The sequence below is a fragment of the Plecotus auritus genome (assembly GCF_963455305.1).
Source record: "Plecotus auritus genome assembly, chromosome: 5".
NCBI classification, from domain to species: Eukaryota; Metazoa; Chordata; class Mammalia; order Chiroptera; family Vespertilionidae; genus Plecotus; species Plecotus auritus.
In genome coordinates this window covers 21148239-21220142 of record NC_137776.1, presented here as the reverse complement: position 1 = coordinate 21220142, position 71904 = coordinate 21148239, and the positions used below count along the sequence as shown (strand labels likewise).

At 43.0% G+C, this 71904-nt stretch overlaps 2 protein-coding genes and 1 pseudogene across 6 annotated transcripts in view; 2 read left to right on the top strand and 1 right to left on the bottom strand.

Annotated features, from left to right (window-relative positions):
• The window catches only part of PECR (peroxisomal trans-2-enoyl-CoA reductase), a 24207-nt gene extending 23297 nt beyond the window's left edge, over window positions 1-910 (top strand). For all 3 annotated transcript variants that reach the window (XM_080670819.1, XM_080670818.1, XM_080670820.1), the window contains one exon: window positions 384-910. In XM_080670819.1, coding sequence (XP_080526945.1) covers window positions 384-469 — 86 coding nt within the window. In that variant the 3' untranslated portion in view covers window positions 470-910. The remainder of the gene's footprint in view (window positions 1-383) is intronic.
• A 12434-nt stretch (window positions 911-13344) lies between these two features.
• Window positions 13345-65455, top strand: MREG (melanoregulin). 2 transcript variants are annotated; one of them, XM_080667518.1, is made up of 5 exons: window positions 13345-13849; window positions 31391-31550; window positions 61249-61339; window positions 62864-63027; window positions 63531-65455. In XM_080667518.1, exons 2-5 carry the CDS (start codon window positions 31458-31460, stop codon window positions 63663-63665), a joined length of 483 nt encoding a protein of 160 aa, XP_080523644.1. In that variant the 5' UTR covers window positions 13345-13849; window positions 31391-31457; the 3' UTR covers window positions 63666-65455. The 2 variants fall into 2 exon arrangements, with proteins under 2 accessions (XP_080523644.1, XP_080523645.1); XM_080667519.1 differs by having other exon boundaries at window positions 13348-13680.
• A 2041-nt stretch (window positions 65456-67496) lies between these two features.
• LOC308249598 (nuclear prelamin A recognition factor-like) lies at window positions 67497-68983 on the bottom strand (annotated as a pseudogene). The gene has a single exon. The product of its transcript is annotated as a nuclear prelamin A recognition factor-like (transcript).
• Window positions 68984-71904: the final 2921 nt, after the last annotated feature.

The window sequence follows — 71904 nt, the reverse complement described above, 5'->3', positions numbered from 1 at the left end:
GAAAGCAGGTTGTTTTAAAATCAACATTATTAAGGAAGTAATATTTATTGAATGTCTCCAGTATGCCAAGTGCTGTACATAGGATGTCACATTTAATTCTCACAACTTGAAAAGATAGATGTGGTTATCCCCTTTAATAGATGAGAAAACCGAGGTTCTGAAAGAGTAACTTCTCCCAATTCTGAAAAGCTAGTAAGTGGCAGAGCTGGGACTCAAACCCAGGATTTTCTCAAAACCTGTGCTACTTGTCCTAATAATTTCTTTTTTCTTTCTGAGAAAAGGGGTGAACCAGGGAAAATAACAAGAGGGTTTGGTGGAAACTGGGAGGACTTGTAAGGTTAATAGATTTGCAAGTGACATGAGGTTTTCCACTTACTTAACAGATCATGACAACTGGCCGGAGGGAACAGGAGACCTTTCTGTTGTCAAAAGGATGAAAGAGTCTTTACAGCGTAAAGCCAATCTCTAAACTAAAGAAAGAAGGAGGTGACTTTCGTCCCCAAATGCCTTATCATCTTAAGAATGCATTTTTGTAATTTATAGGAGCATGTAATTTGTATAGAAAAATCACTTTGTGTTTTTTTAATGTTTTCAATTTTGGCTACGCAAAACGATTCCTGAAATAAATGCATTTTTAAGTCCCAGCTAATACCATTTAATCTGTACTCTTTTAAAAAAAAATTAAGAATGGAAATTAACATACTTTATGATTATACTTTCAATTCTAGGAAAGTTTTTTGAGGAGTGGAATACTTTCTAATTAATAATAGAGATATCATGATCTCCTAAAATGTTTAATTGTAATAAATCTAAATTGCTACACCACTGTGATTCCAACAACTGGAGTTATATAATGACTCATTTTACCTGGCAAACACTTTTGGACCAATAAAGCTTTATGGTAACTATCAATGTGTGGTTTGTTTTCATGAAGTCGAATTTCTATAAACCTTCTTAACGCAAAAGATTGGCTAGTAGGAAGTAAAGAGGACTTTAAAGAACATGGAATTAGCAGTTACCAGGAACAACTCCTAATTTATTGGGACTGAGATGAAGAACCCTACTCCCCCCACCCCACCTCCCAGCTGACATCCAAACCTCGTTGGGAGGGCACGGGCTTGCCCACTTGATGGCTGGGTAACTTGATGGCTGGGCAGTCACTGTGGTGTTCTGCTGGTGGAACTTGCTGGAAATCTGCCCTCTGGAACTTGCCCGAGAATATCCACCATCTAGGGTGCCAGGGGAAACTTCATGGGAGGTGTCACATCAAAGGCTCTGCTGCACAACTACCTGAGGGAGGTGCCAGAGACTCTGCTGCTGCTGGCTGCCCTACACCACCACCAAGGCCTGTGACTGGAGTCTGGAGAGGAAAGCCTTCACCTCCTACAGTGTCTCTCCATCGCCCTCTCCTGACAAAGCTCAGTGTCAGCTGGCAAAGACAAACTAAAGGGCCCACTCAGATCCATTGTGACAGAGCTGAGAAGCAATGAATCTATCACTGGCCCACTTGGGGCCTTGGCGTCAAGCAGCCTGTCACTTTCCTTAAGGAACAGTGCCACTTCGGGGCTCAGCGTTGGTCTCTACATGGACAGGGTGCACATTTAGAGGCAGCTCCAACTGCATAGGGTTTGCTTAAGGGGGAGCCCATGATGTTGGGCCTGTTTGCAGTTTTCCTTCACTCTTGTGCCCATAGGCCAGTTCTGTGGTGGCAGGCGGTGGAGGCTAGGGAACACCAACTGATTGAGTCATCTGGTCTCCTTGGTGTTCTGTGCCTCTTCTGGGGGTATGAATGCGTGAGACAAAAATAGCACTTTGTGCCCACTCCTCAGTGTTTTGTCCACATGCTTCTGGCCCAGGCCTCCTCATTTCCAACTTACCTGTCCCTTTTCTTTCATGTGCTGGCTAAACCACATGGCTGTGGGCCATCTGTATATATGCTCACTTAGGGCTATTTTTCTTTCCAGCGTGAATACAGGTTGCACTGCCTACAGATTGCTTATTAGAAAGATTTTCCCTCCACTGCATCACAGGGCTTCCCCTGAATATGGCTGTAATGAAGTTCTGACAACTGTGAAGGAAGAATTTCAGACCAGGACACAGTCCAGGAAAGGGTCAACCAGGCCGATGGGAAGTCCTTGAGCCAGTCACCCATTGGTTGGCCCCATGGCTCACAGGAATAGGCCTGAGTTAACAACTTGGCTGTGTTCAGTTTTTGGCTGGAAGCATCCCGAGGGCAAATGCTTTGGTGGATCCAGAGCTGCCAGTCAACTGTGCTCCCTAAAGCAGGGATCTACACTGTGTATTTTCATGGCTGCCACATGACTATATCCTGTAACTGTTTTGGCCCCATTTACTTTTAACACCACCCAGGGACTTGGCACAAAAAAGTGTCACCTTGTGTCTGGACACAAGTGCCTACTTGGGATTCCAAGACTTACTAGTAGCTGCAAAGCTTCATCTTGAACTTTTGTTTCTGCTCTTAGTGTTTCTTCTGTGCTCCTTGTTTACAAGAGTTTCACTTCACTGAAGTAGCTGCCTGAAGAAGATCAACTAGCAGGAAGATTCAAAACCATTTTAAAAAAAGGTATATTAGATCAAAAGCTAGTGATTATCTAGCTCTTGCCTTAAGATGGGTATGCATAGTTTGAATCTTGTCTTGTGGACAAGGGTAGTTATGGTTTGTCTGATAACCAAGGCTCTCTGTTGGTTATTGGCCGTTTTCACCCACCATGTAGAGAGAGAAGCATGTGTGCACTCTGCCCTAGAGTCAGATTGTGCGGACCTTCCAAGTCCTAATGCTGTCAATGTCAACATTGAATTCCTGGGGGACTTCTCCCCACATTTAGCAAAGCTCTCTGACCTGTATCCATCTGTAGCCTCCAAACTTGCTTTCCTTGAAGTTATCAGTGCCCTACAAGGAAAGACCTTGAAGACCCCTTCTGATTGAGACCACTTTGCTGAGGTTACTAAGAAACCTTTTTGCTTACTGCTCCTTGCATGCTTATTTTGGCCTTCAAAATACAGCTACACTTCTGCCATAAGCCACACTTCTGCTTATTAAGCCCCCCTGCTTATTTTGGCTTTCTCTGTCCATTTCTATAGAGCTATTGGTAGACTCTCTCTTTCCATAAGTTATAGATTTTAGAGTCTGCTACCTGGGTTGAAATCCCAGCTTCTACCACTTACTCGCTTTTATAACAGCTTAGAGATAATTGAGGAATTTAAATATGGGTTGCATATGAATAGATGGTATTTAAAAATTACTGGTCATTTTGTTAGATGTGATAATAGCATGGCAGTTACTTTTTATAAAAGTTCCTTACCCATCAGGGAAGAAATGTTGGTATCTGCGATTTGCTTTCACATTCTTCAATTTAAAAAACAAGTGGGGGAGAGGAAGGGAGCAAGAGAACTGAGAGTGGAAACATGGTAATAGTCGTTTAAGCAGCGTGACATCCATCATACATTATATGGTTGATTCTCTTCTCTGTACCTTTGAGTAAGTTTGGAAATTCCCCAGGTACAAAACTATGCAACTAAAATGGTCTTGTTACTTACTTAGATAGAGGGTAATATGGGAAATAGTTAGCTGGTTATCCATAAAGCTTATTTGGGAAAAACATGATGATTTTCCACTGGATGTCAATAGTTTTGGGGGGAGGGGGCATGGGTGTGGGAGACCAGGTTCCAAATGGTGGTGATACAGTTGTAAGGAGCTTTTTATTAATAATAGAAAAGGAACAAAAGGGGAAACCACACTTTATAAGCACGGCCATTTGAGCAGCTTCACCAGGGAGATCCTTACTTTCTTCCTTTTTTATGTGGCAAAATATATGTTACAAAAATTTGGCATTTCAGCAATTTTTAATTGTTTGTTTGGAGTGTGCCTTTCCCAATAGATAACCATTTTGGAGGTAGTTACATGGGATCTCTGAACATTAGTTTTGTATCAACTGACTTTTAAGTCTGTATGAATCACAGCACTTCAAATTCTTTTTGCAGAAAAATATTCTTTTCTTCTAAACAGAAATTCCCTCCACATTTAAATGAATTGCTCATACTCATACATAATTTTTGTATCTACTACTTGAGTATTCAGTGTCTACTACTTGAATAGGATGCTCAATTTTAAATACAAATAGTTTTACCTGTAAATTTACTATGAGGGCACAGTAACAACATTTTGATAATTTCTCAGAAATGAGGGCTCCTACAGTGGAAAGTTAATTTTAACAGAACAGACTGCTTCCAAGAAAAGAGTTCTTTTTTACCCATTTTAAAAGAATGTAGTTGATATTGACGTAGCATAAAATTAACTATTTTTAAATGAATGATTCCGTGGCATTTAGTTCATCCACAGTGTTATGCAACCACCACCTCTATTTGAAAATATCCTCCAAAGGAAACCCTATACCCACTAAGCAGTTGCTCCTCAGTCCCCTCCTCCACCCCTGGTGACAACTATTTGGCATTCTGTCTCAATGGATTACCTATTCCAGATATTTCATGTAAATTGAATCATATAATATGTGACCTTTTATGTCTGGCTTTTTTCACTTACCATAATATTTTTGAGGTCCATCCACATACTGTAGCATGTATTTTTTTTAAAATATATTTTATTGATATTTTTACAGAGAGGAAGGGAGAGGGATAGAGAGCTAGAAACATCGATGAGAGAGAAACATTGATCAGCTGCCTCCTGCACACCTCCTACTGGGGATGTGCCCGCAACCAAGGTACATGCCCTTGACCGGAATCGAACCTGGGACCTTTCAGTCCGCAGGCCGACGCCCTATCCACAGAGCCAAACCGGTTTCGGCTGTAGCATGTATTTTTAATCAATATTGTGAGTGAGATTGCCTCTAATGGTTGACAGAATTTCCTGAACCTTATTTCTAGTATGTCCCCTCCTAAGAGTAGAAGGCTTTATTAATTAATAATGCCTGGAGAACTTAATATATTTACCATATTAATAATAATAAAAAAGAATATAATCTGATGAAAGAATCCCTGGCATTTGGAGAGGAAGAACGTTCTAAACTTGTGGGAGAACTCAGGGATGGATTAAGGTCTAAGGGTGGCCAGGCAGTGGGTTCTGAGATGTGCCACACGGATCCCCCTGCAGGAAGGAAGGAGACCAGCTTCTGGAAATGCTGCCAGCATGCCGCCCTCATCTGTCAGCCCTGCTCCTGGACAACCTCTGCGGAAGCTGCCTCACCCAAGGTCATGTTCCCTTCCCAGGTAACCCTTATCCAGAGATGGATTGTCATGAGAATATAAAGGCCAACCCCCCTCACCCTAACTCAGAAAAGCTTAGAAGGTCATTCTGAGACAGGCTGAGCTTCTCTTAAGATGGATGGGAGTGTTCATCAGTTATTATTTTTTTGAGCCTCTCCTAGATAAGATTAAAGGTTTTTGTCAGGCACTTTTCAAACCAATGCATCTGTGCCTGCACCAGCCAATGCCAGCCTGCCCTATTGCTGGAGCCTAGGGAACAAAGAGATCCACTCTGTGCCTGCATGAAGAAACCCAGAAACCCAGTGCTAGAAGCCAGACCCCAGCTCACTTTAGGGAGCCATGCTCTCTGCTAGTGTGTGCCCCCTTGATGCACCAAGCTCCCACCTTTTCTTCCCTCCCTCCATCTTGTTTTCAGTAAGCCTCTTTTTTTTTCTGACCTGTTTTTCCTCCTCTTTTGATTTCTATTCTGGGGGTGGAGGGTAGGGGAGTAAGACCCCTTCACCAGTGATAGTTCTATCTCAGAACTCCCCTTAGGGCTGGCCCAGGCCCAGTCTGCTCCCTTTTCTTCCCTTCTGTTCCCAGGTATTGATTCATGAACACTTCCTACTAAACCTCCTGGAAGCTAAGTCCAACTCAGAGTCCTGGGAACCCATGTGTGATACCAGGTTTCTTGCTTGATTATATGAAGAGTCAGTGGAGGAATGCAGGTCCTCCCAGCAGAGAAGCTTTGCTCTTTTGCTGTGGGTACTAGAGATCTTCTCTTCAAGTTTTCCAAGTTTTTTCTCTAAAGGTCTTTAAAGCAACCTCTCTGGTATTTGGGTGGAGGAGATGGTGGGGAAGGATGTGCAAGATAAAGAGGGTGGCTCAGTGTAAAATTCCCATCTGAAGGCCTTTCTAACCTGAAAGCAGCTGACAGCTAATGGAGAGAAGACCCTGGTGATGCCCAGCATGGGAAGGGTGAATGGAGCTTATAGACTTAAGTTAACAGACTTCACAAAGTCATGGAAAAGGGTGCTCATGGCATATACTTAAATGGGGCCTCTGCTTTGGCTATGTAGACGTGAAGCATCTGTTTTTTGAGAGTCTGACTCTAAGTTCTGGCATGTGCGGTTGACCTTCCTTCAGACACAGCCCACTATGGATGCTCTGCTGACACCGGCCTCCCTCATTCCTGCTTCATCTTCTCTGTTCCGGGTTCTTCTCATTCCCTGCTCCTTACACCAACTTTTACTTCACCTCCATTACTAGGCAGAACAATATAGTTCTTTTCTCTCCCTCTTAGAGCCCATTTATCAGAGGGAATGTTCACCAAAGACAGTTCTCCCTTTGGGGAATTGCACTCCCACCTTTTAATTTATGTCACTGAGCTGCTTCCAAGACAGGTTTATTTAATTAGATAAACAGCAACATAAATAACAAAATTTGTAAACAAAAACTCTTTTATTTAAATTATTTATTTATTTTATTCTTTTAGACAAGTTAAGAAATATATGTAATGTCCTATGCACTTTTCCATGAATATCAGGCTAATAAATCAAGTAGCAATGCTTAATAAGGTCAAATGAAACAGTAAAATGATCATTACGTGGTGCTAGCTAGCCAAGAGAAGAGAGGACTTATAGCTCAACTTAGCAGTGCTCTAACAGGTTGACTAGCCCAGAGCCAGTTTAAACCTTCCATTTGAATATAGATGATGGCACTTTAACATCTAAGTCTGCACAGGTATTGTGGCTGCAACCACCTTCCCTCTGTTGAGTGACAGCTTTCTAACCCATGTCAGATCCATCTCTGAAAAAAACTGCAGTTCATTTACAATGAATGTCCACGAGGGGGCAGCGTGGAGAACCACAGGAGGATTTGTTTACTGTAATAATGGGAAGCTTTACCTGGAGTTTCAGTTGTATAGAAAGTTGCAGGCTTCTGGTTTGTTTGTGTCTCTGTGAGTATTATGGAGAAAAAAGTAATATAAGTAAATGCAAAAATCAAACACCAATGGCATATGTTTGGTTATCTATTAACACTGAGATTGGTAGGATCTAGGCTTAAAGTTGGGGCAAACCTTTGGCCTTTCACAGAAAATATGAACAGTGTTCATGTATTTTCTGATATCATTGTTTTTGATGCTTGTCTTCTATTTTGTAATGTAGTATCACCTTGCATATAGTAGATGCTTAGTAATGTTTATTAAGTAGAGTTTAATTGAATTAGGAAGAAGTGTGCTATGATTGATGGGTCCAGGTTTATGGTTAGTTTTAGTTAGGTGTAATATGGAGAGACTTTGGAGATTATAGAATACTTGGGATTGTAGGGAGATGGAAAAGACCAGGTTCCAGGTCACATCAGAGAGGCTGTTCTGGGCATCTGAAAAGTGTTTGTTATAGCAGGTTAGCTGTGACAGTAGAGTTAGATATAGGCATATAGTTAAGTATGGGAATATTGTTAGATAGAGCAGTATAGTTAGCTACAAGAGTATAGTTAAATCTGGCAGGATAGTTAGCTCTGAGAGTATAGTTAGATATGGCAGGATAGTTAAACATGGGAAAGTCAGGGTGAGGTAAGGAAGGGCACATTGTAAGAATCAAAAGGATGGGTATCTGGGGGCACAGATAAATATAGAACATTTCAGTATTATAAATTTCCAATTTTTTCCCTGATAGTACTCATACTATCCAGATGAGTACTGCACATTTTTTCATCTTTGTATTCCACAAGAGGTTGAGCACCGTGACATGCTTATAAAGTTAACATTCAATAAATGTTTGTTGAACTAAATAATTTTAGGTGGTCATAATTGGTTATGTGAGGTGATGGGGTAGAGTCTGACTAAAGTATGTATAATTCATTAACAACAGTAATTATAGCTAACATTTACAGAGCATGTCGTAGTTTCCATGAAATTGTACTAAGTGTTTTCTGTGTATACTTAGCCTAATCCTGACGTCAACCACGTGGGGTTAGTGTGATCCTAGAGCCCATTCTCTTAACTATCTTGCTAATCTTTCTCAAACTTGGTGTGTGCATTAGTTTGCTGGGGCTGCCATAACAAGCTGCCACTTGGTGGCGTAAGCAACAGAAATTTATATTCTCATAGTTCTGGCGGCTAGAAGTTGAAGATCGAGGTGTCAGCAGGGTTGATTTCATTCTGAGGCCTCTCTCCTTGGCTTCTCCTATCTTCCCTCTGCATCTGTGTCCTAACCTCCTCTTCTTATAAGTAGACCTGTCATGTTGGGTTAGTAACCTCATTTAACCTTAATTACCTCTTTAAAGGCCCTATCTTCAAAATATAGTCATATGTTGAGGTACTGGGGGTTAGGACTTCAACATATAAATTTTGGAGGGGACACAGTTCATGACAGTGTGCCAGAACTCTCAAGCCTCTGGAATAGGCCAGGACTAGGGCAAAGAAGGTGAGGGGTTTGGGTGCAACATTTAAGGACATGCTCACTCTCAGAGTTGTGCAAGTGTAGTTCTGCTCCAAGAGTAAGCGCCTCTTTAAATGCTAAACTCCTCATCAGTCTCACCCAAGTCCCAGCCCTGCTTGGGAGCCTGATAAAATGGTAGATTCTGGGGCCCAACCCCAGAGCTTACATTGCAGAAGCTCTCACATAAGGTCTAGGAATCTGGGGTTTCAATAAGTATCCCTAAGCATTCCAGTGCAGGTGCTTAGGATCACCCTTTGAGGAACCTGGCCTGTGCCAACAGCCTCCCATGAGAGTTCCTTTACACCCAGTGGAGTGATTTCTCTCTTTCTCTCTGGTTTTGGGATAGATGTTGCTGAACTCATCAGTGAACTAGCTGAATTTTTAGGAGATGCACTGGGATTCTGAAGTGTCTCTTGCAGAAAGCTCCTGCAGTGAGTTGCTGGACATTAGACCTGCTAGAACCATGGGCTGGAGTCCTTTCTGTCCATTCCAGATGGCAGGAGTTCCTTGGACACACAACGCATTTGAACCAGTGCTTCAGCAGCTACCATTACTGAGTGTAGTGGACATTTTGTTTCTGCCTTGCCAGCATCCATTCCATATTTTTTGTGTGGCTCCAGTTGATTTTCCTTGGGAAACTCTCCCACTCTAGAGCTAACTGGCTTTCTTTTCCTGTCTCCCCATTCTTCCTCACTTGAGCACTACAAGGGTGCCCATGAGACTCAAGCCGGCTCAGTAGGTGCATTCCCTCCCTCTGAAAGAGCCACTGGTTCCATGTCAGGCCAAGGAAGACATGTCTAAGGAAGACAGTGCTCTTTAGATTTTCTCTCCTGGGTTTAGGCAGCTCATACATAGATTCTTCAGAAATTAGATATAACTTTTCATGCAAACGCTGGGTTCACTGAACAGCTCTTTTTCTGTTTTCATACATTTACTCCACACCTTTGTTAATGTGCCTGCATTGCTATAGGTGATGAGAATATTGCAAAGAACAAAACAAAGTTCCCATCTCCATTAATGGAACCTACATTCTAGCTCATCATTATATCGCCAGTACCTGGCTCAATAAATATTTGTTGAATGAATAACAGAATGACACCAGCTTATGCTGTGTTGTTGCAAGCATAGCATCTCTATGAAATGTACTAATGATGTGTTAGAGTTAAGTATTTTGCTTTTCCATTTTTTCACCCTGCATATGCCTTTTCCTCCACCTCTCAGAAGTCATCAGTAAATTCTTAATGAAGGAGGATTTCAAACTATCCAGGTAGTTGTTTTCAAAGCAGACCCTAGAGTTTTCCCTGCCATGGAAAAATATGAGAATATAGTCCAGCAGTTGTACCTAAAAGACAAGCAGCTGATGGGTCTCTAAGTCACCAGTTACCCCAGGGGACTGCCTACTCCCCCGACACCAGGTGCCCAGGGGTTCTTGGTAAATGTCAGATGCTGCTGACTGTGATGCACGCGTTGGCGTCCACTCAGGCAGCAGAAACAATCTAGTCACCCTAAAAACAGGAAAGCTCACTGCTCTCCTGCGAATGATGTCTGAAACAGGAAATGAGGTTGCCAAAATGTGGTCTTAGCTGTCTAGAAGCTGAAGCTGGAAGATTTGATGCTGTTGTTACTCCTATCAAAGATACAGTTTACCCCAAACCAGGGAAATCATGAAGGTATTCAACTTCTGGGAAGATGAGCACTATAAAAACATGCACAATTATCCTTAGAAAACTAATAGACTACATGAGCTTGAAAGAACAAGGTCTACTAATAAGAGTAGATCTCTCTGTATTAATTGGAAAAAATTTGTGGATAGATTAATTAGTACCTTTATATCAATTAAAACAAAACTCACTACTTAAAAACTGACACACAATGATACTATATATACACCACAGGGACACATATGTGTGTTCAGAAAAAATGTTATACCATATTGATAATAATGGTTGCCTTGGAGAGGAGACAGAGGGGACAGGACTATGGATTGCGGTCAGAGGGACCTTTAATATTTCAATTTTTTAGAGGAATGTTTCATTTATAAATTTTAAAACTTAAAAATTAATTTTAAAAGAAAAACGTTAATAGTTATTAGAGCTGGCAAATACTACACATGACTTAGTAAGGCAGGGCGTTAACTTCCTGATCAAGTCTGTTAAATAGATGTGGTTCTAGGGCTTTCTAGAAATAGCCAGTCTGAAACAGACTACATAACAGATGCCTACACAGCCTTGGCCAAGTAGCCCAGTTAGTTAGAGCATCATTCCAATACACCAAGGTTGCAGGTTTGATCCCAGGTCAGGGCACATACAAGAATCCACTAATGAATGTATAAATAAGTGAAACAACAAATTGTTTCTCTTTCCTCTCCCCTCTGTTTTTCTTTCTAAAATCAATCCTAAGTAAAAATTAAAAAAAGAAAAGAATGCCCACACATTGCAGAGGTACAAATGTGAAAAGAAATATTGTCATACATAGGCCAGGTAGTATTGGCAGTGGCATTTGCCTGACAGACCTATATTATTTGAAGTTAATGGTGCTGAATTGTGGTGTTTCTACAGTGCTTTATGTTTTCAAATGATCTCATTTGAGCCTAGTAGGTAGGGCTGGATTCATCATCTCCATTTCGCAGAGTAGAACATTGAGCTTCAGAAAAATTAGGTGACTTATCTAAGGTCAAGGTTAGTAAAGGGACAGAGCACCTGTTGTCCAGGACCCGAATGCCCTCTAGTTTCTCTATTTTCAACAAATCCAACTCCAGTCGTTAACAGTAGCTGTCCGATCCTAAATTTCATCTTCTTGCTGGCTGAGTACACATCTTGGCAGCTGCCTCCACCCACTTTCTACCTGAACCTGGGTGGACTGACTCAAATCCAAAATCAAATTTCAGAACACAGTACTTTTTACCAAGTGGATTTTTCCAGCCAGTAAGATGTTTGCTGTCAAGAACAATATTCCGTCCTGGTACAGTTGCAAGTGATAAATGACATGGTGTTGGGCTTGCTATCAAAGCCCTGTGCAGGCTGGTGACAGCTGGAACTATCATGTCCGGTTAACTTTTCATGATGGGTTGTATCTCCCCAACTCAGTCAAGAGTCCTCAGGGACCCTCTCTTATTCTTCTGTATCCCTCAACAGCCAGCCTCTCAGTGAACATGCACTTGATACGTTCCTTCTGCCTCTTAATGTAGCCAGGGCAGGACAAACGCATGTGCAGTGACACACTTTAAAAATTAATACACCACCCATGAGAATTAACACTTCTGAAAATAAACTCTTGCTGGTCCTCGTCCCTACCATATTTTTTCAATAGTATGCACTGTTGTCTAACACACTTAAGTATGTGCTTGTTTTGTTTTAACTCCCCCACTATAATGTTTGCTTCAAGAGAGTAGGAGCAAACATTGTTTCTTTCTTTCTTTTTTTTTTTAAATGTTTTTTATTGATTTTTAGAGAGAGAGGAAGGAAGGGGGATAGAGAGATGGAAACATTGATGAGAGAGAAACATCATCCACCTGCTGCCTCCCCCACCGCTGACCAGGCCAAACACTGTTTCTTTTGCTGGCTGCTATAACCCGGAGCCTGGAACGTGCCTGCCCCTTAACAGGTGCTCAATAATTATTTGCTGAATAATCCAGATGGGGAAAAATGAAAATTAGATGGGCTGTTTAAGGGAGATGCATGGAAATCCTTGTAATGACCCAGGTGACAAATGACACTTTGTATTGGTGGGGGTATAGGAAAACAGACACTGTCATATGTTGCTAGTCAGAGTGTTAGCTTTGGAGGGCAATTTGGCAAGATCTGTCAAAATTTAAAAAGGTACCTTACCCAGCAATTCGACTGCCAACCATACACTCAATAGGTATGCATGTCCAAACACATAGATCAAAGGTATTCACGGCAACATTATTTTAATAACAAAAAATCTGGAATTTACTTAAATTCCTACACATAGAGGCCTGGCTAAATATCATATTGGTATTTATGTGACTGCATAATAGGCAACTGTTAAAATGATAGCGGAAGATTATATATATACAGAACAGTCTCTATGATATATTGAGTGAAACAAGCCAGGGGCAGAAGCCTCCGCTTGGGTAAAAAAGGCGAGGGATTTGTGTACAAGTTTGTACAAGCATAAATAAATGCATACACACATAAACAAATGCATAAATACATAAATAGCAATGAAAAAGCACAAGAAACTAATGATAGTGGTTGCCTTCCTTGAGGGGGTTCAGTCAAAAACTGTGAGGCTTGCAAACAATTTTAAAAAAATCATTGTAAATATAGTACTTAAAAAACACCACCACTTCTATAATACTCCAATCCATACTCTTTGGCTAACCTTTCCTCTGCGTGGGGCTGACTTGGTGAAAATGCCCCACACTCTGCTTTAAAGGCTTGGGGGTGGGAAGGAGGACCTTTTATTTCCTCCGGGGGTGAAGCCAATAAAACGTATGAATAGATTCAGCCCAATCTGGCGCTCTGTGACCCGAGGGCTTTCCTGCTCCTTCCCCAGCCCGGGTCGGCGTCGGTGCCCTTGGATTTTGCCATCTGCCTGGAGTCCCCGCTTCCTCCTTAGAGGGCAGCAGCGGGGCGCCTCGGGGACGCATGCGCCCCAATTAGCGCCCGGGGAATTAAAAGAAAGGAAAAAAAAAAAAAGTCCCAACAAAACACGCGCCCCAAACAAAACCCAAGTGGAGGAAAGAGCACGGCCCTGCAGATCCTGGACCGCGGAGGCGCCTCCGGCCTCGCCCGCGTCCCCAGCCGCGGCGTGATGCGCACAGACCGGCCCGCGACGCCCGGGCCAAGACTGTCCCCGCACCTGGATGCCGGCCCCGCGGCCGCGCCCCTGCCGCGATCGCTCGCCCCCACGGCTTTCTCGGAGTCTCCCGGCGCCGGCGGGGCAGCTCGCTCTCCATGGGGCTGAGGGACTGGCTGAGGATCGTGTGCTGCTGCTGCCCGTGCCAGTGCCTGGAGGAGCCCGCCGTGTCCGAAAAGGAGCCCCTCGTCCGGTGGGTGCGCGCCCTGGCCGGGATCTGGGGTTACCTAGCCGCGGCCGGCAGCGCGGAGTGGGGATACGTGCGTGCTTGTCTGAGTTAGGGAGGTGGGCTTGCTTGAAGGCCACACTGAAGCACCATCTAAGCCCCTGATTCCTTCTTACAGGACATTCCTGTTCCTTGGGTAAGATTTTTTTTTTTTTTTGCCCGAAAGTATAAATTCCCAAGAGACACCTGAGACCCAGGTGGAAGCCTGTGGAAAGTGCCAAGAATTCGGGTGCAGTGGCTGGGCAGGGAAGCCAGGAGAGGAGTTGGCATGGGGGTCGGATGAAATACAACGGCCACTGACTGTATTTGATAGGTTTAGTCCAGTGCAGTAGGCAATGTGAGTTTCTGTTTCACCCAGGGAGAAAGTTGGATATTTTGTCATTCAATGTTATTATCGAAAGAAGATCATTTCAGTGACCGAGCACAAGGAAATATTTTTCACATTAAAAAATGTGTATTTTCTCAGTAGGATGTCGATTCTTTGCAGGTTAAACGATTAAGTGTGAGAAAATGTAATGCGCTAAGGGGCTTTTGAAGGTTTTGTTCAGGGCTGCAATTTTAAGCCATCGTGTTTTAACTGCTGAAATGAAGGTTCCACTCGGTCACGCCTTGGGGGTGGATGTGAGTGAAACAGAGTATTTAAAATGAAATTAGAAAAAAATATATAAAGTGAATTCCAGGGTTGAGTAAGCAAATATCGAAGCCAGTGTTTCTTATGATTCGATAAAGCTTTCACAACTTTAAAAGTATGATTAACTTCTCTTACTCCATCAGGTCCAAACACTCCCCTTGACTTTTAATATCTTACATAACCCCTTTCTGCCTGCCCACCCTTATTTTCCAGTGCATTGAACAGTGCACACTCCTTGATTTAATCAGGCAGGCATCCTTGCCGCTCCAGGAGCAATCCAACGTTTTCTCTCCCAATTTACTTCAAGTAGTGCCCTTTATCCTTCCTTCCCCTTCCTAAATGCTAGTTCTCAATGCCTGCTCAACAGTCCTCTTCGATTACCTTGTCCGTATTCATCTCTCTCTGTCCTGTGATTTAGGACTTGGAACTTACCATCTGTCCCTCATGATGTAGTGAGCACCCATGTATGTAAACAAATATATCATGTTGTTTCATATATATGTGAAATACATACACACACACACAAACAATCATACACATAATACCCAATGTTTTTGTTTGTACTTGTGATGGGGCATTTACTCAGATGGTTAGATTACTGTGGACTGGGAGAAACCCAGTAATCTACCCCTACTCATATGTAGTGGGTAAAATCTAGAATTTTATGCTTGGGTTGCACACTCAATTTGCAATGTTCATTGTCACATGATGCAGCCCTCAGCTTGGTCTCACCCTCAGGGCCTTGGGTCTTTTTAATTTTTTGTCTGGGATTGTTATTTGAGTCAATAGTTTTTGGTTGTTTTAAAATCTCCACCCTCTCCTGCCTTGATTTATACTAGAAGTCAGTGAATTTTGCAAGTGATTTAAAAAAGACAAAGTCAATTGAGGCTGAATAGCACAATTCTCATGAGTCATATTGCCTGGGGTTAAATCCAGACTGGGTGACCTGACACAGATTATGACATTTATTTGTGCCCTAATTTCCTCATCTGTAAAATGGGGATGGTAATAGTATGTACCCAAAGGGTTGCAAGAAATTAAATGAGCTAATCCATGTAAAGTGCTTACTAGAGTGTCTGACACATAGTAAATATTTAATAAATTTTAGTTATTAATTATTATTGCTATTCTTTTAAGCATGTGATTATGAGTGGACTGGTCTTTTGTGGTTTAGTGTCATTCTGCCATCATTTCAATATAACAATATATGGGAAGAGTAGCTTATTGATGGACATGTGGAGCAGTGATATGTGTGTGTGTGTGGGGCGGGGGGGCGGTACCTTCATGTTCCATCCAACCCAAGTCATCAGAAGATCCAGTTTCAAAAAATTATTTTCATTTATTTTTGTTAAAGTGTGAAATTCGGTGGTCTTAGTATATTAACAAAGTTGTGCAGTTGTTACCATTATCTAATTCAGAACATTTTTATCACTCCAAAAAGAAGCCATATCACTGAGCAGTTACTTGCTGACAACCCCACTCCCCAGACAACCACTGATTTACTTTCTCTCTTTATAGATTTGCCTGTTCTGGACATTTTGTATAAATGGCATCATACAGTATGTGGCCTTTTTGCGCCTGGCTTCTTTCACTTAGCATAATGTTTTGAAGTTTCATCATGTTGTAGCACGTGTCAGTACTTCATTCCTTTTTATATTTGAATAATATTTCATTGTCTGGATATATTACATTTTATTTATCCATTCATCAATTGATAGACATTTGGGTGGTTTCTACTTTTTGGCTCTTATAAATAATGCTGCTGTGAATATTTGTGTAATCTTTGATTATATACCTAGAAATGAAATTGCTGTGTCATATAGTAATTCTGCATTTAACTTTTTGAGGAACTGCCAGAATATTTTCCATAGTGGCTGGTTTGAAATCATTTTTTTAATTAAAAATATTTTTGTTGGATGTATTGGGGTGACATTGGTTAATAAAATTATATAGGTTTCAGGTGTACAATAATTCATCTTCTGTGTATTATATTGTGTGTTCACCACTCCAAGTTAAATCTCCTTTCATCACCATTTATCCCCCCTTTACCCTCTTCTACTTTCCTCATACCCCTTTTCATCATCATACTGTTGTTTGTGGCTATGAGGTTTTTCTTCCTTTGCTTTGAAATCTTGATGTGGTAAAATCATGTGGGCAGATGGCCTTAATTTTTATTTTATTGAGAACTTCATTCTTCACGTTATATTATCTTCGCTGTAATTATAAAACAATGGTTTTCAAGTTTTATTTCATACAAGATATGAAATATCTTATACCTGGAAGAAGTGTGTTTGGGGGGACATTTGTTATTTGTGTGCACGGTCATCCCCAGTCCTTTTGAAAAATGCACTGGGGACTCTTGTTAGTTTAAGAAAAATTACTTAGTCTCATCTTGTTTGCCAATCAGAGAATGCCCCTTAGGTTTTTGACCTTGTTCCTTTTGCTTTCTCTGGAACCCAGTATGTGGAGGCAATGTCTGTCTCTTACCTTGCTTGCATCTGTAGTTCTCTCTGTCCCACTAGTCTCCCCCGACCCCTGCCTTTCTCCAGAAATATCTGAGGCCTCCCTGACTAAAAATTCATCTTGTTATTACCAGGGCCTTCAATTACCATCCTTTGCTTTCCTTGTGTCAGGTACATGTGTCTTTGAAAGTGGTCAGCTGTACCCCCACCTCCTTTACCACCCCCTGAAGATGAAACCTGGTTTTCGCCCCCTGGACAAGTACATGAACATTACTCTCTTGAAAGTTACAAGAGAATGCAATCTGATGTTCTTTTCTCAGTGTATACAGAATACCTCTGTGTGGACCATCGGTGCCTTCTTTCACACTTCCTCGTTCCCTGGCTTCTCTGATTTTGCACTCTCTGGTCTCTGCCCATGATCTGTCTAATCATGCTGCTTTCCCTCCTGATGGCTTTGCCGATGCCGTACTTGTTAGCTAGACATCTTGTTTGTTTTGTCTACTTCTTAAGATTCTACTCTGTTTTTAAGGCCCATTTCAGTTGTCACCTTTGTGGTGAAACCTTAGAAAATCTCCCCAAGCAGTTATGGTGTCTCTTCTTTCTTTTTACCCCCCCAGGGTCACATACCTCATTCTGCCTGATCTTACAGTAATGTGGGTGCCAGAGCCCCTGCCAGATCAGAGGGGCTAAATCTCACTCACCTTAGTATCCCTTTTTGTGCCCAGCCCAGTGCTCAGCATGGAGTAAGAAGTATATTAATACTTTTCCATTAATAAAATGATATTAATGGCTGTTCATTTGTTAATTTCTTTCTATGTGCAACTTTATAAAATGCATTTAAAACAAAACATTGTGAAGGATGATAGAGCAAACAGCCACATACCCAGGATCCGATTAAGAAAACATTAACAAGCCCTAACCGGTTTGGCTCAGTGGATAGAGTGTCGGCCTGCTGACTGAAGGGTCCCAGGTTTGATTCCAGTCAAGGGCATGTACCTTGGTTGTGGGTACATCCCCAGTAGGGGGTGTTGCAAGAGGCAGCTGATCGATGTTTCCCTCTCATTGATGTTTCTAACTCTCTATCCCTCTCCCTTCCTCTCTGTGAAAAATCAATAAAATATATTTTAAAAAAGGAAAATGTTAACAATAGAGTTAAAGCCCCTCTCTTTACCTCAGCATTACTACATCCTGCTCCCACCTCCAAGGGTGACCTGTAAATTGAATCTGTGTTTAGCATTCTTAACTTTAAATAGATGGTGCCACCTGCATGTAGGCTGTTGTCTAAGTGAGATTTCTTTACACACATTCTATGATTTAATAATCACTGTGACCAAATGAGATAGATGTTGTCTCCATTTTGTAAATGAGGATCCTAGGCTTAGAGAGTTTAAATAATTGATTCAGAGTCACAACTGAGAGAAGTCAGAGAGCGGGAATGTGAATCTGTGTCTGTTCAAATCCAGGCCTTGCATTGTAGAAAATTCAGAAAACTGCCAAATATTTCTTAAAAGTAACTTATAATGTCTGTGTTCTAGAAACTGGTGGAGATCACTTGTCTTAGCTCCTGTCCGTTTGGCCCCTTTCTCCTTCCCTTCCTCCTTCCCTTCCTCCATGTCCGTATTAGTATAATTCTACCCCCCAGTTGTGGAAGCAATCTGGCCCCGTAAACCAAGCCCAATGGGAGTTAGGGAACCTGAGTCCTAGACCCAGCTATTAACCAGCTGTGGGGTCCCAGGGAAATCTCTTAACATCCTGGAACCTTCGTTTCTTCTTCTGTAAACTGGGGAGAACAGATGTCAGTGACATGGAATACAGCAGCAGTGAGGCTGGCTGTAGTACTGGGAGGAATCTGAAGGCCCAGAAGATGTGCATCATGACCATTTGTTCGACTCTGTAGCTTCCCAGGGCTGCTTCACCAGCGAATAGCTGAGTAGTCATTTCTAATGCCAAGATAATAATGCTGATGGATTGTTTTTGGAATGGCTAGATCATTGATCATTTGTCTTTAAAATAGTGAACGACTTTTTGGTTTAGGATTAAAAGAAACATTTGAGATATGGATTACTAGTTTCCTAGGACTACTATAACAAATTACCACGAACCTGGTAGCTTACAACAACAGAGATTTATTCTTTCACAGTTCTGGAGGCCAGGAGTCTGAAGTCAAGGTGTTGGTGGGGCCATGTTTCCTTCAGAGATTCTAGGAAGAATCATTTCTTGCTGATTCCAGCTTGTGGTGGCTTTTGGTAGCTCCAATCTTCGCCTGTCTTCTTCCATGTGTCTCTTCCTCTGTGTCTCAAATGCCCTCTCTCTTCTCTTTCAAAGACACCAGGCATTGGATTTAGGGTCCACCTTACATTCAGGATGATCTCATCTCAAGATCCTTAAGTTAATTGCATCTGCAAAGCCCCTATTTACAAATAAAGTCACATTTCCAGGAACTGCGGATTAGGACTTGGACATAGCTTTTTAGGGGACACTATCCAACCTATTACAACGTACTTTTGGGGAAATGTTTGAGCTTAAAGCATTGGTTTTTATTTTACTTTTAGAGCATGTCTCTTTCCATCAGGGATAAAAGCATGCTACTACCATATACAAATCCACCTGAGCACGTGGCCCTGGTAATTATATGATTTGGGAGGCACACCTGCAGCCAGTCACCTTTAAGCAGAGATGCCCAAGTGCCCTGGCACCATAAAGTCTACTGCCACATGACATCCTGCCGGGGCTGACCAGCAGACCCTGAACGATGGATAAATGATTACTCTGACACACGTTTCTGTGAAAGAGAGGTTAAGGGACTACTTTGCTATAGCCACCAAGTAGCCCTGTTCGCCTGCCTCCTTAGGCTTTTATTGTAACAACAGCTTGAATTAAAATTAACTATTAGATACTACCAGCAGGGTAAGCGTCCTTGAGAAAACACCTGCATCTGTAGTGTCTTTCAAACAAGGACGTTTTGAAGTCTTAACATAAAGATCCCAGTAAAACACTTGGGGGCTCAGACTTGTTTGGAAAAGTCAAGGCAGGAGATGCCTCCTTCGCCAAGGTCCCCCAGAGGCCTCCGACCTTTCAAAGAATCCTCCTTCCAGACTGTCCAGCCAAGTCCCATGCTTCCCCACACATCCAATACAGGCCCAGAAGAGTCTATAATGGAATGTGTCAGGAGTACAGTGTAAAGTCATCTTTCATGCTAAGTCATCTTTCACAATGGTTCCTTTGAACTGTTTCAGGGAGGTGTAATTCTCACTCTCTAATTTCTACCGGCTGTTAATAACTGATAAGCACCACCACTGTCCAGTTGGTCAAAAGCAAGGGAAGAAAGGGAGAGAAGTCACAACCAGGACTGAGTTTTCATTGTGGCTCTGTAAGCTACCTAAGCGAACCGTGGAATGAGCTTCCAAATCTGTTTGCTCCCTGCTCTTTTCAATGTGCACCGCAGCTTCCATTACTGATAATAGAGTTTCCGCACCTTATCTGTGGGCAGTGAACAGAGGACAGAACGTCAATGTTTTCTTTTTCTCCATGTCTAGAATTTTCATTAGGGAAAAATAAAATACAACCTCAGTGTCCCTTGATGGTTGTTTCATGCCCACAGAGAGGGGCGGTTCTGAGAAGGAATTGATCGGGGCCTGTGAGTGTGGGCACCAGAATTGAATTTCCCTGACCATAAAGAAACAGTCCCGGGTGAGTGCATCCAGCATGCAGAAGAGGGGGAGACTAAGGTCACGACCTACACCTTCCCTTTCCCATCCCTCCTGAGCCTTTGTAGGTTGTACTTAGTGCTTAAGGTATACTAGGCACTGTCGTAAGTGCTTTATATCTATTAATTAAATCCTTGCCATAACCCTATGAGGTCAGTCGATTTTTGTTATTCAGAGTAGTTATGTTCTATTAGTCACCACAAATGCTGAATTAAAGAATATCGAACCATTGCTCCAAAGGGGAAATCCAGGGTTAGATTCCTGCCAGCAAATTCGTCAACTGATCAATACACACCTTGTTTTGTGTGTGTTTCTGCTTAAAGACACTTAATTTAATAGCTGTTGCTGATTAACATTGAACTTGCTGCCAACAGTACTGTAACTCAGGCCTGAATGAAACTTACCTAACACACTTAATTTACCACTACGGTTGGGCCTATTCTAAACAGTGAAATCACCAACAAAAAGCACAAAAATGGGGGGAAAAAAGTGACACTAGATAGTCCACCCAAAGAACACTCATTTGCAGTATGAAAGCTGAAACAAGGAAGCAGAGCTGAGCCTTGGTGGACCTCGGCAGGGAACTTGGGCCCCAAGCATAAGAAAACACGGGGCCTGTTATTTTGGGGGTTACAGAGAGAATTTAGTGAGTGGGCAAATTTGCAAATACAGAATCTGGGAATAATAAGGGTACCAGTAATTATGTCTCTATCTCCTCTTGAAAGATGAAGAAACTGAGGCACAAGAGCTTCAGTAGCTTCTCAGAGGCACAGATGGCAGAGCTGGGATTTGATCCTATTATATTCCAGATCCACAGAAAGAGCAGCAGCCTCCTAGTGTGTGTAACTAGCTGCTCATGTGAGAAATTGTGTCAGAAGTATGAGATTTGCTCCGAGTTGTGCCACCGGGGTTGAGAAACACTGGCCCCACTTTTCTGTAGTAAGGCTGGTGAAGCCAGGCGCCAGTGGGATAGAAGGGTGGTGGGTTTAAGACTTTTAAAAGACAATCCCCACCACCCCTAGAAGGAATAATCTTCTACATGTGGAGAGTTTTTCATTTCACAGTGTGGGCTCACATGACCTCAGAGCAGATCAAATTGTCTTCTGCCCTTGGAAGGGCTTTGAGAAAATGTTAGCTCATGTGTTAGTGCCAGTGCGATCCCTCAGGCCGGGGCCCAGATGGCCTGACTCTTTTCCCCATACGATGATGCTGCTGAGTTCCCTGAGCTGACTCAGGTCAGCCTGGCCCCCCTACAGAAGCTGCAGGTCACAAAGCCTGCGGCCTTGGGCCGGCGGTGAGTCACAGGAAGTAACTGCAGAGGCGCAGAGGATCCTGCTGCAGGAAGGAGCTCTTGGCTACCAGAAAAGCCATTCCAAGGCTTGCACTTGTACCTTCTTGAAGGACAGAGGAGAAAGAGGGGAGGGTCTGGGTGCTGTTCCCAGAATGGGGCCTCAGGTCCAATGAGTTCAAGATCAGTGCTTTCTTTACCAAGATGTCAGCCACTCCAAATTTAAAAGAGGATGACTTTTCAAGGTTTCTTCCCAGGACACCTACAATATCCCTTCCCCCTTTTGTAACTTGCATTAGTCAGTCTTAGCAATGGTGGAAGTTCCCGAGGAGATAAAATTTCTTTCTCTTACACGTCATGTGATCTAGGTTTACTGGAACTTTTTATTCTCTAGGTATCTTAAGGTGATCTTATCAATGTACTTTGTTTAAAAAGTAAATTCTGTGTAAAAGTTGGGTAAAACCATTTATTCTGTCAGCAGCTGGTGTCCTTTTTGGTCTGGTTAATAAATATTTGTTCTGTGCCAGTTAAATACTGTGCACCCTATTCCTTTGTGCTTTTTCAGGAAATAATTGGTGAGACGGTATGTGTCTAATGAACCCTGTACTGCCTGACATGTGGTAAGAGTTTACTGAATCGCTTCTCACTTATTTTTTTCATTAACTTTTAAAAATTTGTGTTGGCACATTTAATATCAGAGATTAAAGACATACAGAAATATATACAGTATAAAGAACAACTATCAAGTGAATACTCCAGGGCAAGATATAGCTATTGCCAGCCCCACATTCCCCATCCCTGATCATATCTAGAGCATTGTGATAGTCATTTTCTTGCTTTTATTTTTCTAAAAATTAAATCTTTATTGTTGAAAGTATTACATATGTCCCCTTTTTTCTTCATTGACCCCTTCTAGCCCGCCCTGCCCCAGACCTTCACCATTCTATTGTCCATGGGTTATGAATAAATATGCAAGTTTTTTGGTTGATCACTTCCCATCCACCCACCCTAGCCCCCCTTCTCTCTGAGGTTCCGCAGTCTGTTCTGTGCTTCTATGTCTCTGGTTCTTGCTTTCCTTTATAGCTTTACCACCTATGTATGCACCTTAACTATGTACTTTAGTTCTGCCTACATTTAAACTTTACATAAATGGGATCAAACTGTGTGTGTTCTTTGTGAGATCTATCCAAGTTGCCACGAGTAGCTTAGTTTGTGGTTCTCATGGCCTTGTAGTACCTTTCATTTTATTCACTCCTTCTACTGTTGATGGACTTTTGGGTGGTTTCCAGTTCAGGGCTATTCCGCATAGTTTAGATTTTAAAGTCAGCACATAAGGTGAAATTGTTCATCCGGGCCACCTCCTGGGTCCTGAAGCATACACCTGTCTCAGGGCTTTGCACTTCTTGTCCTGCCTGCCTGGAATGTTCTTCCTTCTTTTACCTGTAAGGGTAACTCCCTCATTTTATTCACTCAGGTCTCTGTTCAAAGGCATTGCATCAGAAAGCTCTTCCCCGACCATCCTCTTTAAAACAGTACTGCCCCCTTCCGTCATCTCTTATTCCCTTCAGAGCCCTGCTTACCACCTGACATAAAACAGGTGCTCCTTGTCCCTTCCTCCCTTAAGAGTAAGAGCCAGCCCCGCCTTCATAAATGTAATCAGGTCACACGTGAAGCGTTTGTCTGTGAGCCTGGAGACAGGGGTTCCGGCTTCATTTCTACCATTCACAGCCCTGTGACCTGGGGAAACAGCAGTTCATTCATTCAGCAAATATTTATCCAGCATCCACTAAGTATCAGGTCCTGTTCTGAGCACTGGGGATACATCACTGAGCAAAATAGATACAGATCCTGTCCTCACCGGGCTTTTATTGTGGTGATGGGAGTGAACAAACAATGAACATAATAAGTAAATTAGAAGATACATAAGTGTGTAGGAAGGAGGAAGACAGAGCAGAGGCTGGGGAGCATGCTTGTGATTATAAATAGGTTGCTTTGGGTAGGCGTCACAAGGAGGAGGAGTGTGTAAACAAAGATTTGAAGGCGGGGAGGGAGTGAGGTATGTGGATATCTGCGGGAAATCATTACAGGTGGATGAATCAGCCGTGCAAGGGCCTGAGATGGGTGTGACTGGTGGGTGCAGAGAACTGCTGAGAGGCCTTAGAGACCACAGCAGGGTTTATACTCTGAAGTCAAGTGGGAGCCCCCCTGGGGCGGGGTGTGGGGGGGGGAGGGTGTTGAGGGCCCGGGGTGATGTTATCTGATTTACATATTAAAAGGATCATTTTGATTGTTGTGGTGTTGAGAATAGAACTGGTGGAGGCAATGGTAGAAGGAGGTAGATCAGTGAAGAAAAAAAAAGATTCAGGAATTCTTATGCAAGACACTGATGCTCTGACTCAGGTGATAGGGGTAGAGGTAGACATTTTAACATGTATTGTCAATAGGATTTTCTGATAGTTTAGGTGTTGGGGATGAGAGAGCCAAGGATGACTTGAAGGGTTTGGCCTGAGCAATCTGAAGGATGGGGGTTCCATCCTCTGAGAGGGGAGACTGCTGTGGGAGGTTTGCTGGGAAGAACAGGTGCTTGGCCCTTGAACTCTCTGTTAGACATTTGTGTTGACATGGGAAGAAGGTAGGTAGATATAAGACTCAGATTTGACAGAGCCATCCGAGCTGGGGATACAATTCCAGATTTAGGAGTCTTGCTCATGAAGATGGTATTTAAAATCACGATGACATGACTGGGAGTGAATGTGAGCAGAGAAGGGACCTAGGACCTATTCTAATCTTTCTGAGCCCCAGCAGAAGAAATAAAGCATAGTGCTTCCTTCCCCTACCTACATCACTGGGGTCTTGTCAGGACCATCTTCCAGCCTTTAAAGCACTTAAAGCGATGCATGAAATGCCATCACACAGGGCTCTGTTTCAGCCACAGGAGTGGAAGGAGTGAGGGGTAGGCGCCCATCAAGGAGCAGGGCCAGAAAAGAGGGGCACGTGCCTTCCTTCCTGCACTTGAGGTAGGTCACGCCTCGGGTGCTGAGGGAAGTCATGAGCTGGGGGTTAAATGCTGAGAAAGCTCCAAGGATCTATGGAACAATGTTTAAACTTGGGGTTAAATACTGTTTGAATACTGGATTAACTAGGTAACTGAAGGAGGCCGGTGTATCTGTCTTGGAAGGAAGGGAGAGAAAGAAGGAGAGAGTAAGAATCTTAGACTCACTGCTCCTCCACCAGGAGGTTTCCATGGAGGGAGGAAGGGAAAGGTCTGGAAGCCAGGCGCCCAGTAGGTCGGCCAGTTCCTACTGGGGAATCAGACCAAGGGGCCATAGGTAGTGATGGGGTGGCACCCAACAGCCTTTTGAGGTTGTTGTTTTTGTGTTGGTTGCTGTTAACTAGAAATTTTATCTCTTCAGTGTTTCAGAGCTTCAGTGTTAAACCAGTGATCGCTGATGCAGGGCGGTCTGGGGGACAGCAGTCAAGTCACTGGGACCGCTGACGTCAGCAGCCAGCCTTTTGTGCAGGGCGTTTTGTGGGTTTTTCTCAAATCTTTCCCCACTGCCCTTGGTGGGAGGACTCATGGGAAACCCTTGTAAGCCACTTTCATGCCTTGTAGCACGTTGCACCAAAGCCCCCAGGCCGGGAGCCCAGTGTTTCTAAGCCTGGTGTCTCCCTTAACTGTAGGCCGTCTTGAAAGACTAGACTCCCCAGCGATTTGGTCATGTGCCCCCCAGGTGGGATTGAGGGTGGAATATGAGACTTATCTCATCGTACCCTTTTGGGAGTAAAAGCAGCTTCTGCTTCTACTGTAATGTCAGAGCCGCCTCTCAAATGCCTGAGGTTAATAAAATATTCAGCAGCAGCAGATGGTGGCCAGGGGCAAAACAGCCACCCTGGCTTTCCTTAGTACCTTTTAGTCATCATTATGTTGGGGGGCGGTGTGGGGGGGGAGCTCCTGATTCAGTGACCCCTTCCTCCCTCCTGCTGTCCTCCCTGGACTTCTGGGCCCAGACCTCAGGACCTTTGCATGGAATCTCTTTACCTAGGCCCCAGAGTCCTCAAGGTGACAGTCTCCGGAGGTTCCCAACCTGCCTCTCCAGTGGTGGGTTTTAGGCTTTGCTTTGTTCTGCTCTCTCCACCCGAGGGTATAAAGTTTTAAAGGAAAGTGGACTGCTGCCTGGCCTGGGTGGTGTGCAGGCTATAAGGAGCAGGGACATTCATGCCAGCACTCAGAGCCCAGGATCCGGTGAGCCAGGCCAGGTCTGCCAGATCCTGCGGAATGAGCACACACCCTCATTCACTTTTGTCTTGAACAGGATTTTGATAGAATTATTAATTTAATGATTTATTTGGTGGTAGAAACTACCTTTTCTGTGCCCCAAAGAAACCTGACTTGTAACTCTGAGGAGTAAGAACGTGTAGGGAATGAGGTCCAGGTAGAGGGCGGCTGCGGAGCCGCGTGGAGGGGCTACGGTACAGAGATGAGCTGGAGCTCCCAGCAACCAGCATTGGATAGAGCCCTTGCTCACCCGAGGCAGAAGGCCATGGTGCCTTTTCTATTTATACGTCGCCTGGGTGTCAGGGACTAGGCAGAGTCTGAGGCTCCTGGGATACCAGGGGAGCGCTGCTCCTATTTAGGGCAGAGCTAGATGTGGGAAGGGCTTGAAGCAGCACCTGTCTAGCACTTCTAAACAGGCCCGTGGTGACCTTGTGTGAGCTTCATCTGAGCTTGTAGATTAAGAAAGAGTGGATAGTGTTTTACACTGCTGGAGTCATGCGCGTGGTGTGTGAGTGAGTGTGTGTGTGAGTGTGTGTGTGTGTGTGTGTGTGTGTGTGTGTGTGTATTAGAGACAAAGTATATGTGTGTGGAAATAGAGGGGCAGGGGGCTGGCCAGGGAGGCAGCTGTCATAGTCTTATCAAAACACAAAGAAATTGTGGGTTATTAAACGGAAAGTGGCTAGATCAGGCATGGTCAAATGTTATTACTGATTATTCAGACAAGTACTGGCCAATCTCTAAACCTCCTGCTTTAGGAAAATTTTTAAAAAGTGGCAACAATGTGTTAGATCTGAGATTTTTTTCTGAAGATTGGGGTCCCAGCTCTGTTTGATCCTCTCAACTAGTACTTTTAAAGCACCTACACTGTGCCCGACCCTGCTGGGTGATGTGGGGTGTACAGGAAATACTGGAAACACCCCCTGCCCTAGAGGAGCTTACCGACTTGTTGAAAAGACAAGACTTATACAAATGAAACAGATTTAGGGAAAAAGAAAAACCATTTTCAGGAAAGAACTAGGGTTTCATGGCCTGAGTGGTCCATGGCATCCAGACCCGGGCGGGGTCTGGATGCCTCGAGGAGAAGCTCCAGATGAATCTGCCTGTTTGTACAGGTTTGCTCTTGACAGTGTAGTTGTTATCTGAGCTGCTCTGTTTGTGGGCACACCCCCAGCATAGCATTTGGATATCAAGTCTTATGACATGTGGCTTCTTGGAGAAGCTCCATCAGGGATTTGTGCTGGGAGGGCATCAGCTGGCTGCCTGACCCGGAGAAGTCCAGCAACTCCATAGGCTCGTCCCAGTCTGCAGGGTGGGACAGTGTCTCCCACCCTTTTGACCTCAGATGGTTGGGTAACGGGAGGGGTGGAATGTGGAAGCCCTGGATAAAAGCCCTGTGCAGCGCAGCGGTGCTTTATCATCTCTGCGAAATCTGTTCAGGCAGAAAGAAATCGGAGTCCACGCCTTTCATGCTATCTACCCCTCTCCGGTGTCTATTCCTTGTTTTCCCAGTGTTCTCTCTTCCTTGGCTCTCGCCTGCTCTCTCCAGCTCCCTCCCACCGCTGCTCCTTAGGGCTGGCAGTTCCCCTGAGGTCTTTCCTCAAGCCCCCTCTGGTCCCGGCTTCAGTGGTGATGGGAATGCATGTGCATTCCTCCAAGTCCAGATCTCCAGTCCTGCCCTTGCTCTTAAGCCCAGATCCTGACCTCTCTCTGAATGTTCTGCTGGCTCACAGGTCAGCTTTGACTCCTCTCCTCCCACCTCTGTGCTGCTGTCACCAGTCACAGGGCTGCCACTTCCCCCTCAGATGCTGCTGGAATCCACCTTCTCAGTTTCCATTCCCACCACTATTTCCCTGGCCCACACCTCATTCACTCTCACCCCAACCAGTATTTCAAAATGTTTGGCATTACCTATGTGTATATTTAGCAATAGAACTCCACCTTTTCTATGCCCCCAAGAAAACTTGTTTATATCTCTAACCAATAAGATTTTAAACAGAGCAGCTCTTCTGGTTGTGGTGGTTTGTGGGCTTCTCTTTCTGCCTGGGGGCCCTGCCCATCTTCTGTACCACTTCCCCCCGACACCCCCAGGCCCTGACACTAGGACCTCAAAGAGCATGGCATGAAAATCGCCCTGCCCTCTTATGACAGCCTCCTGAGCCATCTCTTTGTTCCTTCTTCATGCAGAGTTATTTCTCTAAACCCAGACTTGGCAAGGCTCAACATCTCCTTGTTAACCTGTCACAGTTTATAGAATAAAGCCTGGACTCCAGCGCTCTCCTCAGTCTGAGCCACATCACCTTTTCTTCTTCACGTCCCTGCATTTCCCTCCCTTCATTGTGGTATAGCTCTGTAGGAGCACTTGGAATTGCCCAACTCTGCGGGAACTAAGCCTCCATACCTGCGACTGTGCTGTTCCCTCTGCATGGAATACCATTCCCCTTGCTTCTCTTTCTGGTGAAAAGCTATGTATTCCTCAGGTCTGTGTTAGATGTTGTCGCCTCCATGAAATCTTTCTTGCACTTCCTTCTCATATGAACACACAATTTGTCATTCCTTCTCTGCTACTACAACACTCTGTTCATAGTTTTTAAAAAAATCCACTTATCTCATTGCCGTATAGTCACATGAAGGGCAGGGACAATGTCCTATATATTTTCAAGTCCCCAAAGCCCCCAGCCCAGCACCCAGTCTACACCAGGCACCCATTTCCATGTTTGTTAAATAAACACAGCTGAACGAATGAATGAATTTGATATGCTCCTTAAAGCCCGAATGGGCAGGACACCAAGGCATCAGTTGCCTCAACCTGTCATTGGCTCATCATTCTTAAGAAGAGCCAGGCTGTGGGAGGGTTCCTGCTGTTGAACCCCAATTTGGAGACTGACACTTTGCTTCCTGTTGCCAGATTTCCTTAGTACCAAATACTGAGTATCTCAAGTTTGTTTAAATCTTCACATTTGCCTTTAGCCCACCTGTCAGTTGCCCATATCCCTCCTTCCCAGATGCTGTTTGCGTATCTGGACGTCCTCCGCCTGTCCTTATTTGCCATTCCCTCAGGTCACACCTGCAGGTGTGCTTGCACCCCTTGATCTAGCTATTTCAGAGAATGGCATCCCTCACCCAGGTGAAAAGCCAGAGAGTGTACCTGCTGAGTATTTCTGAAGAGTGGACTTTTCTTCAGCTCCACACCATCATTCTAATCCTGATACCTTTCATGTCTCACCTGAGTTAACTCAGTTGCACTTTAATGAATCTCCAGATCCACTCTTGACCCCTTTCAAGCATTCTCCTCTCCACACTTTAGCCAGAAAGATCTTTAAAGTTATAATACTGTCATGTCACATCACATTCCTTTTTAAACCCTTCCTCATCTTACCTTGCTTTTAGGAATAAAGACAACATCTATATCTATAATAATAAAAGCATAATATGCTAATTAAACCAGACGTCCTTCAGGATGTGCTTCTTGACGAAACCGCGGCTGGCGGGGGCCGAGGCAGAGGCTTGCAGCCGCCGCAGTGAGCAGGGGCCAAGCCCCTTGCATGAATTCATGCATTGGGCCTCTAGTTTCTAAATAATGGAAAAAAAGAAAATGGTTTACAAAGCCCTGTGGTTCTGGCCACAGCTACTCCCCCAGCTTCTCTTTCACTGTCTGGTTAATGTCCCTTTTCTTCTAAGGAATACATACAACCTGCTTCCTCTCACCCCAGAGCCTTTGAACATGCCTGGAATTCTGTTCTTTCAATATAAAGCTCAAGCATTCCTTTATCCCAATGCCTACCCCCATTAGTTCTCAAGACTCCCTAAACTTCTCCTGTGATAGTTTTTAATTATGCAGTCATGTGATCACTCATTAATGTATTTCCCTACCTAGATTCTAGTGAGGTCCCAAACAAGGACCATGTCTATGTTGCTCACAATTTTATTGAGCCCTGTCATTAACATGGAGTTGGTGCTTCATACATACCATTAGATGAAGGGAATAGCCCCAGCATGACCTCACCTGTCTGGTCCCACAGAAGTTAACTGGGGCTGTGTACAAACATGTCCTAGGTATGAGGCTCTGCCACTCATCTCTCTAAGGCCAAGCATGGATACTGCCTTTTAAAGGGTAAATCATAAGACCAACATAAAAAATGGGGCTACTGAAATTCCTACTCAACATCCCGCATTGTTAATTGAAACTACTTGGATATGCATGTTTATTATTTAATTTTCTTGTTGTAAGGAAATTGATAGATATTTCATACTATTGTACTTTAAATTTACTGTGCTTTCTTGAATTGAGTAAAAATTCATCTCTTTATGTTAATTGTTTTCTCCTTTCAATCACACGAGTTCTAGTCCCCACTGAATTTCCTTTTTTTCTTTTAGCTGCTGGGGTACTCAGTGTTAAATTTCATGTTTAGCAGTAAAATTACCTCTGTCAAGGTATCTGATCACATCTCTTCTCTGCTGTTTTTAAAATGGATTTTTTTTTATTGTGTTATGCTTAATTGTTAGAGACAATTTATATCTCTTTGTTAGAAATATATATTTATGTATTACATCACATATTATATAATACTAGAGGCCCAGTGCATGTAATTTATGCACTCAGTGGGGGGGTGGGGGGATCCCTCAGCCCGGCCTGCTCCCTCTCGCAGTCCAGGAGCCCTCGGGGGATGTCTTTAGCACTTTAGCACTGCCACAGAGGCGGGAGAGGCTCCCGCCACCACCGCTGTGCTTACCAGCCGTGAGCCCGGCTTCTGGCTGAGCAGTGCTCCCCCTGTGGGCACCTCTTGCGTTGAGCAGTATCAGGCCGAAACGGGCTCTCCAACATCCTCCGAGGGGTTCCGGATTGTGAGAGGGCGCAGGCCAGGCCAAGGGACCCCACCAGTGCATGATAGGGGCTGGGGAGGAACTGAGGGACGCGGGAGGTTGGCCAGTGGGGGACGCGGGAGGACCACGGGAGGCCTCCAGGGCATGTCCGGCCAGACTTGCTCCAATCGGCGGACCCCAGCAGCAAGCTAACCTACTGATGGGAGTGTCTGCCCCCTGGTGGTCAGTGTACATCATAGCAACTGGTCGACCAGTCAACTCTCTGCCCCCTGGTGGTCAGTGCATGTCATAGTGAGCAGTTTGAGCGGCCTTAGCATATAATTAGCATATTACACTTTGGTTGGTTGAATGGGTGACCGGACACTTAGCATATTAGGCTTTTATTATATAGGATATACTATTTATTTTATTTATAGTACATGGCATACCTATGATGTATATGTTATATATATTATAAAGCCCTCAAACAACTTTTTTTTTTTTATACCATAGTAATAACAACCCATATTCTTCATTCGGAGCAACTCTGGCGAGGGATGATGAAAAGAATTTGTGGAGTATGCCTCATGATGTGTCCCACACAGAAGCAGACGATGACAGAATTTTGTACAATTTGATAGTCGTTCGCAATCAGCAGGCCAGAGATTCAGAGGTAAGCACTTTCTGAGATCTTGTTGTGTGCAGATGACATTGTCCAGTAAAAACAGCAATGACTGAGAAGACCAGCTTTAAATAAAAGAATGAAGGATGAAAGGTTTGACCTGAAGGCATTTTAACAGAATATAGTTGCTAACTATAGCTGGCCTTGGTAGGCCTGCTTGATAAGCCAATAAGACTGATATCCCATTATGACCTTAATGAGACAAATTACAATAGTACAGAAACAGCAAGGCAGGAAGGGCCTGAAGATAAATAAGAGAGATGTCCATCTCTCACCTTTCCAGGTGTTCAGCAAGCCACAGTCAGAAGAGTCACACTGAAGGTTAGAGGGTACTTTGCATTATCACCAATTCCATTAGTGGGGACTGAAAAGCAGTTTTATTATTTTTCTATTTAAATCTCCTTAAGCTAATCAAACAACAGCATATCTGCCAAATTTGAGATGATTTTTGTGATAAGGCTTGCATGGATGGGAATGCATGACCTTGTTTTCCCTTTCATTAATGGGAAGAGTCAGTCCTTTCCCAGTTGGGGTTTCTGCTGGTGAGAATAGAGCGAATTCTTTTCTTTTCTTCCTCTTCTTGCCCCACTCTGCCCAAAGCAATAACAGCAATAGGGCCATATTATATATATAGTGCACCTCTTTCTCCCCCGCCCCCATGCCCTGAGCCTGTGCACATGTGGCAGGGGCTTGAAGGGGTGTTTGGAACTGAGCCTGGCAGCTCTCTCTGGGAAGCTCCTTTTCTCTGCCCCATTTGTCTTCACTTTTGAAAAGGTGGTAGAGGAGGCAACGTGAGCTACAAAGTACTCTGAATAGACACAGCTCCAAAGTGGCCCTAAGTGGCATTTCTGTGTTATTCTTGGACGTGTGTGAGGAGCCATCCAGAAGCTTTTTTCTTCTCCTTGACTAAGAAATAAAGTCAAACCTACCTCTAGAGGAACTCTGTAACCAAGACAGGCAATCAAATAAATAATATGAAGATGTGATGATAATTATACATAAAATAATTTGAAATATCTCTCTTCATGATGCTTCCTTTTTTAAATGCAATATATATGTATACATACACACACACACACACACACAAGGTGTGTGTGTGTATATATATATATATATATATGTATGTATATATATTTTACTTGTAAATATATGTATATGTATTATAATATTATATAACACTAGTGTCCCAGTGCATGGATTTGTGCACAGTGAAAGGAAATTAATTAGAAGAAATATTTTAATATCGCTATTTGCCCTTTCTCTATAATACAAGTGTCAACCGAATTCACAATCGACAATGACAGATTGAAACACACACGTGCGATTGGCGCCAGCGAGAGCTTTATATGTAGCCTTTTATATATATAGATATACACATGGTTTTAAAATGTTCTTATATTTTCATCTTCAAATTTTAATGCATATAAAAGCATATATTAATAGTTCTATTCATTTTGCCCACAGATGGGATTGGACATCATGGACTCTTATGAACCATGCTTTTTTTCCACCTAATATATTTTGGACATTTTTTCATCTCAGGATGCTTAGATTTACCTTATTGCTTTTGAGGGCCTTCTAGGATTCTCTTGGATGGATTTATCATCATCGAATCAACCAGTCCCTATGGATGGTTAGGTTGATTCATGTTTTTTGCTTTTAGAAGCAATGCCACAGTGGATATGCATGTGTACTTGCATGACCTTCCATAATTTTTCCTGGACCAAAGAATATGTGCATTTAAAATGGAAAAGTCACAATGCTTCCTTCTTGGAGGAACCTATGACAAGCACTTCAGGGGGGCAGAACTGAATAGCATTGGGAGTTCACACTGTGTTTAAGGGGAGCAGCTACTGAACTCCAGATAGCTGTGTGTCATGCCAAGAATGTAGACCCGGAAGTGCCAGGACTTCTGATTTTAGGAGAAGCTGAAAATACAGATTTGCATATACTAGTAAAGTGTCCAGATTTTACAATGATAGGCTCACATTAAAAAAAAAGTCAGCTAAACAAAATACTGATCAATAGGGAACATTTATAACAAGGATTACCACTGCTTATATTATGTCCAGTGTGATTGAAAACTGAACTCACCATTAATTTAGAAGGTGGAAGTGGGAAGCTGCTCTTTAGGCAGCCCATGTGGCTCATGAGTACAGATTGGGTCCACCCTCCAGAAATACTTGTCATGTTTTAACTACAAGTTACATGAGGTGTTTAAATCTGAACAAGTTCCATATCTATTATTATTGCTGATCTCCTTTTCCACCCAGGAGGAAATTGGTACAAATGTTAATAAAACAGAGGGTTTTAGTTTTGAAAGAAAAACAAATTCTACCTAGGAACAAGGAACCCTAGATATTTTGCACAATACAGTTTGGAAGCTCAAGCAAGGTATTAAGGAAAACTGAACATTATGCTTTTCCTTAAGTAGCAATAGCACGAAAGAAGCCAGGAACATCCATATTTGGATTTCTCTGAAAAATGAAAAATAATTTCAAAACAGTGTGTGTGCTACTTATATTCCCCTATTGAATCTGAAGCTGGAGGAGGAAGGGCGACAAACAGATAAGGCTGAATTTGCAGTGTTTTCCTAAATTGAAAAAAAAAAAAAATCGTAAGACACATGGGAGAGTGAATAATGAAGCAAAGGCATGAACTTAAAAGTAACTCGCAGTGTCAGAAAATGTAAAGAGGAACATTATTTTAATCTAATAGAATCCACTTTTCATTTACACAAGCCTTTGAAAGCTAATGGAAAACTGATTTTCAGCACAAGAAATAATGCATTTGCAGGCCTCCAAGTAGTGGAAAAATTATTGCTCTTGTCTTTGAGTGATGTAAAATACTTTAATTTGACTGAGCAATAGTAAACAACCTCAAAGTCATGGCACTAAATCATTCTTCTATGTTCATTCTCATTAAGCCAGTTGTATTTCACTTAACACACTCTGTTCTAGGGAGCTTAATGATGGTTAGTGAAATGTCAATGCACCTTATTTATATGTGTAAATAATGTAACCAAATGGAAAGCTCTTGTCCTCCAAGATACTCATAATAATGAAAACAGGGCCAGGCACTGTTCAACCACTTTACATATATTAACTATGTCCTTTTCACAGCTCAGTGAGGTCGGCACCATTATTTCTCTTTGAAGGGACTTGTCCAAGGCCACTCAGCTGAAAATGTGGAGTCAGGATTTGAATCTAGGCTTTTGAATCCAGAGACATAATATACAATGAGCACCATGAATGAAATTGTAATTGAGGAACAGATATTGTTTGAGATTCAGTGTCCATTTTGCAGTGCATGAGCAAAGTGTGTCCAAAGCCCGTTTCTGTGATTTGCTGATGCCAGTGATAGGAAAGGCATTCTCAGCCCTGGGGAGCGAGAGCTGAGTTTGGTTTGAGGATCCTGACCTTGTTTCAGGAAGTGTCCCCTTCCTTAAGTTATGGTTTTCCATGCTGATTGCCGCCGGTTAAGACTCCTGCTAATAACTTCTGTGTTATTAGCTCTGAGATGTTTCATCTTTCTCCTTTCCATCCATTCTTCACTTTGTTTAGTGTTTGGTCTCTGACCTATGTTCATTGGTCTCCTCCAATGGTTTCATAATGGTTCCTTTAGGACTTTGTGTGTGGCTTCAACATTTTTACTTTGCTGAAAAGGACTTTTACATTTCTGATTACCAAAATAAATGCTAAGAATCAAATTGTTCTCATAAATACTGAACCAAAACACTGTTTGGTTCAAAATAGGTGATGTCTGTTTGGCATTATTGGTGACAGAAATTCCATGTCTATTTTTAAGATAATTACATCATTACATGCTCAGAAGTGTATGTAGTTCCATGACAAGGGCCTGTCTCCCTGTCACTGAGCAATGCAGGGTCTGTGGGAGCACCAGATGCTGTGGGGCTGGAGTGACCTGTGAGAACCACACTCTGCTGAACCCTGGGGAACAGCCACATGTTGTTATTTTTTAAGACGATAGAGGCAAAAGCATAGAACATTCCTGGTTTACAATGTACAGTTTACTTCTCCTGTGTGTCAGTCCTCCCTGCTGGCCTCAGTGTTGCCAGGCATTGTAAACAGTTCCTACAAAGTGTTTAAAGTAGCAGCAGACCTTCCTGGGGTTGTTTGCAGTGTCTGGATTATACATTTAGCCTATCATATCCCTAGTATTGAAAGAAGGGACAAAACAGAGTTAACTGGGATGTTTGGTGGGAAGACGTGAGGAAGTGGGAGAGGGTAGAATTGCTGTACCAGCCACATAACTGAAGCACGTGGAGATGTGATATTCCAGTTAGACTCTGCATTGCTGTCTTTCCTCTCCACATGCTGGACAAGACCTGCTTTGCTAGGGCCATCGGATTTCTCTACAAGTGTGTAGAGAGAAAGATGATTGGATAGCCCAATTTGTCTAGGGCACTTCCAATTTATATCTTTGGCCTAGCACACTTGATATTTATTAGCATCCCTTTTCTTAGGTATTGGCCACTGCAGGAGGCAGGAGTTCAGGTTTTACACCAAGCACGAAGGAGCAAAATAACAGTGGAAAAGTGAAGCGATTCTCTCTAGATAATTCTGGGTCCTTTCCAAAACCTTTGCCTCTGGGGTCCAGATGACCTGGATTGTTGAATGCGACCATTCTTTATTTTACTTTGCGAGTGACAGTTTTGGTTAGGGAGGAGAATAAAAACAGTTAATAGGATCTGAGAATCAAGGGACCTTAACCTGTTTTGTAGGTAACAATATTCATTGAGTATCATGCTGTGTGCTAGGCAGTGTCCTGCATGCTGTCCAGACAGATACTGAATCCTCACAGAAAGCCTATGAATGAGGCATTTGGACACATAAGAGTGAGGCTTCCAGTTGTCTACATGGTGTTGGATGAAATGAATGGGAGAATCGGGATCCTAACTTAGTCTGTGTGACTTGGAGCCTCTATGGCTAGAAACACTGCCCCAGTCTCTCTAATAAGCTTAGAAAAAGCCTCAGTGGAATCCTTTGGTAAAAAAGAAAGTTACTAAATAGATGTTGACTTTCTGCCTTGAATGGACACTTTGGTCTGTGTCTTGACCATTGCTCACCCTGTGCAAACCAAATCACAGAGTGGCTTTGGTGCTTATTTAATGTCAACCTGTGTTGGGCACGCATGCAATGTGCTTCAGATGCTATTGCTTTAGGAAGTTTAAACACCTCAGGTACTACTTGGAGTGCAAAAGTCCATTGTACCACATGGGAAGACATTCTGTTTGTCTGTGATGTTTGTTTCTACCCTTTGCCCAACCCAACCCTTAAGTATGTTATATTTCTGAATATTGATATTAAAAAAATCAGTCCCTTCTGGCAGGATTCTTCAAATAATCAATGTTTCTTAGTAGGTAGGTAATCTGTCAGAGCACTATGTAAGCAGAGTTGAGACACTAAATATTGGAAAACTTGATATAGAAAGGGGGAAGTCATTAGATATTCAATTATATGAGGGGGTGAAAACATGGGTTTTGGGATTAGACAGATTTGGGGATGAGAATCATACCTCTGCCATCTTCTAGCTAAATGGCATTGAATAGTTATTTAATCTAATCTTAGGGTGATCATACTATTTATTGTTCAGTTTGGGACATAGTCACAGGTCTTAACTAAGAAAAGGGATGCTAATAAATATCAAGTGTGCTAGGCCAAAGATATAAATTGGAAGTGCCCTAGACAAATTGGACTATCCAATCATCTTTCTCTCTCTCTCTCTCTCTCTCTCTCTCGTTGTAAAATTTACCCCATTTTAGCCATTGGTAAATGTCAGTTCAATGGCATTAAGTACATTCACATTGTTGGCAGGGCTGTGACCACCATTCATCTCTGGGACTTTTTCATTTTCCCAAACTAAAACTCCTTACCCATTAAATAATAACTTCCCAATACCTCTTGCCCCTAGCCCCTGGTAACCACCATTTCTACTCTTTTTATGAATTTGACTACTTTAGGTACATACAGTTTTATCTTTTGTGTGACTGGCTCACTTCACTTCGCCTAATGTCCTCAAGGTTCATCTATGTTCTAGCATGTGTCAGAATTTCCTTTCTTTTTAAAGCTGAATAATATTCCATTGTTTATATATAAACAACATATAATTTATTCATTCATCGACCGATGGACTTGGGTTTCTTCCCACTTTTGGCTAATGTGAGTAATGTTGCTATGAACATGGGTGTACAAATATTTGAGTCCCTGCTGTCAACTTTTTTGGGTGTATACCCAGAAGTGGAATTGCTTGATTATATGGTAATACTGTGTTTAATTTTTTGAGGAACCACCATACTGTTTTCCACAATGGTTGCATCATTTTATATTTTCATCAATAATGCACAGGTTATAATTTTCCCACATCTTCACCAACACTTGTTATTAAGATCACCTTTCTTGACCTCCAAATTGGTAAGTCAATAAAACAGCTGATGGCTCCAAATTGACCAGTTTTCACATCATCATAGAGTAGATACAGTTGAAACTATGGGCCATTCACCACCACTGAACATCCACATTAGGGATGTAGGTAAACCTAGAATAGGCTGATGTCTGGTACAGAGCCTTCCTCTGAGAGACGTGGTTGTGGAAGGGAAATGGAGAGAACAGAAAACCCGGGGGAACCAAGTTCTCTTCTGTTCTTCTGGGTGTCCATATACTAGAGTGTAGTGGCCAGGCCTCTTTCTTTTATGGTTCTTTAGACCCTTCCTCCTTCCCCTGAGCCCCAGAAAGATACATGAAAGCCAATACACTATGCACCTTGAGAGTACTGATGGGTATATCAGGGAAAGAGGAGACGGACAAGTTGGGTACGTCCAGGAAAATGCATTGTCTGTAGGAAAAGGCAGGAAGCTGGCCAATTTCCTTCATATCCAGAACGTCACTGTCACAGCAACAGACAGCTGCACCTCTGAGCTTCCGGAGTTTTTGTGCTCGTGATGGTGGAAATTTCCAGAAGGAAGGACACGTATTTATTGGCAAGCATGTGACAGGAATTGTATCTTTCCATTAGTTTTTTTTTTTTTACAACTTGAATAAACCAATTGGGCCTGAGAAGAAACTGAAACCATAAAGATGCTTCAAACTTTTTAAAAATTATAGTTGACTACTTATAAATTTGAAACATCAGGGATTAATATCAAGTTAAGCCTCCAGTCAACTATTTCAGCATTGGCTTTGGTTTTTTCCTAGAACAAATGAGACCACCAGAGATGCCTGTCTATCGTGCCGTCATGGTGCCTCCCACATGCATTACCCGGCTTCTCACGTAGTCTTTTGATATAGATGGACTATGTGTTAAAGAGAAAGACACACACAAAGAGGTGAAGCGACTTTTCTTTATAGTGTTCAAGCAGAAATGAGTGCCTGACTCGGGTTCAATGCCTTTGACGATGGAGTGGAGATAGAAAGCTACAAGGTTCTGAGGATTGGGGACAGATATAGCTGAATTATTTTCTTTGTTCTTTATTTTAAATGTGAATAGGAGCAACCAGGTAGTAAAATAAGTGTATAGTCATAGAACTTTATAGAAAAGATGTAAGACACTGTCCAACTTAGAGATTTCTCTGTAAGGAAACTTCAATGTGTAATTGTTTTTACAAAGGTATCTAGGCTATTCAAATACATTTGTCACATATTTTCTTATGTAGTTGATGATTTTTTTATAATAAAAGCTCAAAGATGCCTGACATATGTATTAATAGGTTTGTTTTATTAGTAATTGATGTCATATGTTAATCAAGCAGATTTGATTTGGAATTAGTGTGTTGTCAGTTCTTTATATACCCAAAAGACTAATATTTTTTTAGTCTTGATGTTAATTTCATGTAAAGGATATAGGAAATTCTTTTCTGTTCTTTTTAAACATCCCACTTCTCATTTCAGTATAAGAACTCAGTGGTTGATATTGTCATTAAGTTAGAATTTCCACTTTCATCATAGTAAGGACCCACTTCTAGTTTCACAACTTACTTTTAGGTCAGTGTGATGGATATGTCCCTGAGGGAGGCTGGTTGGTTGTTCATGCAAAGCTCACAGGCTTGCAAATACCACGGGTGATATCACTTCTGCACAAGATCTCATGACCAGCTATGTAGGTCTCTGAACTTGATTTTCTCAGGGAACCTAAAGCTGTTTGAACTTAGGGGACTATATTAGGGTTCTCAGAGAAAGAAAACCAATAGGATCTATCTATCTATCATCTATCTATCTATCTATCTATCTATCTATCTATCATCATCTATCTATCATCATCTATCTATCAGCCTTTCAATCATCTATGGAGAGATGTTTCTTTTCAGGAATTGGCTCACACAATGGTGGAGGCTTGGTGAATCTGAAATCTGATGGAGGAAGCCAGCAGGCTGGAGAGTCAGGGATGAGTTGCAGTTCAAGTCCAAAGGCAGGCAGCTGGCAGAATTACTTCCTGCTCAGAGGAGATCAGTCTTTGTTCCATTAAAGCCTTCAAGTGATTGGGTAAGGTTCAAATTTTATAATAATCTGGGCACTGTGGCTCAACCAAGTTGACACACAAAATTAAACACCACAGAGGATTTTACTAACACTCACCAAATTCACAAGAGACTGTCATATAAACTCAAATGCCTGGAACCATCTGGTGGGCCATGAACCTGACAGGTCAGTGCAGTCTCTTAGTAAATTCTATAAGGGAAGCCAGTGATTATAGTGGACAGTGGCTTGGTGAAAAGGAATCAGACAAGAACAATGACAACTGACACTTATGGAGCACTTACTGCATACCAGGTGCTTCTTGAAGTACTTTTCATATACTGTGCTAACCACCATTGTCTTCCAGATGTGATACCTGGTGCTTTCATCTCCAGTATAAAGCTATCCCTGTCTTTGGCTGGGACACCCTGACCCTTGATGGTGGTAGACAGAGATTTCTGAACATCACCCCCAGGCACTGGACATAAGGAGGCATTTGGGAGGCAGGCAGCATGTGGAATCAAGGGAAATTCAGAGTAATGTAATATTTGATGAATCTGGGGCTGAGATCAAGGGAGGTATTTCAAATAAAGACTCAACTTTCTGAGAGGCAAGGCAGATACTCAACTAGAGCCAGCCGATTAGGAAGGGAAGGTAGGAATCTAAACATCACAGTCTGAGTGAAACACACAGATTTTTGCAAGTAGAGCTTAACTCACTGCCAAGACTCAGGAAGTTCTACTACCCATTTTCTCCTACAAGACCTCTTGACACTATTTCACCAATCAAATAACGATGTCATCTCTGTGCCCATAGAGAGCCACACTTTTCCAACTGAAGACACATTCATTTTCCTGATCTGTTATTTAATATATATATAGCTGGACTGAGGGCACCGAAGCTGATGAGGCTATTGAGTTTTGAGGAATCTCTGTCTGAATGGACTGTGCCAGCATTCAGTCAAGGGCTACGTTTTGCTCTTGGCTGCAACACAAGTGAACCCACGGGAAGTGGTTGCCCCAGAATGGTATCCCTTGTGATCAAAATAGCTCTTTTGCTTCCCCATCAGTCATTTTGGATCCTTTCACCAGCTTGAAATTCTTTGGAAGGTGTAGTCTAAATATGGAATCTGAAGAAAATCAACTCACCCAACAGTTTTGCTGTTGGCATTTCTTCCTGTGGATGGTCTCACCTGGTTAAACAAAGATATGTGCTATTTGTAGTATCGCTTGGAAAATTAAAAATCTAGAAAGAAAAATATTCGATGAAAGCACTGGTTAAAAATATTGTAAAAAGCTATACTAGTGAATGCTATACAGCTGAAAAAATAATGAGGTAGGATTTATAGGTACTGACATGGAAAGACAGTTATGATCTCTTCCTAAGTGGGTATGTATAATACTATCCCATTTGTGTAAAAGATAGCCCATCTATCTAAAAGCATAATAAAATTTCTGGAAGGCTACCTATGAACTCATGAGCCAGGGTGACTGCTGGGGAGTTAGGATAGCAGGGAGGAAGCTTTTAATTCCCTGGTCTAATGTTTAAAATGAATTTTAGATCCTATGCATGTATCATTACTTCATCATACATACACTTCATACAAACTAAAATTCTCTTGCTTTTATTTTGCAGCAGACTCTGGTAGCTGTTTCCCAGCATCTTTCTAAACTGTTTGGCTTTGTTTTGCTGTGGGTGTGCTGGAGAAAGGGGAAGGGGAGAGTGGGGTGGGGGGAGGAGAGAGGGAGAGAGAGAGAGAGAGAGAGAGAGAGAGAGAGAGAGAGAGAGAGAGAGAGAGAGAGAGAGAGAATATGAAAGTTAGTTTAGGAGGAGCTGGAACAAACTTTGAGGAATCCTGCCAGAAGGGACTGAGGCAGAAAGCTTGAAAAACAGTGAGTGGGTATTTATCTTTTCAAGGCTGTGAGAGTCTCCTGATGAATCAGGCTCTTTCTCTGGAGCTCGGTCAGTGGTCTTCTGATAAATCAGGCCCTTTCTCCAGAGCTGGCTTCCTCTCGCACAGAATTCATATGATAATGAAAAAGCAGCATTTGTGGGCTTCTTCACCACCCCCATGCTCTCAGCCACCCGCCCCGCCCCTTCCTCTGGTTGGGCTTGCTCCTCTCAGTATAACCGAAAATGGCTCTTAATTGCACCCAGGCCTTGAGAGCCCTGGAAACTGACACTATGGGACTTCCTGATGCAAAGTGTTCAGCTGGGGCATCTCCAGAGGGCTGATGAGGTGTTGTCTTTAAGAACAGCTTGGCTTGCTTTCTGGTTTGGACTGAGCATATGGGGAAAATGGTAGCACCCACTCAGTTCTGATGAGGGCCCAGATCTGCTACTTCTCAGACTTAAACCCCCAAGATATTCTGGAAGGACACTGTAGTTTCTTGATATGAAACTGTCCCTCTGTTCGGGTGCCCCATCCCCAACTACCTGTAGTCCCATAATTGTTACACATGATCATTCCATTTACAGTGCAGGAGTGAGCTGTGCCCTTTGATGGTTTTGCAATCCAAGAGGCAGGCCATGTGGCTCATGAGTACAGACTGGGTCAGCCGTTCAGAAATACTTGTCATGTTTTAACTACAAGTTATATGAGGTCAAGTCACACCTGGCTCTTTTTACCACATTGCTATTGTCATAGTTATTAAAGCACTTGACCTGGAGTGAATTTCAGTGGACCTGAGTCCAAATTAACCTCATTCCTTCGTCTGTAAATAAAATGTTTTGCAGTAGAAGGCCATGAACACATGGGAAATGTGCCTTCGGGCCACAGGTTGCCAGTGTTGGCTGTAGCATAGTGTCTTTCAACCAAGAACCAGAAAATCCAGGTGCTGGTGCCCATGAACTCGGCTAGCTATTGGGCAAGTCACAAGGGTGGAGTATGGCAGAGGCAGCCTTTCGTAGACAATCAAAATAATTTTTCTTCAGTCATATGGCTGACTACACTTCAGTCTGCTCAAGCTTTCTTTTTATTTTCACTTATTCTTTTTTTGCCATCTTTGGTGAGTTTACCAGAAAGTTTTGAAACCAAGTACATGTGGTGACCATAAGAATCCACTGTAGTTGAGTTTCTTGTTACACACAGGCCATGCTTCAGGGATGGGATCTCTTATCCATTTGCACCATTTCTTTTCCAGCAAATCACTTAACATTTGGGGGACTCCGAGGAGCTTGGAGTAGAAATGGCAACAGCTTGCAAGAAGAGAGAGACCTCAGACCTAAGACTGGTCAGGGTGTCTACTCTTTCAGCCTAATCTTGGCAATATGCAAAAATAGAGTTAAAAAATGCTCTCTGTTATCTTCTATCATATATACTGTTATCCGTTGAAAGTCAGAGAGGTTTCTGTATTTTTTCTAATGGGAATGAGAAAAAATGACTTAAGTCATTTTCCCTTTGCCTCTCCAGGCAGAAGTCTGGAGGGAGGAGGTGATGTGTGGATGAAGTAGACTGTTTGGGGTAGGACTGAGCCACCCAAGGATGTATTGGGAACAGCAAGAAGGGCAGCCTTCACACACAGAACTCTTCTCCCTGCCTTTTGGCCCCCCTCACCACCCCTTAGCTGTACAAGCCTCTCCATGGTTCTTCTCATGTGACCCTCTGGCCGCATCCCCTTCGGTTGGCTCCTCACCAAGCCTGCCTCTCCCCCCTGAATATCCCATCCCTAACCTTTCCCCTCCACCTTTTTATCCAGTTAATGTCTACTTATACTGTGTAGGCTCAGCTCAACTGGAAATTAAACAGAAGCAGGTATTTGGACAAAACCAGAAGAATTCATTGGATGGTTTGAAAGAGGACCTTGTGAACCCAAATTCATTGTAATTGATGAAATATGAGGAAGAGGAGAGGTTTTCTGAGCAGAGAGGTCAGCTCAGCTCAGTGCTCTTCTTTGCTGGGCCTCCAGATACGTCCCAATATATTGTCATTACGGTTTTGGTCTTTCCTGAATTGGGGCTGGAGCAGCCTCATCACCTTGGAAACACTGCTAGAAGCTCGAGGTCCAATATTCCTGGGAGTGGGACAGGGAGGGTGGAGTTGAAGGCACTGGATGAGCTAAACCCTTTCCTATCCCCAAGGATTTTGTGGGGCCCAGGGGCTGAATTGTTTAAAGGGTGAATCTGGACTGAGCTGGCAGTCAGCATTGAGCACATCTTTGAGTGGCTCAAGAATATATATAAACTAACTGGGGGTGCCCAATGTCTTTCCCATCAGACTGGGGTTAGGTCCGGCCAGGTAGGGGCATCTGAGCAATGATCTCCCTTCTAGCTGGTGGAGCCTCAGCTGATATGGAAACACTGACTGCCCTTCATACCATTCGCCCTACCTGTTCCTCTGCCCTACTTTGGAAAGGTCTTCCTCTTGTTTCTCCTGCTTTCAGTCCCCTTGGACTCTTCTTCCAGCCACAGAAAGCCGAGAGCAGGGCTGTGTAAAATGACCAAGGAGGGGAGCAAGCAGCCCTCTGCCGATTTCCTCCACCCTTTGCTTCCCTTTGCTGGCTCAGGATATTTCCACCTGTCTGTGTGTGTCTGTGTGTGCCTGTTGTGGCTCACACAGAGTTAGACCTGGTGACGAAGAGGAACTGGCTGAGGCTCAATGTACCTTGGCTTGGGACTGTTGAGTGTTCAGAAGCAGAGCATGCCTCAGTCTTCACCTTCACATTTTAATCCATGATATAGCATTTATTATCTGTTGTTTGTTTTAAAGTGATGTTTGGGGACTAGAAAGCACCTCTGGGTATATAGCAGCCAGAGAGAGCACATACTGAAATGTTTCAGTGCGCCTTTCCTACGGGACTGCCTCCGGGCTTGGATAGCCATTGGCTCTACATATTGTTTTTAACTAGTCATGGCAGCTGACACCTTGCTTATCATGGCAAATGTCTCCTTCTTAGGAGGATACCAATCATACTGGATTAGGGCCCACCCTGATAACTTCATTTTAGCTTGATTACCCCAGTAAAGACCCTTTCTCTTTAAAAATTGTCACAATCTGCTGTCCCCAGGGGTTAGGACTTCAGTATATGAATTTGGGGGACATAAATTCAATTAATAATGGTAGCCATGCAGTTGATAGGATTAAAAATGGTTGTTTTGTTTGGTGATCAGATTAGACCTGTAGGCATAGCAGTAAACAAAGGGTCTGCCCTCAGGGAGCTTATGTTCTACTGAGGGGAGACCCACAACAAATTAATATGTGGTGGGTTGTGATAAGCACTTTGAAGGAAAATAAGACAATACGAGGGAACAGAAGGTGTCTCTGAGCTGGAGAATGGAGATCTGAATGAGGTGAGGGAGTGAGCCTTGGGATGGACATTCCAGGCAGAGGGAACAGCAGCTGCGAAGACTCTGAGGCAGGAATGCACATGGTATATATTAGGAACAATGAGAAGGCCAGTGTGGCTACAGCGGAGGGAGTGAGCTGTTCTGTGGGCCACTGCACTGCGAACATTAGCAAGGACCAGATCATGAAGGCCAGTAGGCCATGGTGAGGATTCTGAATTTTGTTCTGAGAAGGGTGGGGTGCACTTTCAAACTAAACAAGTAGAAAATACATATTTGTCCCTTTGCAAGATTTGTTCTTTCCTTCTGGCCCCTTTTACTCCCAGCTCATATTCCATGGGAGTTCTGAGCAGGCCTGGCCTTCTCTTCCCATTGAGAGATAATTCTCCGTAGGTCTCTTGGTCTTTGGGCATGTTGTGAGAAGAGCACATTGTCAGCCCTTCATTCTGGGGTGTTTTTTCAAAGATGTTTGCACAGTGAACTGCCTCAGGAGGTGTAGATCTCTCTCCAGAGCAAAGCACAGGCAGGCCTATTGCCCACTGTAATAGGTTCAGGTTTCCCAAGTTCAGGGATCCTCTCCTGTAAAGCAGCCTACTGCATGTGCAGGTATCTTTCTATTACTGTGTTGGAATCAAGACTTAGAGAACTCGCATAAAACATGCTGATCTGCTATTGCTGGGTCCCTTGTCTCTGACCCAGGAGTCTCGTGTTTTTTGCCAGCATCCGTACAACTGTGGCAAGAGAAATTGGTAGCTTGTAAAAGAGTCAAATCTCAGACGCTTCACAGTTCTTGACACACCCTTAAAATAGCTTCTGTGGTCAAGGCCTTGTGACATGCTTTGGCGCATGTCTGTGGTCGTTAAATTTTTTTCTGTTGTAATTGGATCTCTTCCCCCATCTCCCCTAATGAAACCTACCAGGACACTGATAAAACTACTCGGGTGGAAGAAGGGGTAAAAACTTAAATTTCCTCATCTCAGGCAGCCTGCAGGCATCTTTGGAAAAGCCACCTAATATAACCTCAAAAATATTCTATTGAGCTACTAAAAGGACCCTTTAAAACTTAAATTTGATATCTAGGAGCAATAATACATTAATTTGTATCAGAGACTGATTGGTTGTGCCTTGGCAAAAAATTACTCGTCATGAATAGGTCAGCACAAATCTGTTTTTCAAAGAAATAGGATCTAGGACTGACAAGTTTGATTACAGGGTATGCAGGGGAGGTTGGGGAGAGGGCCACTGCAGAGTGGGCCCAGTGCATTTGGGCAGGAATAAAAAGTAGAGGAGGAGAGTCCTAGAAGAAAGAGGTCCCTAGAGGAGAATAGATGATAAATAAAATCCCATTTGAACTACTTTGTTCTTTGATCCTTATGATTTCTTCTTGATGTCCCACGAGTTTTGAGAGGGACCCGGCAGAGGGAGAGAGGCACCCTCACTTTCACAGATAGGTTATGTTGGGGTCCATGTAGGTTCTCATTTGGAAAAGTGAGTCTCCAAGTTTGAAAGCTCATCTACTTTACTCTGTTACCTGGTTCTCTGGCAGTGGGTGTTAGAAAGTAAAGCAGATGTTCATTTCATAGGAGGAGTGTGGAACAGCAGACAGGATTTCTGGGGTTCAGGCCCAACTCTGTGACTGTCTCCTGAATATACTGCTAATTTGCTGTGTGAACTTGGGCAGACCACTCAATCTCTCTGGGTCTGTTTTCTCACCTGACAGAGGTAGCTATCGAGGGTATATCTCAAGAGTCTCCATATTTAAAGACCTGTGAATTATGGAAAAGTGACATGACTTTTAACCCCAGAAACATTAGTGTTATGTTCCTGGGCACCTGTATCTTAAAGACTTAACTAGACCTCCACTCCTGCCCTTTCAATGAGATGCGTCCACTATGCTCAGAATGAAGGGAAGGGATATTGCTTAGGGTAAAACAGGTAGAGGGGCTTTCTCCATGCCACATTTCTCTCCATGTCTTAGACAAACTATGGTCAATTCCAGTTTTACTGGGACACAGACACACCCATTCGTTTACATAGTGTCTTTGGCTGCCTAGTGCTGCAGTAACAAAGGTGAGTAGTTGTGACAGAGACTTTATATCTTGTAAACCCTAAAATATTTACTCTCAGACTGACACCATCATCTAAGCTTTGCCTTTGGTTTTGTGGTCAATTGATTGTGCAGATTTAATTTTTTATACAAAAAGGACACATCGCCAGCTCCTTTGAGGAGGGCTTTCTGTGCTCACTGCCTGATTATCCTTTTGGGAGAAGAAATCCTCATTAGAAACTAGCCTTTTCATTTGTGGGTGCAAAGCATTGATTTTTCTTTCCAAAAATGACTACATAACAATCTATCATGTGAGTTAGTAAAAAAAAAAAAAAAAAAAAAAAAAAAAAAAAAAAAAAATACACCGTAATTCCCAAACATATTAAATGTACCACTGTTTCCCTTTTGCATTCTGGGTTTTAGCTGCACAGACATTGTGTTAGGGGCTGTGTTTGACTTAAGAGTTTGCTATGGTGATAAGGAGCCAGGCAAATGACCGGTAGGCAAAGGTCTTGAAAATTGGAAATGGCTGGTGAATTCAGGATTCACTAGGCAGTGTCCTAATTGGTTTGGCAAAGGGTCATCCTTGTGTCTGTGATAGCCAGTAAAGACCAGAGTAATTATACGCAATGTGTTAACCAGTGAGCATCCAGGCAATGACAGGGCTGCTTTCTCTTAAGTGGCTATTTTTCCTTAAGGCTGTGGCATTATGTCATGCTTGAGGCTTTGTTAGAGTAACCCCCAAATAGTTGCACAAGGGAGACAGCATCTGGAAGCTCAGTTGAAGATTGTGGGGGCCTGAAAATGGACAGTGAGTGAGATACTGAAATTGTAAGGAACAGAGTTTTATAAGGCTTGAACTTCAATAATAACTTCCAGCTGTTAAGGGAACCCTGCTGTTGTGGACAGGTGACCTAGACAAGCATCTTGTTGCTCTTGTGGAAGGTTCAGTGGGACTTTGGGTTGGGTTTATAGGGATGTAATATGCTGGAGATGTGCTTGGTGTGATTAGGGAACTGGTTTAGTTTGCAGCTGTGTCTTTAAAAGATAAATTTAGAGGTATAAAGTAAAAATACTAAAAATTATAAAGTTGGAGTCAAGTGATGGGGGAGAGAGGTAGGGCATGCAAAACCCATTGTCAAAGCAGATTCACAAGGGTTGTAGATCTTACCCAGTATCAAGCTTTACTAATACTTGCAAAGACACAGGCAATTGAGAGACACCCACGAAGCAGACAGAGGTGTGGGACATTGATATTTTATCCCTAAGACCCTCTTCCTCCACAGGACAGGCCCCTCTGACTCTGAATGCTAGATGTGTCAATGTGAGGTTCATTGTTTTATTTTAGACAGTAGAGAGAATTTATATTATGCTGCGTATACCTTCTCATTATTTTTTAGTATAGTATAGTGACATTCTCCCGGGAGCCATATCCTGAAGATGTTGGTGCGTGAGTCTAAGTAATCCTTTGACCAGAGATATTCTACTAAGGGCATTCTGTAGATAAGATTTCTTCTTCTTAGCAAATAGCACTCTTCAAGTTACCAGGAAGTCCAGTTGATAAGGAAATTTGATGGGGTCACCTGCCTTCTTTCCTTTTGCCTGGGGGCTTATCCTCCCTACCCGCCCCCCAACACACACACACACACACACACACACACACACACACACACACACACACAGAGTGAATGGGTCAAGGGCCAGCTCTTTTAACGCCTTCCTTCTAGGGGGATAAAGATGGAAAGAACTGGGTTTTGCTCAACCAATTTGACAGCTTTCCAATAAAGGAAGAGCAATTGCAAGTAGGGTCCCTAATGATAAGGAATGCAAGAAGAGTAATTACAAAAATGGTTATCACTACAATAGTATTTGGGTTAAAAAAGGGAAAACTTTTAGATCTTGGGGTTGTTATTTTATAAAAGCAAATTGTAACTTAATTTTTCTCTTTCCTTTCTCTCCCTGTTTGGGTCTCTGATGGGCTCTATTGAATGCCCTTCCTTCGTTCCCCTCAATCCAAAAAGAACACCTCTGCTGGGCCTCCTTCCTGGTGCTCTCCTTGGCCTTGCTCTGTCCCCTTGCTCTTCTTCTTTGAAGCTGGCAGCGGTTCTGAAATGTAGACAGTAAATGCCCCACCAAAGACCAGTGTTTTCACCTAATGCTGGGACACACACAGGAACTTGCAAATTCATCAACAGGGTTTTCAATTTAACAGAATTCATGGAAATCAAGGGAGCTAAGGTCTGTGGTTGCCATTCAGAAAATAGTAAAGACTTTTCTAAATAAGTTCAAGTGACAATAGTATCCATAAGTAGACTCTTCCATTTGGAGGTAATTAGACACTAGGTGGTATTAACAAAGGAAGCTGTAAAATAATGCTTTATAAGGACTTTAAAGTTTCTGTTTTGATTACAGAAGAAATACATCACTATTGTGGAAAATTTGGATAGTATAGGAGAAAAAAATGACCTATACATAACCCTACCCTAAGATAAACACTGTTATACTATCACCTGGGAAAAAATGCAATCCTTAAGGACCCAAGCAAGAGTGTTTTCTGGTGGAATTTGAACAAAGTGGTGTCCCTTTGCTGATTTGCCACTTTGAAAGGAAACTGTTAGGTATAGTATTCTCTAGATTAGCACTATCCAGTAAAAATATAATGCAAGCCACATAAGTAATTTTACATTTTCTAGTAGCCACATTGAAAAGTAATAGGTGAGATTAAATTTAATAATATATTATAACCAAATATATCCAACATATTATCATTTCAACATGCAATCAATATAAATGCTGTTAATGAGATAATTTACTTTTTTTTTTTTGGTACTATGGCTTCAAAATCCAATGTGTATTTTTACATTTATAGTGCGTTTCGATTTGGACTAGCCACACTCCAAGGGCTCACTAGCCATGTGTGGCCAGCGGCTGCCATATTGCCCAGCACAGGGCTAGATGCTAAGGGAAAGCCAGATCTTTAAGATGTCATGCTGATTCATACAATCCACGGTTGAATCTAAACTTGCCTCTGCATTTTGAAGAACTAGGCTTCCTCTACGGTACATACTTCAAGTAATTGAATGAAATGGCTAATTCTACCTTGCCAGAAATTCGAGCCCCCTTTCCTCTCCATGCACAGGAATTTAGTCTTATTATCCTTTGCCATTAGTGACAACAACAAATTGTCCTTCTTCCCTGTGGTGACTGGAGCAGCAGAACTCTGAGATGGTTCCCACTAATTGATTTGGAATAATAATGTTACATTCTTCCTACTGGAAGCGTTAGCCAAATCACATCCTGAATCTGGCCCTTGTTCTAATGCTAAAGCTGTTCATGGGTTGGAACTCCACAAATGAGACAAAACTGATTTGAAATCTTATTGCTGGCACACCTCCCCAGCAGGAGCTGCGAGCTATCCCCTGACTTAATCTGGTTAAAACCAGATAAAGAATTAGGTCAGGGGCCTCTGGCTGCAACTCCAGCAGAGCTGTGGAATAAAAATTAACCGGGGAGTTGGGAAAGCATTACTTGGCATTTGCATTTGACTTGTTCTAGGTCAACTTTCTTGCTTTAGTTCTAGGTTAAAGCCCATGAGAATTGCAAAGGGCAGTGGGGCTGCATTGGCCACTAGGGTATGGATGTGCCTTTCCCAAGTGCTCCCAAAGGGAATCCAGGGTGCTATTTGGGGTTTGAGGCTCTGCATGGTATGTAGAGTCAAACTGCTATTATCTATTAAGAATCAGTACACCTGGGGTGGAAACGCAGGGCCTCCTGGTCAGTACAGCGGGCCAACTCCACTTAGGCCCAGCTTCCCCTAGGATTCAGAGAAAAAGCAAGTAGATAGCTCTGGAAGGTCTGTAGGGAGGAGACGCAGGTGTGAATCTGTAACCCAGAGGCTTGTTTTTACCTCATTGAATTGGTAGGTTTGGTGAAGCTAGGAGAGAGATAACCATATTAGAGCTTGACCTGCCCAACTGAAAAGGCTCATTTCCATAGGCCCTAGTTACCAACAGAAAGACCTTACTTAAAATGAGTGCTTCAGAGTAATGAGATGTCTGGGTAGAAGCAATTAAGGCATTTCTTGTTGGGAGGTGTTGGAGGGCCCTTCAGGTCCTGGAGTCCCCAAGGATCTAAGTGCCAGGTCCCTGGGCACTGACCCCTTCTTGGCTTCCACTCCCTAGCACATCCTCCTCCAGGGTTCATCTAGTCTGTTGTGTATCCTCTAATTCACTGAGCTTCTCTGCGCTGTCATTTGATCCTGTGCCATTTGGGCTGAGGTGGAAGCCGAGGGCTAATGAGTGGACCGCCTGTCTAGGAACAGTGAAACACAATCCTATCTTTCCCACTTACACACCACGTCTGTTGGGTGTAGAGAATAGGCTTTTATAGTCCTGAAAGAAGATGTCCCTCCTGGGTAGGTGGCTTTGATGCTGTCCAGAACCAGCTGTGTTTAAAGGAAGCTTCTTCTGCATAATGGACTTGCCTCCCTTTCTCTCGAGTCTCATCAGCCTGCCTCTTACACTGGGATCTGGTTGCATTGTCCTGCCCCTCACTGCTTGGCCGTGAGGACTGTGTTAGTGAGAGGCAGCAGGGAACAGAAAAGGGGGTCTTTTGTCTCCTGGACTGAGTGGCCATGCCAGGAGCCACTTTTAGAATGAAAATCCCTGCACGTTATGTTACATTTCTCTCTTTGTGTCCCAGTTTCCACATTGGTGACAGGGAAGGACAATGTAGTGGGTTATATTTGGGCCTAATTGAATGCAGCTTAGTGTACTGGAAGGAGGTTATGAAGTCAGACAGCTTTGAGTTTAAATTCTAAGTTCCCTACTTAATAGCTTTGATATCTCAGTTGAGTTATTTAACCTCTTAGTGCCACACTTAGCACCTCTCTAGAAACAAATCCATAAACCCATCTCATCTGATTTTCTGACTGGGATGTCACATACAGAGTTCCTGGAGCAGTGCCTGCCATAGTGCAGCCTCAATATCTATTCTTATTTAAAGAGACATATGTGAACAGTACTTTTCAAATAGCAAATGCTTGATCAGGCACTGAGTAGAAGAGGTGAATTTTTTATTTTGATCTATTTCACCTTTCTTGAATTTATTCTGTTTCCCAAAAATATGGGCATTAAAATATCTTGATCATATAAACATGCCTTGTCCAAAATACACATGAATTAGAGCCCAAGTGGCTTTTTCTAATAAAACGTTGTGCTGTTGTCTAGATTTAAAATAGGCACTCAGTCATGGGCAGAATGTGGCCTTTATGTGAATTGTCATATTTATTTGAGTTCAGAAGATCCATTGGAGCACATGCTGTCTACAGAAGACTGTGGAAGACATGGATGAATCAGGTTCTTGTATCCACAGAACCTGCAATCGGTAGTGAAGGAGATGATACAAATACCTATATAGTAATAGGTATACAGTAAATAAAATAACTCTACAACAATTTTCATAAAAGGGCTGAGGAATTTCAAAGACAAAGTAATTACTTTCCACTGGCAAGAAAGGTGAAGGCTTCTCAAAGTGTTGGCATTTATGTTGAGCCTTGAGGAGTGAGTAGGATTTAGATTCAAGGCATGCTTGGGCATAGACTGGTGGTCCCATATGGCAGGGGCACCCTGTGAGTGGAGGGACATCGTAGGAACAAGAGTGGAAAATCAGATTATGGAGAGCCTGTTTGGGATTGAAACGTTATTCACTACTCAGTAAGTGGTGTGGAACCACTGAAAATGTTGGGGAGGGAAAAGACCCATTTTCACCTTTAGGAAGACAGTTGGTTGGTATGAGATCAGATACATTAGCTTCTGGAAGCAGAGGGATCAGTATTGCATCTATTAAGGCTGAGGCATTGGGATTAGAGAAGAGAGAAGTTTGTGGCAGGGAGAGAACCAACAGGGTTAGGTGACTGGTATGGATTCAGAAGGTGGGATTGAAGGGGAGTGAGCAAATAACTAAGTTGGAAACATAAGAGAGAAGACATTGGCCTGATGGAGGTTGGTGGGGGAGTCAGACTCTATTGAGTGGCCCTGTTAGCAGCCCGCCCACATGGAGACACCCAGCAGAAAGGGGGAAATCAAGCCCTGTAGCTGAGGCTTGGGGTCAAGGCAAAGCAGGGAGACTTGGGAGTGACAACAGAAGTGGAGGCATAAGGGGAAATTATCCAGGGAGATGGAGATGAGAAGACCCAAGACAAAGTCTTGGGAAAGGTTGGCATGAAAAGAAGAGGCAAAGGAAGAAGAGGGACCTGCAAAGGGAAGGGAGGGGAGGGAGGGAGATCAGCTGGAGAATGCACTTGGGAGACAGCAGGTCCCAATCTCACACCTGCTGCTGAGTGACCCTAGGCAAGATACTGCTCCTTCCCTCCCCTGTATTGGGATTCTAACACCACCTCACAGGGTGGAGGAGTCCATGCTTGCTGTACTGAGTGGGTTCATAATAAGCTCTCATTCCTTGTTCCTTTCCCACAGAAACCTGGAGAGGCATGTTAAGAAGGGGATGGCCATCAGGATGTAATGCTTTAGAGAGACGAGGGCCCTCAGAAAGGACTATGAGACACTCCCATTCCGTCACTAGTGACAGAGGAAGGTGGGGAAAGCACCTCACCACTTCCCTTGTGCAGTGGATCTGAAAGGCTGATTGTCAGGGGCTGGTGAGTAAGGTGATGAGGAGGAAGTGAGAACAGCAAGTGGGTGCTCCCGCTGTAAGCATGTGGCGGTGAAGGGAGAGGAGGAGGATGGAGTGGAGCTTGAGGAAGCAGCAGGGCTCAGGGAAGGGCGTCAGGGCTGCTTACGCCAGTGAAATGAGCTGCCCTCTTCAGAGGAGTGAGCTATTCCTTGGAAAACCCCTTTTCTCTTGGATTTGGCAGATGAGGACCAAGCTCTATGGTGTTTTCTCAGAGGTGCCGGCTGATTAGCTGTGAGAGGAGGAAGGCCATCGTGCGCCAGGGAAACTGTGGTTGTCATGGGAGCTCCCTGCAGGACGTGGCTCGATTCTGAATTAGGCATCCTTGTAACCTGTAACCTGTAATCTTTTTTTTAAAATTTAAATTCTTTATTATTTAAAGTATTACATATGTCTCCTTTTCCCCTCATTGACCTCTCCCTGGCCGCTCCCACCCCCAACCTGTAATCTTGTAGAAGAGGGAGCTTAGAAGAGGGCTGCAAGCTCTCTAGGGACGGTTCCAAGGAAAGAAAGATCACGTGGTCGGTTACTTTTTGAAGTGAGCAGTGGGGCATCCAGGGGGAGGAACCGAGAGAATGCCCAGAGTTTTCTCAGTCCTGAAGCATAGTTTCAGAAAACGATGGGCGGTTTCACAGCTCTCTGTTGCTGACAAGCACCAGCCCAGTCCGAAATACTGATCTCTTTTCCTGGGTCCTCAGCATCGCAGACCTTTGCAGCCCCTGCCACTCCTCACCACCCATCACCCCTGCGTGTTGAAGGGAATGATTTTGCCTGGGTCACTCTTCAGACATGAAGTGGCCAGATGGATTAAACATTTTTGTAAGTAAGGGAATTGAGTGGTTAAGCCAATGATAGACTCCCTCCAACCCCCCGGATCTTTAGAAGAAATTAGCCAATTAGATACAGCTATCTCCTCTCCCCTGTTAATAACAGTCTTGTGAGAGTCAGAAGCTCTGCTCAGATGGACAGAATTCAGGGGAGGCATCATAAAGCAATTCCTGGATACAGAAAAGGACTGCTGTTATGTTTGTGGCATTGCCTGGGGCACTCTTGGGAAAGAAAGATTGGGACCCAGGCAGAGCCATTAACACTGCATTCTCTGTAAACCCTATGCATCCCCCCAGCTAAATAGGTTTATATGCCGTCTAACCCTAGGGTCTAGAGTTAGGAAAATATAAGACTAACATTTTGTGCAGTATTTATAGTTTCATTTTTGTTTATGTACTTAATGAGTGGACTTTGTAACGTGAATCTTTTGGATGCAAGGACCAGGAGCACTCTAGTTCTCTAAAACTAAGTGGAATTGTCTTACATAACAGAGTTCCAGAAGGAGGATTGGCTTCAGGAGAGATCTGATCCTGAGGCCTAGATGTCCTTAGGCTCTATTCCTCTGAGACTCTTTCATGTTTGCCCTCCTCTGAGTGCTGACTTCTTCCTTAGGCTTGCTCTTCTCAGGGTAGTAAAAGTGATGGGAGTAGTTCTAGATTTTGTGCCCTCACACCATGGAGAGAGAACACGATTCCTAATTGCTCCGAGAAACCCCATGGGTTTTGTTGCGTCTCCTTGGCTTGAGTTGGGTTACGTGTCTGTACTTGAGGCAATGGGATAGGCTGATTGGCTTAAGTTACTGGGTTTCAAATCTGGTACCCCTTCAAAAGATCCTGATTTCATTGGTCTGGGAGGTGGATTCTAAACATTGGTATTTTTAAATGCTCCTTGGATGGTTCTAATATATAGCCAAAGTTGAGTTTGTTGGCTTAAGCCAATCAGTGTATACTGAGGGCTGAGAATGTAACTGTTGTCCAAAGGAAAGTCTAGGTGTACTTGATATCCAGATTGATGGGATAAGAGGAGTATAGAAGTTGTGGAAGCAAATCCTATCTAATAAAAGAGTAATATGCAAATTAACCATCACTCTGCTATACCCACCAGCCACACCCACCAGCCACGCCCACCAGCCAATCAGGAGGGAATATGCAAATAAACCCAACCAAGATGGCTGCAGCCACAGAGAGCAGGAGGGAGGGAGGCTTGGGTTTTCCTGACAATGGAGAAAGCCAAGCTTTCCACCTGCCCTTTCCGGCCCAGGCCTCCACTCAGTGCTACAAAGTTTCAATTATAGAAGATAAATAAATCCCAACAGAAATGGCGGCAGCCATGGAGCTGGAGAGAGCAGGAGGCTAGGGTTGCCCACGGCGATGGAGGAAGCCAAGCTTCTGCAGCCCTGGGCTGCTTTGGCCTTCACTTAAGGCTACAAAGTTTCAATTATAGAAGATACATAAATCCCAACAGAAATGGCTGCCACCATGGAGCGAGCAGAAGGCTTGGCTCCACACCAGGCTACAAAGTTTCAATTGTAGAAGATAAATAAGTCCCAGATCCCAGGGCCTCTGCTTGGGTCACCAGGGGGCGTGGCTGGACTGCAAACCACCACAGGCCCCTCGCCCAGGCCGCCCCACGCCCCAAGGGAACCCCCACCCTGATCCGAGACACCCTTCAGGGCAAACCAGCTGGCCCCCACCCGTGCACCAGGCCTCTATCCTATCTAATAAAAGTGTAATATGCAGATTGACCATCACTCCAACACACAAGATGGCTGCCCCCATGTGGTCAAAGATCCTGCCCCCATGTGGACACAAGATGGCCACCACAAGATGGCCAGCAGGGGAGGGCAGTTGGGAGGTACCAGGCCTGCAAGGGAGGGCAGTTGGGGGCGATCAAGACTGCAGGGGAGGGCAGTTAGGGGTGACCAGGCCGGCAGAGTAGGGAAGTTGGGGGCAAACAGGCTGGCAGGAGAGCAGTTAGACATCAATCAGGCTGGTAGGGGAGTGTTTAGGGGGTGATCAGGCTGGCAGGCAGAAGCGGTTAGGGGCAATCAGGAAGGCAGGCAGGCAAATAGTTGGGAGCCAGCAGTCCTGGATTGTGAGAGGGATGTCCGACTGCCCTCGAGGGGCCCCAGATTGGAGAGGGTGCAGGCTGGGCTGAGGGACAACACCCCCTCCCCATGCACAAATTTCGTGCACCGGGCCTCTAGTATCAAATATTTACTTGTGGCAGACATATTAGTTGCAGACATATTAGCTGCCCCAGTGTCCCTATCCCTCCTTTCTCCTTGCCACCAGAACCCAGCTTTAATTTAGGGCAATAAGGTGTCAGCTCTAGGGGATAGATCATGAATACTGCCAATAATCTTTTTCTGGACAGAAGAGGAGGGGAGGGGAGTGGAGGAGAGGGGAGGCAGAGCTAAATTACTCTTAGTACATAGAAAAAGTACAATAAGTTTGGAACGGAAGGAATTGGTAGTGGAAGCTACCAGAGGAGAAGGAGGGGAAGGGCAATGTGAGGGAGGTGGCGGGAGCTGGGGGAGGGAAGGAAGAAGAAATATTCAAATGTGGCTATCTCTGAGAAATAGACAAGAAGAGAATGGGAAAGCAAACTTTTAGCTTTCATTTCATACCCTTCTGTTCTCTTTAAATTTTTATTTCTATGTGATTCTGTTATTTTTAATTAAAAATAAATTGATCTCTTTTGCAGTTGTTTCTAAGAGTTTAAAATAGTTATGGGATCTATTGTTAGACTACATTTCTTTAATTGTATAAATCACATTTTTAACAAGAAATAAGTAGTACTTTTTAACTGTCCTATTTGCCCACAACCTCACAATAATGTAGTATAGATAAGTATAAAATGTTTTAACTTTGTGTGTGAGAAAGTCATCTCAGGAACTTACATTAGAACTCAAGGTCAAAGTCAGCTCATGGGATTCAAACCTGGAGGACAGCTAGCTATGGATGGTTGCAGGAGATTGAGTTTTGTTCTGCCTTTCATGTTGCCTCACCCTTATCTGATTTGGTCAGCAACTAGAGAGGAGAAAAACCTCAAGAATTCAGCTATAAGCATCTTCCGTGATCCATTTTCAATCATCTTTTTCAGTTTGTCCTGGTTCCCAGGTATCTTGTGAAATTAATTCTGCACTATCTTTTATTACACCTTTGACAATTTACTCATTGTTAAAATTTTGGACCACAGCATCACATTGGTCACAATGTATTATTTCAGAAATTATGAGAAAAACAAAAGTTTCTCTTGGAAAATAAGACTTTTACTTTTAATGTCTAATAGATTTGAGTTTCAGATCACTGGTGAAGAACAGTTAGCTGATCTTTAATTGTTATTTTCAAATTATTTGTTTAAAAACAACTTGTCACAATTTAAAAATTGTAGAAGGACATCACAAGGCTTGTTTTTCTCTGGTACCAGGGAATAAATGAATTAGTTTCTTAAGTTGTAGGCAGATTTCATACATCACTATTTTTCATTCGTCACTTTAGGTTCTGTTCTTTGGGGCCAGGTGTTAAAGAGGAATTAAAATTCCCCTCTTACTATTTATTTTACCAAAACTCAATTCTTAGGTAAAACCCTACCCAAGCTTCTACTGGTATTAAGACTTTAAATTTTGCACAAAACTTCCAGATACTTTCATATGATTACCCATGACTAGTCTTTCAAAAGAAGACAGTAATAATATGGATATAGGAAATGCATGGTTTCATACCACTAATCTAAACAAGTACCTATCATATGCGGGTCATTCAATGCGTCATGTGTGGGTCCATCCTTAGCAATTTGTAAATGTCCTATTATTGCTTCTCCATCAAACACTTAGAGTCACAGACGCTGCAACTGAATGAATTTGTATAACATTCAGTGTTGGTATTCAGGAATAGCAAACAAATCCACAAAACTGGTAGATGGACAGCAGGAAGAGAAAGATTTTTATTTTTTTAAAGTCTGAAGCCTGGATCACCCAATGATGACTGCGTCTCCGAAAAATAGAGATTTGGTCTAAGGCATCAGCCTAAGAAGCTCAAAGGAAAATTACCAGACCTCTAATCGCAAGTTAATGAAGCCACCTAGTGGTTTGTTACAAAATTTAAGGTTGTGTGACTATATCTCAGGATTGATTGTGTGAGGCTCTTAATTACGATGACTAAGAATCTGACTACTTTTCATTTCATCCAGCAAGGAGGAGGGTCAGTGTCACTGAGAATAAGCATAGTGCTGCTCTGTGGAATATTTTTATTTATTTATACTCTTCTTTTTTTAAAAATGGACTTATTGCAACTCACCTGAAAAATAGCGAGATAGCACACACTAGAAGATAAGAACAAACATGAATGAAGACATAAGCATAGTCAAAAATATTGATGATTCAAAATACCTCTAAGTTTTTCATGAAATGACTCCACATTTTTACATAAGTGTGGAAATCGATCATTTACAAAATTCACAATGTCCAGGAAAATGAACTAATTTCCCGGAAAAGTAAAATTGTACCTGATGCCAAGAGCAGAGAAATTTTTCTTCTGGGGATCCTCACAAATGAGATTCTGCATCCTGCAATGTATAATGTCCTCAGTCCTCGAAATAGAAACCATGCCGAGTGTTGGAGGATTGTTTCTCTATTGTGCCCACACTATTTGGAGGAGGATAGGCACCAAGCTCCATTTTCCGGTTTTGCATGAACTCATCTGATCCTCACAATAAGCACATGAGGTAGGTAGTATAACTATCCCTGCATTGCACATGAGGCCCTGAGACAAGTGAGCTTATGAACTTGCCAAGAGTCAGTAGTTAATCAATATCGCTTCCAAGATATTGAATGCTGAATGGCCAATTTAGTACAATAGGCCGATCCAATGAAAACCACAGTACTTGAGTTTCCCCCCTGTGACTTAAACAGTCTCTAGGAGATTATACACATGTGCTTTAACGTGATGATAAAGATGAGGTCAGGGTTGCATATTTCTGAGGTGATTCAGTTAATCTTACTCTCTTCTAGGGCCACCGATTTTATCCCTGATTCCAATCACCACACTCCAGAGTACATGCAAGTGTGTGTGTGCCTTTGGTAAATAAATAAATAAATAAATAAATAAATAAATAAATAAATAAATAAATAAGTAAGTAAGTAAGTAAGTAATAGGACCAGGAAAGGGTACTCAAATTTCCCACTTCCTGACTTTTAATAAACAGCTAAAATCCATGAGCACATGCTGGCATATCTTCAGATACAGATCTAAAATGCAGTTATAACAAAACACACTTTATTTTGCTAGTTTTCTTTTCCCAAGTGGTATCTTTAACGTTTTCAATGGCAGTTGAATTGATTTCTCTTAACCAGTTGAAAGTTGATTAGCAGTGAGCAAGGTAAATTTTGAAAGGAGCCTCATAAGAAAATAATAGCATAGTTGAGAGGAGTCAAAATATCATAAAACTTGAGTCTGAAATTGAGCCTTTTAGAATGATGTTCTTTTAAGCTGCTCTTTAGGATAGTTACGTGGTTTTGCTAAGAGAAAAAGGTGTATTTTATAAAATGACTGTTCCATATAGATAGAGCCCCTTAAAAACAATTTCAATGGCATTTAAGAGAAATGCTTAGTTTACTAAAGAGTCTAATGCTCCTGAAAGATTCAAGTTCTATTTTGGTGTCAACATCATGGCCTATGACCCATAAGACTGAAGTTTTCAGAATGATAACCTTATAATAGTTCTGCTCAGTGCTTGAAAGATTCATTCTATCATGGGAATGGAAATGAAAGAAAGTGATGCTGAGATATGATAAGGGAAACATTGGCTAGGAATCAAGAAACTTGGGAATCCTAGCTCTACTTTATCCCTATAATAAAGGATGACATACATTCTTTATATGTCATTTTTCTCATAAACTGAGGAGTCAAACCTGGATTCAAATACCAATTCTGTTACTTATTAACTGGGCGATATTGGATTTGCCAGTGAACTTCTATGGGTCTCAGATTCTTCATCTATAAAATGGCTTTGATAATACATGGATTTTCTTGGTGCACACCATGTGCGTGCATTGTGCTTTGATATACCTTTACAACATTAAATGAATATTCACATTTGTTATCCCCACTTTACAGGTGAGATCATTGAAGTTGAGACAGTAGGTAATTTGAAGGGTTTAATTAGGATAATTAATGTAATGTATCATATCTCCTGCTACGGAGTAGATTTTCCAGAAATGGTAGCCAGTGTTTTCCTATCGACTCTTCTCTTCTATTAGATATACTTTGAAGATGAGTGAAGAGGAGATACACATGTTTAAACAGCTTAAGTCTGGGAATTAGAGGCCAAAGAGTGAAAATAAAACTGAACTTTTATTCTCCTACAGGAGTGGCAAAAACTCAACTATGATATCTACACCTTGCGACAGATTCGAAGGGAAGTGAGAAATAGATGGAAACACGTTTTAGAAGATTTAGGTGAGTCTGTACGTGATTATGAAATGGTAAAAATGAGCAGTGGTGATCATTCCTCTTCACTTTCTTCATGAGGGTTTTTGTACAAGGAGTGTCAGTAATTGACGACTGAAGGCTACTGTGCACGAATTTCCCTCCCAATCCTGTCCTCCTGTCTCCTCCAGCATAAACATCTGTCACTTTTATTATCTCTGGCCCATGTCTTGAGGACATGTTTTACCATGTGTTACTCCATCTGTCCTCAGTATCAAGTTGCACAGAGCAGTGGAATCATATGGGTACTACTATTGAATTTTTTTGGAGTTGTGCATTGATTGAATTAGATGGGAGTGATTGGCTAATTAGTAATAGCTTTATGAGGTGAGGCAGATTGGGAGAGATATTGTTTGTAAGAAACTTTTTTTTTAAAGAGTACAACAAAATTCAGTGTAAACTTTCAGAAGTGCTAAAAGGCAGAAAAGCTTCAAAGTTGGGGGAAATCCCTGTGGCATTTGAGGAGATAGTGGGTATTGGTTTTTCTGAATTCTGCTAGGGTTGCAATACAATAACCATGGCCTTCACATTATAAAATAAGCTAATTTTAATGGTTAAAAATGAATTTATCACCTTTGAAGTCCTCAGTCCTTCTGCTTTGAAAGAGAGCATGTCACCTTGGCATCATAACTTTTAAAAAATGTGGTACCAAATTGCTAGCCTCTATTGCTTTACTTGATATCTAGTGGAATGGGATGGACTTCTGCCCCCTTTACTCACTCAATATTGGTGGGACTTAATAGTCCTTTTTAAAAATGTCATTTACTCCAGGCAGGTTTAAATTTATGAGTCTTCTCTACCTTTGGGTAAGTAATTTTAAGCAGCCAACCATATTGCTGCAGGTAAGGGAATGTGGGCTTGGAGCAGGAGGGACCTTGAAGTGACCACCTTTTGGCTTCCAAGCAGCAAAGGCTTGTTGGAATTCTGGGGCTTGGGGAGGAGAGGAAAAGTAGGGCGTGGGAGGAGGGTTTCACACCAAAACAAGGGAAACAAGCAGTCAGCGGATGAGCACGTGAGGCTTAACGCTGCGGAAAAAGTTAACAAAAGAAAATTAAAAAAGAATAAATATCAAACAAATTTAAAAAATATATACTTTTATTGATTTCAGAGAGGAAGGGAGAGGGAGAGAGAGATAGAAACATCAATGACGAGAGAGAATCATTGATTGGCTGCCTCTTGCCCGACCCCAACCGGGGATTGAGCCCACAACCCTGGGTGTGCCCTTGACCATTGAACCCGGGACTCTTCAGTCCGCAGGCCAACGTTCTATCCACTGAGCAAACCGGCTAGGGCTCAAACAAGTTTTAATGAAACACACCGCCAGCAGGTCACCCTGAGCTGGAAGCAGCCCACGGAGCAGTGCCTTTGGCTTCATTTTTCCCATGCTTGTTCAGAATCCACATTGGGGCCCCTCCACCTCCTGCAGGGCCTGTGCTGCAGGGCAGTCCCTTCCTGTGACTACTTTACTTGACAGGTACTTTTGTTTTACCTTAGGTTTTCAAAAGGAAACAGACTCTTTGTTGTCAGTGACGAAACTCAGCACCATCAGTGACTCTAAAAACACAAGGAAAGCTCGAGAGATCTTGTTGAAACTGGCTGAGGAGACCACTATTTTCCCAACAGGTTGGGAGCTCTCTGAGAGATACCTCTTTGTTGTGGTGAGTGGATGCATTTTTCATCTGCCCTGATTTTGCTTTCAAGTTTTTGCTTTTCTGTTAATCTATATACTCCTCATTGCAACACCACCGGCAACCCCACAATGTGAGGTAGCAGATGGTGCTGCCATCTGTGGCCAGTAGCACGAGTCACCCGGGGGGCTGTAGGATTCAGGTTTCTGGATTGCACTCAGACCTATTGAGGCTTGGGTTGTGACTCAAGAATCTGTATTTTTCAGCCAATTCTACTGTATAGTCAGCTTTGTAGGTCAGCGATATGAAAAATGTTTTTTATATAACCCAAGATTGACAAAGAATTTGAAAGGCTGTTTCTTGGATAATGTAGGTAAAGGGTTAAGGCGTGTATGTAAATTTGTTGAGAAAAATTTAGTAAATATTTCCTTGTTATTAGGTCTGGGTGGGTTTTGTTGTTGTTAGATTGGTTTTCCCATCGAAGGGCTTGGGTTCCCATGTTGACAATGTTTTTGTATTTAATTTTTTGGCAGGACCGTCTCATTGCTCTCGATGCTGCAGAAGAGTTCTTTAAAATTGCCCGTCGAACTTACCCCAAGAAGCCCGGGGTGCCCTGCTTGACAGATGGCAGGAAAGAACTGCACTATCTTCCATTTCCAAGTCCCTAGAGGAGAGGCTGGGAGGCAGAGTTGGAATTTTTCCACTGGAACTCAGCAGCCAACCAAAGCTGGACAAATGAGTGTAGATACAAGGGAGCAAGTAGAGAGCCAACTGAGTGAAAAATGATTCTGAATCCTACAAAAGTCTAAGGATTTGGATATCTGGTCTTCATGAAGACTTTATCCTGTGAGATGTTCAGGTTGCAGTGAAACACCCTGGTGGTCTTACATCAAAGAGGTGGTCAGTGGACATTTCATCATGAGTGTTTTGATTCTGAGAACCCATTGCCCTCATTCTGGTTTTGGTTGAACAATAAGCCTTAGTCATGAACCCTATTGGGAGAATGGGATATTCTAGTTAATAAAACAATAAGATGAATGGAGAGAGTTCTCATTGAGCCCAATATGGATTACCAGTTTTTAAACAATTGTTATATGTATATATAGGCTAACACCAAAATAATATCAGGCACTATGTGACATTTCTTTAATTTGGAAGAACCTTGGAGGATGCAGAGGCATCATTTTAAGTATCAGTTATAATTATTTAGAAATACAGATGTACCAGATAATAGAAATCACTAAGAGTGTGGCTCAGCCATGAATTTCAAATAGAATGATCCAAAGCAGAGAATCCTGCAGGTATATATAAAAAACTCTGTCTTTAGTTGTGGTACAAGCATCTTAAATCTCGACGTTATTGGTATCTGGTTACCTCCTTTTTGCACATTGTCCACTTCTGATCCAAAAGCCCTTCATATTTGACCCAGGATAGCATCTATAAACAGAAACATTTGGCCTCTGCTTCTTTCTCTTCTCTTTAACCTGTTTCTGGCTTATTGGCTGAGAGTTGCAGCTGCCCAGGGACTTCTCGTGCCATCTTGCCTCTCTGCAGGTGGTGTTGCACTGGAGAAGGTCATTGCTGGACTTTCATTCTGAAGATGATTTTTTTAAATGGAGCAATGCTGGCAGTACAGCTGGCTTCTATCCACAGACTGAGAAGGCCAGCTCCAAAAGTTACTTACTTGCCCCTTAAGTAAGGAGCTTGCCAAGAAATCAGGGTTCATTTTACTGAAAAGACTTTCAGAACTTGTAGGATTCATGAATAGATTGCTGAGAACAATGACAATATTATTACTTTTACAGATTTTGCTCTTTCAACTTTAGGTTAAAAGGTAACTTGTTTTTAGACTACTCCAGGGAATTTTGACTTGAAATTATCCATATTTTGACTAGTTTCTGTGGTAGTGAACATAATGTTTCAGTTATTTGTGAGAGGAGACCCATGTTCTCCATTTATTAATGCCTTGCAGACCAATTTAACTGTCATGTTTCAGGAAAAAAATTTCTAGTTTAATAAGTAAGCTAAAAGTCTTATTTTTTTGAAAAATATTTAGTGCTTAATCCCTCTTATAGTGTTTAAAATTAGCCTGCAGATATTTTTCCTCACTTCCATGAGTTCTTGCAAGGTTAACATACAAACAGTGCAGTAGTCAAACAAAATGAAAAAGTAAACTTTAAAAATAGAAAGTAGTATTGTTTTCATCTCTGTCTTTGGAATTTGTATTTTGCCTTTCTGCCTTTTGATGTCAAAATAGATGAGATTGTTTGCATCTATGGAGAATAAATTGTAACCATAGTCTTTATTTTTGGTAATGTTTGAGTAAGGATAAGATTGTCTCTATGATAGTAAAGACATATGGAATTATCCGGAAATTTTCTTTGCAGGGAATTAAAAGGTTTCTGTATTTACTTTTTGGCTGGATATTTCTGAGAAATAAAAAGGAGAGAGAAAGAGAGATTTTTTGTACCACTTATATATGCATTCATTGATTGATTCTTATAGGTGCTCTGACCAGGGATTAAACCCACTACCCGGCCAGGGCTCTATATTCTTTTAACACACTACAGAGGACACTTGGCATCTCAATTTTTCAATTTTCAAGTCCCTTAACATGGGTTTAGAAGACTGGGTTTAGAGAACTGAGTCAGGGAAACAGGTCTTAGCTTGAGCCTCATCTTTTGATCATTTTAACTAAATGGAGTTTGATTTTGCTACTCATCTATATTCTAAGTATTTAGTGAGATTAAGTTTAGAAAGAACAGTGTTATAAAAACAAAAATTAAGTTATGACACATAATAGCTCGATAAAGCATAGACTTATAGATCATTACTTTTTCAAAAACCAACAGCTGTAGTTTTTAGTAGCAATTTATTTTAAAAAATTTCAGCATTATTAATATGAAATGGATAAGTAAACTTTGTCATACATCCTAGAGACTTGCAGGATTTGAAGTATCCTAATCAGCAATCCACTTTACAAAGATGGTTGTTTAATCACTTTAATCATCTTTATCAAAATTGACACCAGAAGGTCCATTAAACTGCATAAAGAGTGTTAGGAATAATTTTCCATGTATGAAACGAGTAGTAGTCAAGATAAGTGGTTAGACTGTTTGCCCTCCATCATCTTTGCAGGAGGAAGATGTTAAGAACCTGTTGAACCCAGCAATGCTCAAGGCCTTGAGTGCCTTTTGTCCTTTGCCTGCTTCACAGACCTCACACTATATTGTCTGATTTTATCGGAATCTAGTTGTGTCTGCCTAAGAATGAAACCGTCACTCAAGTTTTCTTCAAATTTTTATTTCAATACTAGAAGCCGGGTGCATGAAATTTGTGCACTGGGGGTGCGGGGTGCGGGGATGAGTCCCTCAGCCCGGCCTGCACCCTCTCGCAGTCCTGGACCCCTTGTCCTTATCTCCCGTCTGCTCACAGCTCCTTACCACTCAGCTCGCTGCTCCTTAGCTCTGCCACTGAGGCAGGAGAGGCTCCTGCCACTGCCACTGCACTCACCAGCCATGAGCCCTATCTTTCTGTGTAGTTGTCTGTGGGCCAATTGCTCTCTTCCTTCTCACTTAGGGCAAGCAGCATATGAGGGCAGAGTGCACTGTCGTGGAACGCAGAGCGTTGCCTGGAGCTGAGGGGAGTGGCTGGGCCCATGGAGTGAGAGGTGGACACAGAGGACGCTATCTCACCCAATTGTGGGGCGGGCAGGCTGGTTGGCCTTCACATGCCTGACCCCACCCAGGGAGGAACGGAGCAGAGTGTCCACCTCTCCATTCTCCATCCTTCCATCTGTGACACCTGTCACCCTTGCCAGGCCTCCCCCAAAGTGAGTTCAGCTCAATCCCTGAATGTAAAAGGGCACGGGGGTGGGGTGGGGAGGGGGTTCTACTCCAGTGCCCCCTGATTCCCAGCGATAGGACCTGATCGACAGGACCTGATCTCAGGATGGTGGCCACAGCTACAGAACATAGATCTGTTTCAAGAGAAGTTGGGAATGCAGACTTTTGTATGAGCCCCTATTCCAAAAGGTGGCAGTTTATTCACATTGTGGCAAAGACACCTTTAAGAGTAACATAGTGGGTAAAGTCAGGGCCAAACCGGGCCATTTCCTCATCCAATCTCTCTGAGGCACGTGGGCAGAACCAAGTCTCAGCTCTGCAGGACACTTCTGGGTGTTTTTTTTTAAGCCTAAAGGACAATAATCTGTCTCCATTCTTGTTCTTTGGGATTTTTTCATCGTGGGATAAAAGGATACGTACGTTGGGGCAATCTTCTCAAGATACAATATTCCAGTTGCACCCATGTGACGACGACAGTGCCCCTCAGAGGGAGGAAGCTGACAGATGGGGAGCAGAGAATTCTGAAAACCAAACGATGACAGTGATACTAAGCCTTTCCTTCACGTGTCTGATACCCCTCTCCAGGCGGCCTGCAGGCCAGGTGTCTGCAGGACCTTTACCACTTGATGTCCTGGCAGGCTTCCCTGTGCCCTGCTAGGCGGTGTGCAGGGCCACCTGGGCCCGGGGGGAGTTGCCCCCCGCTCCAGCCACTCCTGGTACAGCTCCTGCACATGGGCGCTGGTCTCCGGGGGCCACACCGGGATGGCAGCGTAGATGCCTTCCATCTGCCGCAGCAGTGCCATGTCTGCACACCCGTCATCCGCCTGGGCCTGGTCCCTGCTGCTTAGGCATCACCGGCACAGGCCAGGACCTCCACAAAGTGGCAGGGGAACTTGCCCCTCTACAGCTTCAGGACCACTTCTGGATGTTCCGAAAGCTGTGAGCAGCCTTAAAGCATAGCAGAACCTCTCCGTCCCTTTCAAGGGTGACCTCCTGGAAGTCTTTGTTCCTCAGGGTGCGGTAGGTGAGCACTCCCACGTCCTCGTTAAACAGCTCCTTGGCCATGTGCCTGAAGATGTGTGTCAGGTACCCGTCGGAGCTGGCACCCTCGTGGAGCCTCACCTCCTTCTCCTTCATGTCTCCAAACAGAGTGTCCATGGCGGCGTCATTCGAGGCGAGGTCACTTTGCTCCATTATCTGGACAATTTCACCTGAGGTTAACATGCAGTCAGCACCCTGGGAACTATGTAAAGCTGTGGGAACATCTTCTCAAAGGGCCTCCAGTTTCTTACCATAACACGGGGCCACAATTGGAAAATCTTGTCTGGGGACAGGTTCTGCTGTCTGGTGAAGTAATCCTTCACCAGAGAGCCCATGATCTGTTGGGGAGACTTGGCCGTGCAGAGGTGGGGGTGACGGGGTGACCCAGCACACGCTCTGCATATCGGTCCCAGCTGGGGCAGGTGGAGGTCAGCATGGGTAGCCGGGGCTCTTCCTCACGGTGCTGGCAGTACCGACGCACAAATTCCTTCTGACACTCCAGGATGCTGAAGTCTGCAGCTATCTTCATGTCAAAGACAGTGCACCCCAAGGCTTTTGAGAAAGCTGCAGAGTTTTCTGGATGCATCAGTGACACTGAGGCTGAATTTAGCAGCAAAATAAGGCAGAGACTGAGGACGCACGGACACTGCCAGCACCTTGTGCTGTGAGGTATCACATTTCTTATTCAGGTTCAGAACATGGAAGAAGTCCTTAGTGTTCTGTTGAGAAACTTGGACTCCTTCCTCTGTGGTCACACAACTGTCACACGTCAGGCAGTCACTCAGAAATATCTTGGCATTGGCCAGCTTATGGAAATTCTCCCTTCTCTCCATTCTCCTGAGCTGGACTCTGGATGTTGACTGCGGCATTCTCTTGGTCATCGGTTTTTGTTTTTTACTACATTCCCTCCGTGTGCAGTGATCACACTTCCTCTGGAACAGGGCAGGTGGGGGCCGGCTCGAGTGAACTGGAGGAAGCACGGGAGAGCAGTCAGTCACTGCTGGTCGACCCTGGCACTGCTGGCAGTATCCTTTCTTCCTTGTGGAGCAACTAGGGAGGGGAAGCGGCCGCAGTGCCCGAGGCCGAGTTCCAGGAGGCATGCAGCGCTGTCGGGATTGTGCCGGCGGTGCTGGTCCATTGGTGCCTGTCCTGTCCTCTGGAGATTGTACCTGCAGGACTACTAAGGAAGCCAGTCCCCAGTTCCTCCCCACCTCCGCCACCGATTGATTGGAGTCTGAGGGCTGGGAGGAGAGAGCAAGAGGCCTGCCTTCCAGCTACTCACCAGTCCCCACCATGTCACCCACTCCAGTTCCCTGTTAGCCATCCCCTGATCAACGGGAACCTGCAGGCCCAGGGAGGGACCAAGCGGTCTGCCGTCTACCCACTCACCAGTCGCTGCTGCCATGGATTCATTGGAGCCTGAGGGAACCTGGTTCCCCCATTAGCCATCCCCTGACCAATGCAGCCTGAGGGCCGGGGGATGGACTGTCGTCCATTTGGTCATTACAGACCCTGGCTCTTTATATATATAGGTTGTAGGTCCTGAGAAAAGAAAGGAGGACTTCTCTGGGATTACAGGAAGCAAATGTGTCATTCCAGGCTAATAGGTGTTGTATGCTTAGAAGATTTTGGGCTAAGACTCACTTTCATTGTAATATAGCACCTGACTGCAAGATTATGGGGGAGGCGACACATAGCCTTCACCTTTCTCTTCTAATGGCTGAAAAATCACTGATATTTACTAAAAGACTGGGCATTTGCTGAAAGGTCATATATTTTATATTTTTAAAATATAAAGATCAAGCAGGAAATTTAAAAATAGTAAAAAAGGCCCTAGCTGGTTTGGCTCAGTGGATAGAGTGTCGGCCTGCAGACTGAAGGGCTGCAGGTTCCATTCTGGTCAAGGGCATATGCCTAAGTTGTAGGCTTCATCCCCAGTAGGGGGCATGCAGGAGGCAGCCAATGAATGACTCTCTCTCATCGTTGATGTTTCTATCTCTCTCTCCCTCTCCCTTCCTCTCTGAAATCAATAAAAATGTATTTTAAAAAAATATATAAAAAATAAAACTAGCCATAATACAAGAGCTCTAATACAATTACTCATAATGTTTTGGGACATTACATCCTTTTTCATGTGTCTATTTGAAATTATGTGTACAATTTTATATTTTGATTATTAAATTTAGATCAGGGGTCATGAACTCAAATGTCTCCAAGGGTCACTGAGTAGACACTGAGGATCAAAGGGTTTATGTGTTCCTTACCCTAAAGGGAGCAAGTACTACTAAGCTCCAAAGGATTGCTGTCATGTAGAAGATCTCAGTTTTGCCAATTATTCTAAATTTTTGATAAGAGCCAAACAAACAAGATTTTTACATAAATATTATCAATTTTATTACTTTTTAATCCTCATTTGAGGATATGCTTTTATTGATTTGAGAGAGAGAAAGGGAGAGGAAGAAACATCCATGTGAGAACAAAACATTGATCATCTGCCTCCTGCAAGCCCCCTACCGGGAATCAAACCCGAAACCTGGGGATGTGCTCTGACCTTTCAGTGTACAGGGCAACATTCCAACCAACTGAGTCACAATGGCCAAGGCAGTTTCATCCATTTTAAAATTTTGGTTACAAAATTTAAAAATGTTGTCCAAGCCAAAGATATATGCATGAATTGACAGTTTACCACATTTCACAGGTCATAAACATTTTCTGTTAGTAAGTTGCCACTAGAGCAGCGGTCGCCAAACTTTTGGACCTCACGGACCTCCAGTGGTCTGTGGATCTGGTTGGCAACTGCTGCTCTAGAGCATCTACTAGTACTTTACAAAGGTGCATGATATAACATTGAGTAGATGTAACACATCTTATAATCTTTCACCGATTTTTGGACCTTTAGAAATTGTTGTCAATTTTTCTCTGCAATGAACATCTCCATGCATATTTCTTTGTCCTATGTTCTTAATGGAATGATAGAATCAAAGGGCATAGTTACTTAAATCATTCTTTATGTACATCATCAGATATTTTCCAAAAGATTTGTGCCAGTTTATGTTCTCTCTAGCAGTGATTTATGAAAGCACTAGAGGCCCAGTGCACGAATTCGTGCACATTGAAAGGAAATTAATTTGAAGAAATATTTTAATATTGCCATTCACCTTTTCTCTATAATAGAACTGTCAACCAAATTCATGATCAACAATAATAGATGGAAGCACATGCATGCTATTGGTGCTAGTGAGAGCTTTATATATATAGATAAACCTGCTTAATTAAACCTGCTTTCTAATTTAGCTAAACTTTTTCCAGCCCAGTGAAGCACCCCAACTTCTCTTTCAGGTAATTGTCAGCTACACAGCAGTAAATATCAACATGAAACATTATGATTGTAGATCATACAGGGAGAACAAAGGGTGAAATATTTAACTGTAATAGTGTTTGACTATATTCTGTCAAACCTGAAGTCATTTTTAAGTTCCACCATTTCTTCTTTTCAGTCAGGTCAAGTTTCTAAACTTTCTAAATCTCCATTTTCCAGCTAATGAAAAGAAAATAGGATTCTACCGAGGCCCCTATCTACCTCCTCCAGGACTTCTGTGAGGATCAAATGAGATGAGGCATGTGAAAACGCTTCACAGACATTTGGTTAAACTATAAAATGTTTGCACCTGGCTATATAGCAAGTCGGGTTCCTGGGCTGAAGAAACTGCAAGGAGGCTAGTTGCTAGGGAGAGGAAGCCGGGCGTTGCTATGTGATGTCATTACCCAGTGCCCACAGCCACCATTCCAGGCAGGAAATGAAGAGAAGAGAGGTGAGAGAAAGGTAGGGTTCAGGAAGTCCGAGACTGGGTCTTCAGTTCTTCTACCTAGCTGTGCTTTAAATAGAGCAGCCATATCTAATCTATTTTTATCTAAATTAATCTTTTTTTAACATTATCTTTCCAAGTAATATTTTTTTTCCTCTAAAGAGTTACACTGCTAGTAAAAAAAATGTTGAAGATTACTGGCATATACAGATAAA

What these genes read in the sequence shown, in the direction of transcription:
- MREG (XM_080667519.1), top strand. Translation starts at nt 13,586, where the DNA reads ATGGGGCTGAGGGACTGGCTGAGGATCGTGTGCTGCTGCTGCCCGTGC. An exon ending in GAAAAGGAGCCCCTCGTCCG is followed by an intron (nt 13,681 to 31,390) that starts GTGGGTGCGCGC and finishes TTTATACCATAG; the next exon opens with TAATAACAACCCATATTCTT. An exon ending in AGAGATACCTCTTTGTTGTG is followed by an intron (nt 63,028 to 63,530) that starts GTGAGTGGATGC and finishes ATTTTTTGGCAG; the next exon opens with GACCGTCTCATTGCTCTCGA.